Here is a 68,969-nt window from a genome sequence, read left to right as displayed (position 1 = left end):
CGCCCACCCTCACCCCGTCCAGCCGGCCCATCCTCACCCCCTCCAGCCGGCCCATCCTCACCCCCTCCAGCCTGCACACCCTCACCCCCTCCAGCCCGCCCACCCTCACCCCCTCCAGCACGCCCACCCTCAGCCCGTCCAGCCCGCCCACCCTCACCCCCTCCAGCCGGCCCACCCTCACCCCGTCCAGCCCGCCCACCCTCATCCTCTCCAGTCGGCCCACCCTCTATTTCACCGCTTCCTGCTCACTTCTTCCCAAGTTACCCAGAGGACCGTGATTTTCAAACTTAAGGGTGCCTCAGGACAGTGTGTTAAAAGAGTTTTGGATTCAGGAGGTCTGGAGGAGGGCCTGAGAATGTGCGTTTCTATTAAGTTCTAATAATAAGATCGCTTGGAGAACGGCTGCTCTAACTACTGGGGGCGGGGTGGGGCGGGGGCGGAAGGCGGGGAGGACACCTCCAGTAGCTTGTGCTGTGCCGCCATCTAGTGGTCTAAGGCATAGTGGCAGCGATCTGTGCTATGTGCATTGAGTAACCCTGAAAACTAGCCCTCTCCAAGCGCCTTCACCTTTATCATCTCTACTTTTTTAAGTAAGTGTTTGATTGAAGATAAATGATCACTTTTCATACTCTGAACAACTACAAGAGAATGGGATCTTTACAGACTGTGTCCTGCCCAAAGTCCCACAACGGCAGAACTGAGACTGGAAGACGGCTGTTTTAAAGCTAGAAACTTTAAACTGTGCAAATAGACTTTGGTATTTGTCCTCGGGATACTTCCAGCCTAAGGCAAGACGTTGGAAGACAGCGAAACAGCCACCCAGATTACACAATAATTAAACCCTAACTTAACCAAAAACTTAGTCCCGAACACTTCCTAGCAGCCGAGTCAACGTAGGAAACAAGGATTCCATCTATTCACAACCTAAAGCAAGGGAACGTGCCTGTTTATGACTAAAATCAAATGGTCCCAAGTTATAGGAGCAGTAGGCATGAGTTTAGCCTGGGAGGCTTATTGAAAATGCAGATTCCAGGTCCCAGCACTTTGCTTTTTTAACAAGCACTCCAGGTAAACTGAGGCTAATGGCCTGCGCTCCCTCATTTGAGAAACACTGTCTGAAAGGGCATTATCTCCTGTAATGATGTTCCTCCACCCCGTGCTGTCCAACAGGACTAAGAGGCATACATGTGATCTTAGCATGTCCACTAGCCACCCTTTAAAAAAACAAGTGTAACCGGTGAAACTCCGTCTCTACTAAAAATACAAAAAAAAAAATTAGCCGGGTGTGGTGGCGGGCACTTGTAGTCCCAGCTACTCGGGAGGCTGAGGCAGGAGAATGGAGTGAACCCGGGAGGCAGAGCTTGCAGTGAGCCGAGATCGCATCATTGCACTCCAGCCTGGGCGACAAAGCAAGACTCCGTCTCAAAAAAAAAAAAAAAAATTGTAACTATGTTTTATTTAACCCGCAATGTCCAAAATAATATTTCAATGTGTAATTCTTATTTTTCTTATAAGATGTATATTTTATATTTATAACACATCTCAATTTAGACAAGTCACAGTTCAAATGCTCAATAGCCCCAGATGGCCAGTGGCTACCCTACAGGATAGTGGAATGCAGTCCATTAAAACTTTGTGTGACAACAGAAACCACCTGCCTTCAGGCATCATTTATTGAGTAATTTCTATATGCCAGGCCTTGTGGTAAGAGCTTTACATGCTCTAGGCCATTTCAGCCTCACATCAACCCTATGTTAGTAGTCTCAAGATACAGAGGGTGTTGCAAACCTCCGACTCCCATTACCACGTTCATATATTCAGATGGCCGTATTCAAAATGACCCGGAGAACACAGAAGAAAGAACTTTGTCAAGAGTCTGAGCTAGGCGGTGGCAGATATTGAGGGCTCTGGCAGGGGAGATAGGAGGTTGAGACTGAAATCCAATCAACAGTGATAATAGAAAGAGATGTAAACACTGAACCGGAGGGCCGCGGGGGAGATGTACTGGAACTGCGTGTCTGGTTGGATAGGGCTCATTGGTGGCAAGCAACAGAAATGGATTAGGGATTTATTGGAAGGCTACTGAGGAAACTCACAGAATGGCTGCTGGACGAGCTCAACCACTGCCCTCAGAGCAGCACTTGGCAGCAGGAGTTGAGAGCCATCCCTCTGGAGCAGGGATTTTTTTTTTTTTTTTTTTTTTGAGACAGGGTTTCACTCTTTCATCCAGGCTGGAGTGAAGTGGTGCGATCTCAGCTCACCGCAACCTCCATCCTCCAGGTTCAAGCGATTCTCCTGCCTCAGCCTCTCAAGTAGCTGGGATTATCAGCACCTGCCACCATGCCTGGCTAATTTTTGTATTTTTAGTAGAGACGGGGTTTTACCATGTTGGCCAGGCTGGTCTTGAACTCCTGACCTCAGGTGATCTGCCCACCTCAGCCTCCCAAAATGCTGAGATTACAGGCTTGAGCCACTGTGCCCAGCCAGGAATAGGGATTCTTGAGTTCAGCAGCAAATCAGAATCACCTGGTGAGCTTTAAAAATCCAAATACATAGATGGGCGAGGTGGCTCCTGCTTATAATCCCAGCACCTTAGGGGGTTGAGGCAGGAGGATTGCTTGAGTCCAGGAGTCCTAGACCAGTCTGGGCAACATGGTGAAACCCCATCTCTACAAAAAATACAAAAATTAGCCAGGCATGGTGACACGAGCCTGTAGTTCCAGCTACTTGGGAGACTGAGGTAGGAGGATCCCTTGGGCCCAGGAGGCAGAGGTTGCAGTGAGACAAAATTGTGCTACTGCACTCCAGCCTGGGCAACAGAGAGACATCCTGTCTCAAAAAAAAAAAAAAAAAAAAAATCCCAAAACACAAATAATTACTGGAGCTAAACATGTTCCTGCTCTGTGGTGCGTGCCCCTCACAGGTGTGTGCCCAAGAGAAATGAATACATGCATCCACTAAAAATACAAAAATGAAGGATAGGACCTTTATGCATTACAGCCTAAAACCAGAAACCTCAATGAACATCAAAGGATGGGCAAATAAATTGTAGTATATTCACACAGTGGGATGCACACAAGAGAGCTGAGGCATGTGCCATCTCAGGCAAAACGGTGAGTGCAAACACTAAGACGCAAGAGTGCAGACTGTGCAGACTTTATCATCCCATTAACACGAAGTTCCAGAGTAGGAAAATTAATCTTACAGCGATAGAATTACAGTTCCCTAGGGGACAAGGTATTGATTAAACAAGGGCATGAGGTCAGCTCCTGGGATCCTAGAAATGTTCCTTCAACTTCCTCTGGTGATGGTTACCCAGATGCACAAGTATGTGGAAATGCATCATGTTCTACACTCAAGATGTGTGCACTTGGTGTGCTTTGGTGTACACGTTACACTCCAAAGGTAATACTTTTTCTAAATCTCTCCCAGTGCCCAGGGTGTAGCCCAGACCAATTAAATCCGTGTCTCTGAAAACAGGTCTCTGGCATCAAGTCATTTAAACGTTTGTTGTTGTTGTTTGTTTGTTTGTTTTAGCCATAACTTAAGCATGTCCTGTGAAGGCATCAGTAGTTTTCAGAATGATTCCAATATGCAGCCAGGGTTGAATATCCATGCCCTGGGCTCATCAAGTGTTCAAACTTTGATGAATGTATGAATAGCCTGGGAGTCACAAAAATGAGGATTCAGGAGGGTGGAGCCTGAGATTCTCCCAGGAGCTGCCAGCGCTGCAGGTTCCTGGACCACACTTTGCTGTTTGAAGAGGGTCTTCCCAGTCTATCCTGGGAAGGCTGCCCACCCTCTGGGGGTGGAGGGTTCTGTGCCTGATCACTCTACCAGGAACAAAGCAGGTACCAGGAAAGAGGTCTACAAGGCACAGAGCTGCCCACTACCATCACAAGGAAGCTGAGATTCTGCAATTTTCAAAACCTAAAGAACTCATGGTTGGCCCGGCGCTGTGGCTCACGCCCATAATCCCAGCACTTTGGGAGGCAGAGGTGGGTGGACTGCTTGAGCTCAGGAGTTCGACCAGCCTGGGCAACATAGTGAGACCCCGTCTTTACTAAAAATACAAAAATTAGCTGGGTGTGGTGGTGCACACCTGTAATCCCAGCTACTCACAAGACTGAGGCAGGAGAATCACGTGAACCCGGGAGGTGGAGGTTGCAGTGAGCCAGGATGGTGCCACTGCACTCCAGCCTGGGCGACAGAGCGAGACTCTGTCTCAAAGAAAAACAGACCAAAAAAACTCATGGTTGGAAGAGGCAAATAAATATCAAAGCTGCATTTAAGTTTGATTAAATGGAGGGTGGGGGGGTTAGGAATTGCACACGAGTGTTTCCAGCAGGGGCCAGCAAACTTTCAGCAAAAGACTAGATACTTTTGGCTTTGCAGGGCATCCAGTCTGTTGTAGGTACTCACCTCTGTGGTTGTAGCACAAACACAGCCACAGGCAATATGTAAACAAATGGTCATGCCTGTTCCAATAAAACTTTATTGACAAACCCGGGCCTAGTGTGTGACCCTGTTTATGTTATGCTATCATCTATGTGTGCTGGGTGTGCAGGGATTGAACCTCTAGTAAGAAACACAAGAAACTAGACATAGTGTCCTCCAGAGAGAAAATGTGGGTGTCTGGGGGAAACAGGAAGATTTCCTTTTTTCTGGTTATCCTTAAGTATCTTTGGAATCATGTATTATGTGTTTATTACCTATTAAAAGATGAAAAAGACAGGACTTCTGTAAGTGATGTTTTCACAGACAGCTTCCTGTGATGATGTCATCCTCTCACTTTATTTTTATTTTTTAGAGACAGGGTCTCACCTCATTGTCCAGGCTGGAGTGCAGTGGTGCAATCATGGCTCAACTATAGCCTCCACCTCTTGCCTCAGTCACCCGAGTAGCTGGGACTACAGGCGTGCACCACCATACCTGGCTAATTTTTGTATTTTTAGTAGAGATGGGGTTTCACTATGTTGCCCAGGCTGGTCTCCAACTCCTGGGCTCAAGTGATCCTTCCACCCCGACCTCCCAAAGTGCTGGGATTGTAAGTGTGAGCCATCGTGCCCAGCCCCTGCTCTTTTACCATCTCCTTTTCCAAGTGTCCATGAGCCAGATCACAGGACCAGCCCCAATCTCAGCAGGAAGTGCCTCCCATCATGGCAATGACCCTGGCCATGCAGCTTCTCCCTCACCTGCCATGCCACTCTGTTCAGCCTCCTCTTCCTTCAAAGCCTGGACGAGGCCAGCTCTGGGGAGGAGCCCTCCCACCTGTCACCTCATTCATCCTTCTTGTCAACACGTCCCTTTGGTGCTCGGGCCATCATAAAGAGAAGCAGAGGCATCACATGCAGGCAAAGACTGAGTCTGGAGTGCAGAAGACCCGGTTCAAGTCTGGCTCTGCGGATTTGAAGCCTCAGTTTCCTTCCTACCTCACCAGCAATTGCCAGGATCCCACTACAAAGTGGGAGAAGGCACCCACTCAGGAAAGCACCATCTGCCTCGAGATCATCAAACCCCACTCCCAAAACAGAGAAGCTCCCTAAAGGCTCAATGTTTGTTTCATCTTTGAAGCCCCCAGCAGGATGCTTGGCATACAGCAGGCACTCAATGGAGAGAAAGAAATCAGTGGGAGCAGTCAGAGCTCCCGCCTGTCACCAAGCCAGGGAGGCTGGTGAAAGACAAGAAATCCATCCCAGCTCCAGGTAGGAGGTATCCGCCTTCCCTGCCCAGAGCATCGGGGCTTCTCAAATACCGTCTGTCCCCACCAGATGTCAGTTGGGCTTATTTCTAACAAGAAACAGCCAAGATCTCCCTTAGATGATTTGCTTTGTAAAAATACAAGTCAGCCTCATTAAGAGGAATCTTCAGGAAGGCTCTTATTCACAGATCAGTCAAAAGTCAAACCTGGCAAGCATGTCAGCACTCACCTAATTCACCCCCACTGTTTACAGATGGGGTTATGAGAAGAGAGGGCGAGGAGCTTGTCCTCAGTCAGACATAAGAACATGGTACCCTGGCAGCTTCTATGGCCAGAGCTCTGAGCCCTTGGAGGAAAGGTGTGGGACCCTAGAATGACAGGCCATGGGGAACACACAAGCTCCAAACCTCAGAGGCTCATGTGAGATGTTTCACAAACCACATACCCACTGAGAGCTGGCTGCAGCCCTGCTCCATGTTATCTTCACACTGGGTCCCAGGTGGGTGGATGGGTATCTACCTGGCATGTGGCCGATGCTGGTGCAGAGGGAGAAGACAAGCGAACCACATACTAGCTCAACGCATCTGCCTTGGTGACTTGTGCCACCTGTACCCATCTTCCACTGACCAGGATGAGTCCGTGCCTGAGTCCAACAAAACACAGTAGGATTGTACATCCTCCTGTGAGGAAGACAGAATTTTTGGCAAGGAGACATCCAGTCTACCAGAGATGCCCAGCCAAACTGCAAAAAGATAAATATGTTGACGTACAAGGTCTCATACACGCTCTGACAACAATTTCAGGGCGGGGTGCAGTGGCTTGTGTCTGTAATCCCAGCACTTTGGGGGCTGAGGCAGTGGAGATCGCTTGAGGCCAGGAGATCAAGATCAGCCTGGGCAACATGGCAAGACCCCAAAAAACAAATTAGTTCGGTGTGGTGGCATGCGCCTGTGCTCCCAGCTACTCAGGAGGCTGAGGAGGGAGGATTGCTTGAGCCAGGGAGTTCGAGGCTGCAATGAGCTGACTGCACCACTGCACTCCAGTCTGGGCAGCAGATCGAGACCCTGTATTTAAAAAAAAAAACAAACCCAGGGAAGGAGAGGGCAAGAAAGAAAAACAATAAATTCAAATATTTTACACACCCAACTTCATAGATTATATAAAACTTTATACCAACTCAACAGTGTGCATTACTTTCAAATGCCAATAGAATATTTAGTATGGTCCCCTTCCCTGCAAAATGATTCTAAAGTTCATCTGGAAAAATAAATGTGCAAAAGAACATACAACTTTTTGAATAAGGAAGAACATAAATAAGGCTGTCAGTATCAGTGTGATGGTGATCAATGGAATAGTCTAGGCCTACACTGTCCAACGTGGTAGCCACAAGCCCTTGAAATGTGGCCAGCCTGAACAGAGATATGCTGAAGTGTAAAATGCACGCTGGACTTAGTAGGAAAAATACTGTAAAACAACTCATTAATATGTTTCATATCCATTACATGCTGAAATGATATGACTTAAAGTATTATGAAAATTAATTTCATCTGTTTCTTTGCACTTTTTAATTGTGGCTCCTAGAAAGTTTTAAATTACAGATGGGGCTCACATATTTCTATTGGACACTGCTAGTCGAAGAACAGACCCAGATTTTCCACCCATATCCTTTATGATTATTTCCCAATGGAAACTTAGAGGTTTTGGTTTTTTTGTTTTTGTTTTTTGGGACAGTCTGGCTCTGTCACCCAGGCTGGAGTCCAGTGGTGTGATCTCGGCTCACTGCAACCTCCGCCTTCTAGGTTCAAGCGATTCTCCTGTCTCAGCTTCCCAAGTAGCTGGGATTAGAGGTGCATGCCACCATGTCATTTTTCTTGTATTTTTAGTAGAGATGGGGTTTTTGCTATGCTGGCCTGGCTGATCTCGAACTCCTGGCCTCAAGTGATCCACCCAACTCAGCCTCCCAAAATGCTGGGATTACAGGCACGATCCACCGTGCCTGGCCAGTTTTCCTTGTTTTACGTTATCACAGATTCAAAACGTCCACTCTTTGGCCCTAGCTGCTGCAAGTGTCTCTCGGCTTTCTTTATGTTACTTAAGATTTAAATTTTCCATAAAAGCAAAATCATTGATCTCTCCTGTCATGGTATCTTTCCCACTCTAAGTTCCAAAGCTTTTCCATGGACTGATCATTTAATCACTGTGGCATTTATTTGGGGATGTGGACTGGGGCGAGATGAATCCACGCTGCTTTAGGGATGCTAGTGAAGAGCACCTGGCCTGGGGTAGCAGCCTGGTTTTTAGTTTCAGCTCTGCTCTATCCACAAACCACTTTCCAAAATCACCATCTTCTATCTCTTTGGGTCTGCTCAACCACGGAGTCCCTGCCTCCCTGGGTTGTGTCAAGGACTCAGTGTTACCTGTAAGAGACAGCGCCTGACAAACAGTAAGCACTCCCTAACTCTAGCTACAACTCTCATTTTATCTTAGAACTGACATTAGTTATCGTCTGACAGATGTTGATGTCTACAAGTGGCATACCTGAAGTTGTACAAGGTATAGCAGTAACCCTAAAACCCAGCCTCCATGGTGATGCCCCAGAGACCAGAGGGGCAGTACCTAGACACCAACGCCTGCAGTGAGAACAGGGTGGAAGCTCTAGCCTCCTGCGTCCAGCATTCCACCCCTCTCCCCTACACCCCCGGCAGATTACCAGATCTCTCGCCAGCACTGGCTTCTCCCGTGAGTTTCCAATTCACACCAAGACATCCCCTGGATGCCCCACAGGTAATTAAAAGAGGACATCTCAAATGCACTTGCCCAGGCAGCTGACTTGCGGAGGGATGAAGGACCTTCATAAATCCGCTCCTCCTTGAGAACAACGAGATTTCTGGCAAAATAGTTAAGTCAAGTTTTTCAGAACTCTGGAAATTAATCAAAGGCGCCTAACAATCTGAGAAGCATTTATTCGAGGAGTACAAGTCCCTCACCAGCCTCCAACTTGCTCTTCCTCCGTCATTCCAAACCGAGTTTAATGGAGGCACCCTTGCAGGGTAGGACTCTAAGGCGTGGGAGTCCCGGGAAGCAGCCCACTCCGCTCATCAAAGCCCAGGGGGCTTTATCTGAGGATCCTGACTTCATCACATCTTATCTGTCCCGGGCTCCATCCCAGAGGAATCCCTTTTTTCTCGTGTATACACCTCCACCTCACCCACCCCTCTCCCTGCACCAGAATCACGTTTTAATGTTTGACACCCCTCAATGGTTCCCTGGAGATAAAAGCTAAATCTGCATCCCAGGCTCTGAGCATTCCCTAAGTTAGTCAGAAGGCTTCCATAGACCTTTTCATGTTCCAGCAATGCTGGATTATAAAGGAAAAGCTTAGACCTGGGTGTATGGTGGCTTGGCCAAAGTCACACCCAATTCCTGCCAGGACTTAAAGCCAACAGTGACCAAGGAACTGCAGGGGAGCTCCTTGGGACCAAGCCCTGTAGAAGCAGAGGGCATTTCCATGATGAAATTGCCTTATGAGGTTATCTCATCTTACAGATGAGGGAAGCAGAGGCTGTTAACCATACAGGTGAGAACCTGGATGGAGGGGAAGACGGGCACCTGACAATGGCCACAGCTCAGGCTCATGGGGCTGCAGCCTTCAGCCAGGACAGAGAGACGGAAAGGAGAACAAGCCAGCTGGGTTGGAACTGGGAGGAGCTCCCAGGAGTGGGTTTGCGGTGGGAGGATATCTCCCATCAGAATGACCCTCAGGCTACGTCAGCTCTCTAAAAACTAGAGCTCAAGCTCAACAGCCCTGCAGCCAGAGGCCTCAAACATAGAGGGGCGGGGCACTGGGGTAGGCCTGGGCCGCAGTGGCCAGAGCCTGCTTTAAGAGCAGGGGCTATTAAATTGAGGCAGTATCTCTTCCCATAACTTACATGTATTTTTTACGTCATTCTCATCACTACAGTAAATTAAATAACTTCACGAGTCTATTAAGAATGACAACCAAAGAAGGCACAACGCGTTTTGGAAGCCAGTGCTTTAAACTGAGTCTGGCTAGTTAATACGCAGTCAAGGAAGTCGGAGGACGCTTGGCTACCCACCTGGTGGGACAAGGAGAGAGAGGAAAAGGCCAGATAGAAATTTCTGGCCAAATTGTCTTCAAAAAAACCACGGGTCTCCTGTAGAGGCAGTTGTGTGGGGCCTGTGATCCAGCTCGCCACACTCACCGCCCCCCTCTTCACTCTCCACCCCCGCCAATTTTTCACCACTGGAAAAAAATGGACTCAAAGCTATAGTTCATACAATGGAGGATTTATGTAAGTTACTTAAGTTACTTATTTTTAAACTGCACAATGCTGAAGCCAGTCTAAAAAAGAATCAAACACACCACTGCAAGTTAATTCAAGGAGTTACTATTTTTTTTTAAACAGATTTGTACAGCAAAAAGTTCCCAGATCACAGTCTCTACCATATAGTCACCCATCCTGTGCAGGAAGCCACAGGGACCCTGGCCAGAGGGGCCAAGAGCGGAAGCTGCACTGCAGAGTTTACTTCTACTTACAGGTAACATGTGGCTGGAAAAATCTTGAGTTCCCTTTGTTCTCCAGTGTATCTTGTACAAAATATTACATTTGTTTAAACACATATTTACAGAGTTTGCACAAATAGAAAATGGTTACAAATTACAACCAGGCTTGGCAGGATACCAGTTCCCCTCCCCACTGACCAAGGTCAGGTGTGATGACCCTTTCATATTTACAGTTACAATTTAAAAAGTCTGTGTTTAGAGACCTAAATGGAGTTTATAAAAACTGGTTAAATATCATCAATTCATTTATGTAAGCTGTACAACTAGTGGATACCAATTAGCCAGTTCATGTCTTGCTCCCTGAAGAAAGATTTTGAAGTAAAAGAAACCCTCTCAAGCAAGCAACATACATCCCTGGCCTGTCTGCCAGTTTGTTTGGTTTTTGCCGGGGGAGGGGACAGAATGAAGAAGAGGGGAATGGAACGGGGGGGAATAGGACAATCTGGTTGAGACTGTTTCTATTCCTTTTTTTTTAAACAGCTGAGAACCAGGATAAGCCAGCTGGCTTGTTAAACACTATCCTTTGGCTTTGAGAAGAGAACCCATAGCTTCATCCTTTTTTCTCAGAGACGAAACGTCTTCTCTTCTTCTCAATAGGACTACAGTATGGAGGAAGAAAGGACTTTCTGGAGAGGACAATGTTTGTTATTCTGATGTTAATCTTTGACTTGAGTGCCAAGCCCAATTTCAAAAGTGCAAAAAAAGACTCTCAGGAAGCAGCATGGGGGTCAAAGGCTTGCGTAGTAGCTGTCTACCCACTGGGCAAGGCCTCGCTCCACCAGGGACCGGTTTATCAACACCACCTAGAAAAGAAAGTTCCCTTAAAGCTTTGTCCATGGCACCTTGGGGCCATCTCCCAAGCCAATACGAGTTCTCCCCTCCCTGGTTGCCACTGCAGGCAACAGATGTATGAGAGTAACAGTGTAGGCCAGACGCGGTGGCTCATGCCTGTAATCCTAGCATTTTGGGAGGCTGAGGCAGGTGGATCACCTGAGGTCAGGAGTTCGAGACCAGCCTGGCCAACATGGTGAAACCCCGTCTCTACTAAACATACAAAAATTAGCCAGGTGTGGTGGCAGGCACCTGTAATCCCAGTTACTGAGGCTGAGGCAGAATCGCTTGAACGCCAGAGGTAGAGGTTACAGTGAGCCAAGATCACGCCACTGCACTCCCGCCTGGACAATAAGAGCAAGACTCTGTCTCAAAAAAAAAAAGAGTAACAGGGTGGGGGACATGGCTTATGCTCTAGCCAACAGGAACATTTATTTAAGTGTTCTGTTGGCTGCTGTGGCATAAGGATAGGTTTTTTTTGTTTTTGTTTTTTTGAGACAGCGTCTTGCTCTGTCACCCAAGACTGGAGTGCAGTGGCACAATGTTGGTTCACTGCAACCTCCGTCTCCCAGGTTCAAGTGATTCTCCTGCCTCAGCCTCCCAAGCAGCTGGGATCACAGGTGTGCATCACCACACCCAGCAGATTTTTGCATTTTTAGTAGAGATGGGGGTTTCACCATGTTGGCCAGGCTGGTCTCAAACTCTTGACCTCAAGTGATCTGCCTGTCTCGGCCTCCCAAAGTGCTGGGATTACGGGGTGAGCCACTGTACCTGGCCAGGATAGGCTTTTTAATATGCTCAAGAAATCTAAGCTTTCACATCATAAGATGGAGGACAGAAAAACCCAACAGACAGAAGGTCCCAGAAAGTCTCGCACAGGGTTTCTCCACCTTGGCGCTATTGACATTTGGGGTTGGATAATTCTTTGCTGTGGGGTGCTGTCCTGAATACTATGGGATGTTTAGTGGCATCCCTGGCCTCTACCCACTAGAGGACACTGACATCACCATTGCCAATCAGGACATCCAAAGTGTCCCCTAGGAGGTGCTTGTCTACAGTTATATCATCTGATTAACTCAAGAGGAAACAAATCCCAGGACTACCTCCTAATCAATCCATTACTTCTGGCCACCAACACAGAAGGAAAAGAAGGGCGGAACTTACTTCATCTCCAACCACACTCCACAGCTGAATCAGAGGAAGACCAGTTGGACTGTAACTTGTTACCTGAAGAAGGGGGGGTGGAAAGTATAATATGGTTAGGTTTTGTGTCCCCACTCAAATATCATCTTGAATTGTAATCTCCATAATCCCCATGTGTCGAGGGAGAGACCTGGTGGGAGGTGACTGGATCATGAGGCAGTGTGCCCATGCTGTTCTCGTCATAGTGAGTTCTCATGAGATCTGATGGTTTTATAAGCATCTGACAGGTCCTCCTTCACATACTGTCTCTTGCCTGCCCATCATGGAAGAGGTGCCTCTTCCCTTTCTGCCATGATTGTAGGTTTCCTGAGGTCTCCCCAGGCCCGCAGAATTATGAGTCAATTACACCTCTTTCCTTTACAGATTATTCAGTCCTGCGTATTTCTTTATAGCAATGTGAGAACAGACTAATATCAAGTATTAGCTACTTCATGCACCTTTCCTTAAATACTGCTGGTCAATCCAGGGCCAAGCCACAGGAAAGAAGGGATTGAAAGGTCAGTTCCCAAGAACCCAGCCAGCCTGCCTCCCCCACCCCTGCAAACCACACACCTGAGCAAGCAGTGCTGTATTCCCTGTCATCTCGCTCATGGCGGCATCTGCTTCAGGTGAAAACTGGTCATCGTCTTCAGGAGGAAAAGGAAAAGTGGCATTTAGGCTCTCACTGAGGCAAGGCACCCTTGTCATGCACACAAGTTTCAGGTGCATTCCAAGTAGAATGCTTCAGATGCTGTGGGACTTGAGAACTGCACTGGGGAGATCCACCCAGGTCAGAGACAGAGCCTAGGCCTCCATACGACTCCCAGTGGATAAACTCAGGCCCCTGCTGCATGTTGCCCACTGGAGCACAGACAACAGACGGACAGAAACTCTTGCCTTCACCACTACCACCACCACCAATACCAGCAGCAGCAGCACCACCACCACCCCCACCAACTCGGGTGCTGGCAGTGCACAGCGTATAGTATGTGTTCTTCCACCAAATTAGTAACACCAAGTGCTATGCCCACTTTACAGGAGAGAACACTGAGGCAAAGGTGGATTCCTGAAGGTCAACCAGCTCCCAAGTGGTGAAGGTGGGAATCAAACCCAGGCAGTTGGCCACACAGCCCAATAAGGCCAGCCATTCAGAGTGGGCAAGGCGCTGCGGCAGCATTCAGCTTTGCTGGATTATAAAAGTTCCATAGAACAACACACCCAAAGCAAGCAGTGGCAAGGATGGGAGAGACAGGGGTTTACCAAGGAAGATCTGGGAAAATCTTACGAAGGAAAAAGAGTTTCAGCTGGGTCTGGACAGATCACTTAGATGGACAGAATCGGAGAGGAAGGAGGGGCAACAGCAATAAAAGAAGCCAAACAAAGATCTTGCCCCAGTGCTCCCTCTGAGCCGACTCCAGCTAGACTGCAGTATTTCTAACGCATGCAATCGCTTAAGACAAGCAAGAAGAAGATCAGAAGGGGCAAACCTGGGGAGGGAGTGGGATGGGATGAACTATCACCTACAAATATAAAATTCCTAGCCATAAACAGCTGCCATTTCGCCACCCTCTACACACCAGATCTTAGGTTTATGTAATTCTCACAGCCAGCATCAAAGACAGGTACCACTCCCATGTTGTGGGGTGAAAATTGAGGCTAAGTAATTTACCGAAGATTCTGCCAGTCCTCTTCCCTCTGATAACGCTTTCACAGTCTAAGACACCAGGTAGGGTGTCCCCACTGTGCCCTATGGAGCTATGGCCTAGCTGAGCAGTATCAGTGACCAGCATACCCTCAACCACCAGGGCTAAGACTCTGGGTCTGGACTATAATCTGGAAAGTGCCTTTGTTGGAAGCCCCTTGATGCCTGAGGTCTGAGTACAGTCTAGAGCAGTGGATCTCAAAGGATCAGCAGCACTGGTCTCACCTGGGAACTTGATAGCAATGTAAGTTCCTGGGCCTAAGCCCAGACCTATTCAATCAGAAACTCTTAAATGGTAGCAACTTATGTTAGCATAAATCCTCCAGGTGAGAATGGAGGCTCTGAGAAAGACCTACTCTCAACGACTGTCCCCAACAATCCCCCAAGCCAGAGGCCCCAGCTGTTACCTGACAGGGGCATCACACTGTCCAGAAGGACTTCTGCTCCCTGAAACGGCAGGGTGACAAAGTCAGACCTGGGAAGACAAGAAAGGAACAAGTTTAACGTGGACATGAAGGCTGACTCCACTCCAAGCCAGTATTCATCTTTGTACAGTGACGCCCATAACCTGGGATGCAGCAAAGCAGAGGGTCCGTACTTTGCAGCAGGCCACGGCTCACGGCACACCCAAACACAGCCAGCCGACCCTGCTGCAAGCCTGACCTCAGAGGGACTTCCTAAGGCACATTCCTAAGAAGGAGCCCGCTTCACTTTTTTCCTTTTTTGTTGTTGTTGTAGAGATGAGGTATCGCTATACTGCCCGGTCTGGTCTTGAACTCCTACACTCAAGTGACCCTCCCAAAGCGTTGGGATTTGCAGCAGGCCACCACGCCTGGCCCAGCTTCACTTCTGAAGGATGATGCTGGGGATTCTTCCACAAGACAGGCCTTCTAGCCCAGTTTGGCTAAGCGAGTAATCGAGTTTGTTTCTATCACACTCTGCTAAAACACAGTAGGCAGCAGGAGGGAAGAATTAACCCTCACCCAAGCCCTGGCACAACTGGGCCAGCCACGCAGAGACCACACATCCCAGAACAAGCAGGGCGTAGGCCTGTCTGAGGCATCTCCGCTCACCTGATTTGCCGGAGTACGTCTACTTTCACCCTCTTATATCCGCCGTAGTCCACGTATCGAATCTCCACTTCGTTGGTCTCCTCATAGGAGGCAACCACTTGGGCTCGCCACCAGGCCCCGTCCGCACCAGGGGCGGCACAGATGACCGTTACTGCAGGGTAGGGAGCAGAGTGTGTGGAACGCCTGGGCCAGGGCAGGGCACCAAGGGCCACCTGGCCACTACCCACCTCCCTGTGTTACCTCCCTGCACCTCCACGATGCAGGGGACAGGAACAGCAACCGGCCCCAAGCAAAGCCTCCCCCAAGCCCAAGACCAGCCGAGGGAAGAACCTGGATGTGAGAAGTTCAGCCTAGCAAGTGTGCCGCCCCCGAGGCCATCCGGACTGAAAAGCATTCAGTCTAGATCCATTACTCCAAAACGTACTGGGACCCAAGAGGGACACAGATGAATAGGAATAAACCAAGTAAATATAGCACTCAGGGAATGGGGGCCAGGGCCAGCCTCACATTTAAAAGAAAGTCCTTGAAGAAATCAAGTGCAGCAGATCTCAGCATCCTCGTACCTAGGGTGTGCTCCAGCCCACAACTCAGATGGAGAGCTTGACCAGAAGGGGCCTCCTGGGCCTAAACCCCCTTCTTCTAGCCTTTGCCTCTGGAAGGTGCTGACAGCACCTGGGCAGCCACCCAGGATCAAGGGGTCACTAATCCACTGTGGGTCAGATGCAGATGAGACCAGGAGGTAAAGGTTCCCAGCAGCACCCCGACAGCTGCCCACGCTGGCCAGGATGAGGACCTGTGACATGAGGCTGACTGTGCTGGGTCCTGACCCTTAGAGAGAACCCCTGGCAGTTACCCCTCAGACTCCGGTTCAGTCTTTACTGCTGGGTTAAGGCAACTTTAGAGAAGCTGATGAAAACTAAGTCCTTATCCTTCCAAAAGGAAAAAATACACACAAAAGGCTACAGATCACTTCAGAAGGTTTTCTACTGCACTGAGTGACACCGCCATCCCCTGGTGAGGAATGGGTGATGTTCTGACATTTGATCCTCTCTGATAAGGACAACAAAGACAATAATGACAAAGGCTGGGCTCAGACCCCAGATCCTGCTCACTTGGGCAAGTCACTTGAGGCTCAGTTTTCTCATCTGTTAAATGGAGATGACCCAACACACTGCACAGGCTTGTTGGACTTGGGGAATTTTTTTTATGGTAACCATTATATGCATCAAGTGCTTTACATGTAACACATACAGTATTCAACACTAATTCCTGGGACAAGTGGGTGTCACCCCCTTTAACAGATAATAAATAGGTGGCAGACACTATGACACTGGCTTTGAGAGAAAAAAAAGAAAAAATTTAAAAAAAAAAATTAGTGGCAGAGCTGGGATCTGAATCCGTGTGTCAAAACTCTACTCCAACACCCATTACTCTGCCAGCCAGTGGAAACCCCAGCTCCGCCTCGCCAGGAAACCCACCCCAGCTCCATAACAATGGCAAGAATTGAAGGATGCTGCTTCCATGAAGGATCGCAGAACAGCCTCCTCCTGATCAGGATCCAGGGCAGAACAGGCAACCCCAGGGGTCCCCCTTCCCGACCCCTCAGGGCACTGCTTACTTTCCACCGGGGTGGGCAAGGTGGGGATTCCAGGCTGAGAGTAACACAGGTACATCTGCTGGTCGAGGCTGCGCAGTGCGTGGAAGGTAGGGTGTGTGTGCTGCTGCACGAACAGGTGCCCAGCATTGACCTGGTTGACCACAATGACCTCCACGGTGATGCCATCAGGCAGCATGAGCTGTAGAGGGGAAGGGGGAGCGGCCACTGAAACAATCCTTCTTATCTCATCTTTGAATAAGTCCCGAGACCCAAGGGCAAGTCTCTGGGCTGGCATATCTTTGAAAAGGGCAACTCAAGACAACATGGCACCCAGAAGGCAGAGGTTGAAGGACTGCTTTAACAACAGAAAGTGTTCGACAACCCTGTGGCTGTTGTCCTGCAATACCACGAGCAGCCATTAGGGGCAGTCTCACCTCAGCACCAGGCAGGGAGGGTCCCACAGGTACTGGGCAACCAAGAAGCAACTGCGGAGGTAATGCTGGGCCTTGCACAGGCCTGAGCAGGGTCCACCTACCAGCGGTGCCCTCCCTCCCACTTCTGTTGATGAATCTATAAGACCCAGGGAGGGCAACACAGGAATGAGGTGGCCGCTGAGAACAAGACTCCTGAAAATAAGCAGTAGGCAGGCCCCCAGGCCCTTTAGCCAACTCCTGTGGACTGGCAGACGACTCCAGGAGCCTATGGTCTGACAGCATCTACGCTGCCTTCCCAAGAGCAAACAGTGGCCTCAGGTCAGGTCCATGGTCAAGGTCTAGCAGAGTCTGCTTCCTATTTGCTCTCCCTCCTACTGCTTACCCTCCTGAGGTCAGGAGTTCAAGACCAGCCTGGCAAACATGGTGAAATCCCCTCTCTACTAAAAACATAAAAATTAACCGGGCATGGTGGAGCACATCTGTAATCCCAGCTACTCAGGAGGCTGGGGCAGGATAATCACTTGAACCTGGTGGGCAGAGGCTGCAGTGAGCCAAGATCATGCCACTGCACTCCAGACTGGGCAACAGAGTGAGACTCTGTCTCAAAAAAAAAAAAAAAAAAAAAAAAAAGAGAGAGAGAGTGAGTCTAGGAGCAAACCTCCTGGGAAAAAACTCCTGATTCAGGAGTAAAGCATAAAGTGGTATTCAGCCTACTCTCACATATCCACAGGAAAAATATATCCCAATCCTTTCCCTCCAGCCCATGGGCCTTTGCAAAGGGGAAGACACACAAAACTGAAATGCCTACCATCCTTAAAAAAAAAAAAAAAAAAAAAAAACACGAAGGAGGACAATTTCCTTGGAGCTACAGTCAGCCCATCTGTCCATCTGTGTAAAATGTAGTCAATAGTCTTTGGCCCACGGAATTCTGCAATTCTACTCCCAGTGAGATAAGACCCAACCAGGGCCAGTGGCACACTGCAGGATATGGGTGACGGCCCTGAGAGACCCTGCAGTCAGCAGCACACAGGGGCCCTGGAGATAGCAGCTCTTCCCTCTGCCAAACTCCTGGGGCAACCTCCAAAGAGTCACTGGGCTTCCGGGCCTGGTGGGGAGTATTCATTCTTCTTTGTAATTTAGGCACCTCCTGGGGAGGGGGAAGGGGAAGGAGATCCTTCACCAGGGCCACTGCTAAGGTCTGACTCAACCAGAAGAATGAACAAGCGCCATACAAACCCATGATTCTAGTCCCACCCAGGTCTCAGGTGTTGAATGGCAACCCTGGAAACACCCCATCTCCTGGTTGAACTACACCATCCTTTCTAAGCAAATGCCTAGAAAACTTAAAAGGTGCCCAGGGGGCAGAGCCAGGGAAAGTAGTCCTCCCACGTGTGGACCAAGAGGCCTCTGGTTTCCTGCCAGCGCTATCACCACCTAAGCCCTGTCCCCAGAACACAGTCCCAAAGCAGAACCAACCAGTAGAGGCCAGAGAGGAGAGGGCACAGGCACCCATGTGCACTTGGCCTTCTTAGCCTGAGGTCTGGGGAGTTTCTTGTTTGGGGTAGGTTTAGGGGAAAGAGGCAAGAAGTCCGGATCACCCAGTAGCACCCTCACCCAGGATGTCATCGGCAGAGAAGGCAGCGCCAGGGAAGGCAATGGGGGAGCGTAGATATTGGTGAGGTTCAGCTCTTTGAACTTCTTCCCAATCAAGTTCAGCGCTTTGTCTACATGATGTTGAGAGCCTAAATAGTGGATGGGGGCAGGACATACAATCACTGTAAGAGGAAAGTAACACACACACTCACAAAAACACAGCAACAGACCCCACTCCGCCGGACTTTGCATAGAGTTCAAGTGCGTCTTTGAGGTACCAGAACACTTAAGCTCTGCTTTAGGAAGACAGGCACCTAAGCCTTTCAAATGATACCTCTGCCATTATGAGCCATGCTTTCCAATGCAACAGGAAGAGGCAGGCAGCTGGGAAAACGCCAAAGGGGAATTGCACACAGGGCACTTCTGCTTTGAGAGAAGGCTTTATGGCGTGGTGGGCACGATGAACCCAGGACCCAGGCCCCGCCCAACCAAGCACCCACACTTCTCCTGGCCAAAGATCAGAGTAGGGAGGGACCTGAGTCTCCTGCAGGCACCTGAAATGGGGGAAAGGCTACAGGGAAGACACCTAATGCTTCCCTCCCTGGGATGAGAAGCAGGGTTTCCTATTCCAAAAAGATAGCAATTGAAACTCAGATGCTATTCACTTCTATTTAATATTTCAGGTAAGAGGCAATACAAGCAGCAGATGCTACTGACCTTCTATGTGGCAGATCTGGACGCTCTGGGTGTAAGGCAGGGTTGAAATGTAGATCTTGGCACCAGATGTTTGCTTCAGAAAACTCACATAGCGCCCCTGCTTGCCAATTAGCCGACCGACTAAGTGCTTCCAGAAAGACAAAAAGAAATGAGAGGGTTAACGGGAAACCAATTCCCTGGACACCCAAAGACCTACTTCTGTTTTACACAAGATCATGCTCAAATATATTAGCGGTTACTATGTCAGCATTTGTTTTCCAGGACTATTCTAAGCACTTACATTTACTTGTAGTACCTGTGAAACACAGATAACTTTATCACCATTCTGTAGATGGGGAAACAAGCCCAGAGAGGCTAAGGAACTACCTTAAGGTCACACAGCTGCTAACCAGGAAGTTGAACCAGGCAGTCTGGCTCCAGGACCAAGCAGTTCCCATTTCATCCCAACAATGTGGCCCAGACCCAGAAAGCTGCACAGGCAGCAGCATCTTCTCCTCTAAAACCCATGCTGAGAAGTTTCGCCAGCACACGGTTTCTCGATTTCTCGTGCCCCTCTCCCTCAAGTCTACTCAGATCCAAAGATAAAGGGGCTCGATTTGAAAATGAAGGTCTAAGAACCCTGGGCTCCCGCTAAGTGACAGCAGGCTGAAGCCTGCAGAGCAGGAGGCATGCAGAAGTGCCCAGTGCGCCAGAGTTCAAGGTAGATAGAAGCAGCCAAACTTAGCCCTTATGTAAGATGGGCTCTCACACAACCCCCAACGACCCCCTCCCGGAGGAGCTACTGGGGACATGGTCCATCCTCAGGCACAGCCTTTCTCTTCATGCCCTTTGTAACCGCTGAAGGAAAAGCAGGCAGGACGGATAATAGGGCCCCCCAGGGAGGAAACCACCAAGAGAGCTTGCAACCCAGGGTCAAAACAGCCACTCTGACCCAGAGTTCAGACCAAGCCAAGTCTCCACCTGAGCACAGAGCCCAGAGCCCTGGGAGAATGCGGTCTGACAAATTATTTCTGAGCCCCAGAGATAAACATCAAGATCAAGCTAATATGTTGTTAAGTTCTAATAGCAAGAAGCTCGAAACCACTTAAGCACTCAGGAATGGGGGACTGATGAAGTAAACCGACATCCACACAATGAATAATGCAGTTACAATTACATTTTCAAAGAATAACACACGAAAATTAAATTGTTAAATATTTAAAGTATTAATTAAAGCGACATAATCTCAGTTTTGTTTAAAAACCACAGGGTGCAAGATGAGAAGGAAATAAAAGTCTTTCACAGTCACTCTCAAGGGTAGGATTAGATCTGATTTTTATTTTCTGCATATATTTCTATACTTTTCAAGTTCTCTAAAATACGGATTTATGCTTTGCTCAATTATAAAATACACTTTACTTTGGAGCACTTGAGCAGAGCTCAGTGAAGGGATTCTGGCTGGCCCCCACGGCCTTGGTGTTTTTTTTTCCAAATAGATCTGAGCCCCAGAATATGCCAGAACCACCTCCAAGGGAGACACACAGGCCTGCGAGTTTGAGAAGTACAAGAATAAGATGCCCCTGGAGGCAGCTGGAGGAATTCCATATTGCAGGAAGCTCTCTGAGCCTTGGCAAAGTGTAGCGTGTCCTTTCCCTGCAGCCTTTGGCTGACCCAGGGCTCCTTCTGGTTTACTGTCCCTCTCCCGGCCCCCTCCCCGAGGTCTAATGGCCCTGGCCCCAGGGAGCTTTGCGCTTACCACAGAACCAGCCTGGGGGACTCCGCCCCTACCTTTGGCACCTCGATCTCCCAGATGATGAGGTCGACCTTCTTAGGGTTGGAGCCTGCCTGGGCATTTTGGAAGCTCTCAGTCTTCTTGAGACTGCAACAGCTATCCACGGAATCCATGCTGTTCCTGTCAGAACCTGCAGGGGAGGAAGCAGCAGGCGCGCACACACACAGACCCCAGCTCAGAGCAGCCAGTAACCAAGAACTTCCCAAACTCACATTCCCAGGAGGCCCTGCCCCACACCCGCTCCTCAAGCTTGGCAGATGACTGTCAACTTACAGTCTAGAAGGCTCAGAACAACCCCAATGAAAGGAGGACTGGGGGTGTCGATACACCTAATTTTAGCCTGTCACTTACAGTCCCACTTGCTTAATTGGCAGCCGCACCCAGCCACAGCTGCTGGAGCAGAGACACAAGTGGTGAACTCGGAAGAGACAGACTGCGCCCAGGGAAGGGGAGCCCACAGGGCGGGGGAGGAGACATGCTTGAGTTCCACATGGTCCTGAGAGCCAGACCGATGGAGCGCAAACACCCTGACACCCTTCCAACTATCCTACCCCCTCAGACCAAGGGTCGGTCTCCTGTCCCCAGGGCCCAGTCCCAGGGTCACAGGTACTGGCCTTCAGCCCAGCAGAGCTAGACAAAGTCCTCACTGGCCTACCTGAGGGCCCCATTCTTATACCTAGCGGGGACCCGCTCGTTCCTCTGCCATATGTGGACTAAAAAAGGGGAGTCTCCTTTCCCTTTGCTTAGGCCTGATTCGTGCAACTCTGAACACTCTTCTGGCTCAAATACTCCCTTGGTCAAAAGACTGAGCCAAAGCTCACGCCCAAGAAAACCCAATGGGAACAGGCTCTGCTCCCGACCTGGGCTGTTCCACTCTCGCTCAAGAGTGTGCCAAAGGGACCGTCACAAAAAAGCGGGTCCAGATCAGCTCAAGAGAAGTGGTCCTGGCTTAAATATGGATGACTCAATCACCAGAAATGGATCACTCCTGAGAGTCTACCAATTAGGTTACCTTCCACGTGGTTTCTCCAAACCCTGGGTATAATCCTTTGCCAAGTAACCCACACACTGGATGCAGAGAACTAAGGCCCAAGAGATCCTGCTCCCAGCTAAGGAAGAATCACCTTCAGAGTGACTTCCCCCCTTAACACTAGGCGCTTGGAACAGGATTCATGCAGGGAGAAGCACACCTTCTGGGGGAAGACTGCTTGGCTAGCCTGCTGGAAGCATAACAGGCTGACAGCGGTTGGGGAAGGGGGCGGGGAGCTCTGCTCACTCACAGCGTCCAGCCTCTGTCCCACAGAATGGGACTGGCTAACACCTGCCATCCCAGTGGCTCCCAGCAGTGGCTCAGAACCACACCAGGACTCTAGCAGGCTGCACTCAAAGGCCAGCTTCCAGCTCCCTCAGTGGGGTGGTCCCTGGTCCCCTCTCAGCTTCAACTTCCTCACACACAAAGCAGGGCTGACTTGAGGGTACATGCGAGGCACTAACCTGGCGCTTGGCACCCACCACATACTCATGGACAGTATTATCTCATTTCCACCCGCCATCCCTAAACCTCCCTGCCCATCACCACAGCTTAGGTTCAAGCCTAAACTCAGAAGACTTCAACAGGTCTGAGTAGCTACTACTATCCATCTAGAGTTGGCAGACAAGACTGTGCGGCTTGTTAATTCAGCTGAGGGGCAGTAAGCAAAGGGAAACTCCTTTATTCTTAAAAAATAAATAAAATAAAAATCACCCATTTTAAGATGCAGTATTTTAAGAAACATTTAAACATCCCGAGATTAGGATGCATCATATAGTATCTTGCCTTCTACAATCATGACTGGCAGCACTTTTTTCTGTCCAAGGTACATGAAAACAGTAGTGTCTTAACAGCATCTTGGAGGTGACTAAATGTAGCGTGTGGTACAAACTAGATGTTGCTGAAAGTGGTAAAATTCCCAATAAAGATTCTCAATCTTCCTGGAGCTGAAATGGGAGGGAATGGCTCCAGGACAAGCAAGTCAGAGAGCCACTGGGGATATTCGTGGCCTCTCTCTATGAGATAAATGAAAACACCCCAGGGTGGCTGCAGAAGCAGGGTCAGGAGCTGCTGACCTGTAAGTTAGCGGTCTGAACTGTCTACGCTGGGGTCAGCACTCGAAAAACCCAGGACACCTCGTTATCAAAGTGCCCCGCTTTCCCGGGGGTGGAGCTGCAACTGCACAGAAAGAAAATGGCTGAGGCTTTCTGCAAAGGTGACAGCGACAACTCAGGAAGCTCGAGCCTCCCACAAGTATTCAAAGCTGTGGCCGTTCTTTGGGCACTTACCCTGTAAGAGCTTCTGGAGAAGGAAAGCAGGTGAAGACACGGGAACAAGCACATGATTAAAAGGAAATAAAAACCATTCAGAACACTCACACCCATACCTGGCACTCAAGGGAAGTAAAGCTAAGGAGGCCTCTCCATTAAAACACACACACACACGCACACACAAAGAGGTTAGTGTTTAAAAAAGAAAAAAAAAATGGGCTGGGCATGGTGGCTCACACCTATAATCCCAGCACCTGGGAGGCCGAAGGCGGAAGGATCACTTGAGCCCAGGAGTGCGAGACCAGCCTGGGCAACACAGGAAGACTCCATCTGCACCAAAATAATAATTTTTTTGAACAAAGAAAAAGAGGCACACTAATGTTAATCAGCAAGCCCAACTTGGCGCTAGTTCCTTGGGAAGGGCTCACAGGGGAAGGTCACCGGCTGAGGAACCAAATTACAGCTCCCATGACTTGGGGTTTCAGGGCAATCTAACTCCTCAGTTACCCACCAGCTCTACGCTGTGTCCAGCTCTCTGCAGGTTGGGATAAACAGCTGAAGAGCACCATGACTTTGCTGCACAAGAAGCAGAAGGGAGAGGCAGCCTGGCAGCCTTTCTCCAAGGAATACTGGGAGCGCCCTATCCTCTAAATGAACCCGAGACCCTCCTACCTCCTGAATGATCTGCTTCTGCATCCATGGTCCATCCATCCTCAGCCCCCAAGTCTGACAACTCCCCCTTCAGCACCCCATTGCTGAAGGGCACAGTACTTTCTGGCAGTGGCGGGGTGATGGCCTTGTCCCTGGGGCTTGAGCTGGTCTCTGTGCAAGAGTCTTCAAGCCCTGAAGTGCTGACAGAATCTGAGCAGTGTCCTGGGGAAGCCACCAAAGGGACACTTTGGCTGCTGTCTGACATGCAGGTGACACAGGTGGCATCTTCCACCAGGATGCCTGCCCGGTCCGGCGACTCTTCACTGGGGGTGGTCGGTGCCAGGCAGGGGGCCAGGGAGATGTGGTGTGCAGAGATCTTTGGCTTACTGTCCTTGGTGGGGCTGGACAGAGGGCTGTTCAGGCAGCTCACGTAGGTCTTTGGTGGTGGTGAGCCCTCTGCTGGTAGGCCTGGCAAGGGGAGGGCAGCATCCGGTGGGGCAGCAGCTGCCTCTGCTGTGGCAGGCTCCGCAGTGTCTGGGCCCAGGATAGTTTTCTGGTGAACTGGGACACAGCTCTCTTCCTTCTGCCCTTGGAGCTGACTGGCCTGATACACACGACCTGCAACCTTGCCCCCCGTGGTGGCCAGCACCTGTTCGGTTGCTTCTGAGATCACTTGGGAGATTATCTGGAAGGCAGCCTGCTCAATCTCCTCATTTCTATCCAAGCTCTCCTCATTTCTATCCAAGCTCTCCTCATTTCTATCCAAGCTCTCCTCATTTCTATCCAAGCTCTCCTCATTTCTACCCAAGCTCTCCTCATTTCTATCCAAGCTCTCCTCATTGCCCAGTTCTCCCTCGACACCTCTGTCCTGGGCTTTGGCGTCTGTGACTGGGGGTGCTGGCGCTGCATCGTCCTTTGCCAGCTCTGTGTGAGCCGACTCAGTGAACCCACCTGGCAACTTCTCTGCTACATACTCTTCCTCCTGCACCGGCCCCACGACCTGGGATGAGCTGCTCTTCCCCTTATCTTCTTCCCCGTCTAAGGAGGCCAGGCTGGGGGCCTTGCTGTTCTCCAATTCCAAGACATGCTCCTGAGACGATAGAGCTTCTTCAAGCACCTTTTCCCTCAACACAGCATCACCGGTCCCTTCGGCCCCACCTGTCTCTCTTGCCCTCTCCCCAGAGCTACACTTCTCTGCGGGGACTGCAGGGTAGCCTGGCTGGACCCTCCTTGGCACCCTGCTGAACGGGGAGTCTTGCTTACACACCTCAGCTGATTTGTGGGGGAAGAGTACACCCTTTGGAGATGAAAGGGGGCACTCTAGAGGAATCGATTTGGCTTCGCCACCTGTCAGAGCTAGCTCCAGCTTTGTACTGTCGTCTCTGCGTGTTCCTGGTCGCGATCTCCTGTCTGTGGTGTTAGGAAGAACGCCCGAGGACTCTGATCTTCGGCAAGGTGGGTGTGTCCGGAGCAATGCTGGGGGCTCTGCAGGCAGCTTGCTCACGGTGGACAGTTCCTTTTCCGGCAGCTCTGCGACACTGGGGAGTGTGGACACTACTTCGGTACAGACGTCTTCCACGGGGAGAGGTTCCTTGATGGCAGGGTCAGCCCTCAGCTGCACAGCACCAGCCTCCACCTGCCCATCATGGCTGCTGACATGGCCTTTTTTACGAGAGAAAAACCACCACCAGCCGAGGAGTGCCAGCATCCCAGGCAATGCCAAGGGGAAGAGCGAACGGAACTGGATTGCCATCCTGGAGGCTTGAAGTAATTACACCTGGGGAGAGCAGGAGAGCGGGGAGGAAGGATGTTACAGAGCCAGGTAGGAGGATACTGGCAACCGCACATGCAAGACCGTCAACAGGGTAGGGCCGGAGCCATCTCCTCTGCCTTCCCTGCCCTCCAAGAGGAGCACATCTCTCAGCTCGTACCAGTCTACCCTCTGTGTGATCCACTGGGGGTCAGTGGCCAGGAAGAGGCATCTTCCCTTCCATGCTCCCCAACTCACGCACCTTCTTGAAACAAACCGGGCATTCTATTCTTTAACCCAAATCCCTCTCTTCATCACTTCATGATGCCAATTTCTCCCTATGTTTCCCAAAGGGGCTAGCTCTGCTCAGTGTGGCTCCGTTCTCTAAACTCACAGAACATTTTTATCTATCGGGTGGCATCGGAGCATTTCAAACCCCCATGGAATCCACATGTACATGGGTCCCTCATATCTACCCATGAGTCAGTGAAATGGAACTTTGTTACTCAGCAATTAGAGACGGTGAGAATGAACGAGGAATAAAATTCCAAATGGCTAAGGAGATGCTCCAGGGTGAGGGAACAACACAGCAAACTGCAGCATGAAGGTCCAGGTCAGACTTGGAAGATTCAAGTACAGGCGGTCCCTGATCTTCCAAGGCTCAACTGAGAATTTTTCAACTTTACAATGCTGTGAAAACAATACCCATTCAGTGGCAACTATACTTCCAATTTTGGATTCTGATCTTTTCCTGGACTAGAGATAGGTGATGCGCTACTCTCTCGCGATGCTAGCTCCCAGTTATCCACTCTATCACAAGGGTGAACAATGAGCACTCCAGAGTGGACCATGTTGCTAGGTGATTTTGCCCAATTGTAGACTACTGTGAGTGTGCTCAGCTCGTGTAAAGTAGGCTAGGCTAAACTATGGTGTTCAGTAGGTTAGGTGCATTAGATGTATTTATTTTCGATTTACGCTATTTTCAGCTTATAATGGGTCTACCAGGATGTAACTCCATTGTAAGCTGAGGAGCATCTGTACCATCGTCAGTGAGGGTGTCCTAGGGCCCCACTGCGTAGTCTGGACTTTATCCTGCAGACAATAGAGAACCAGCATAGCTCTGCAAGGCACACACATCAAATTGTTTCTAGAAGGCAATTCTGGGAACAGGATGAAAAGTGCATCGAGGCTGGGTGCAGTGGCTCACACCTGAAGCCTGAAATTCCAGCACTTTGGGAGGCAGAGCTGGGCAGATCACCTAAGGCCAGAAGTTCGAGACTAGCCTGGGCAACACAGTGAAACCCTGTCTCTACTAAAAATGCAAAAATTAGCTGGGCATAGTGGCAGGCGCCTGTAATCCCAGCTACTCAGGAGGCTGAGGCAGGAGAGTTGCTTGAACCCGGGGGGCGGAGGTTGCAGTGAGCCGAGATCAAGACTCCATCTCAAAAAAGAAAAGTGAAGTACATCGAGCAGAAGGAACCTAGAAACCTAAGTCAGTTAAGTCTAAGCAAGGAGGAATGGTAAGAGCCTGGAAGAAGGTAACAGACATGTAAAGGGGATAGAAAACTCAATTTTTCCTCATCTGTAAGACGGGGACACATCTCTTAATGGATGGTTGGTATAAGGATTAGCTGAGATATAGAAAGTTCTTTGCAAAGCAGAGTTAACACTCATTAAAGGTATATGACGGGCTTATTCTAGGACACTTACATTCAATGCTTCCTATGCCAGCAAACTTTAAATCTCTCTGCCAAAGTAATGTCTTTTTAAAACCAAAAGTCCTTGAACTGACAAGCTGAATTACACCTTATTTGGGTTTGTTTTCTTTTAGAGATAACAAATGTACATGTTTTAACAACTCATATTGGTTTGACTTATATTGTTTTCTGGCAGAACCAGAACATCAGTACTTTTAAAAGTTCCCTGAGAGGTTCTACTTTCCAGCCAAGGCTGGGAACCACTACTCTAGGACTCTGCTTCTGGAAGTGCGATCCATGTACCAGAAGTCCTGAATATTGCCTAGGACCTTGCTAGAAATGCAGTATCCCAGTCTCACCTCAGACCTGCATTTTAACAAGACCCCTAGGGGATTGAGAAGGACCTTACAGTTTGTGAAAGAATGCTAAGAGGTGTGTTCTGCCCCTAAAGTGATGAAGTGGGGGGCAGTGGTAGTGACCTTCTGGTCACCTCCATTTGAAAGTCCCTATATCTTTAAAGATAAACTTTCTTGCTGATATTTGAAGCAGCAGCAATGATAGCATTTGAAGCACAATGCAGGGCTAGGCAGTGGCCAGGGCTAAGGCTTTACATCAATTCCTCAGGGAGGAAATTTAGTGCTACCGTTTTGCTTCACATTCAAACACAGAACCTTGCTAGATTGTTTTCCTTTTATCTCGCTGTTGTCCAGGCTGGAGCGCAGTGGTGTGATCTCGGCTCATTACAACCTCTGCCTCCAGGTTCATGCAATTCTCCTGCCTTAGCCTCCAGAGTAGCTGGGTCTACAGGCGCCTACCACCACACCTGGCTAATATTTGTATTTTTGGTAGAGACGGGGTTTCACCATGTTGGCTAGGCTGGAACTCCAGACCTCAGGTGATCCGCCAGCCGGCCTCCCAAAATGCTGGGATGACAGGCCACGGCACCCAGCCAAATGTATTACTATCTTAAAGGTTAAAATAGCTCAAGGAGGCTGGGTGCGGTGGCTCAGGCCTATAATCCTAGCACTTTCAGAGGCTGAGGCAGGTGGATCACGAGGTCAGGAGATCAAGATTTTTCTACTAAAAATACAAAAAAAAAAAGAGAGAGCCGGCGTTGTGGCAGGAGCCTGTAGTCCCAGCTACTCGGGAGGCTGAGCAGGAGAATCACTTGAACCCGGGAGGCAGAGGTTGCAGTGAGCTGAGATAGCGCCACTGCAGTCCAGTCTGGGTGACAGAGTGAGACTCAAAAAAAAAAAAAGCTCACAGCATACAGCCAAGGGATGGGTACCTAAATTCTCTTCCACGTTAAATCTGGAACCCATTATTCTAGAACTGTGGGGAAGAGGCACTATATGAGCCAAGAAAAGGGGAAGTCTGTACTACCTTTCCGGAAAGCCTTATGATAGCTCTTAAAAGCTCATAACCACATCCTACAACTCTGAAATCCCACACTTGGCATCTTCAAATTAAGAAAAAAACAAAAAACAAAACCACAACAAAGAAAAATCCACAAAACCAAGCACCTGTGATCCCAGCTACTTGAAGAGGCAGAGACAGGAGGCTCGCTGAAGTCCAGGAGTTGCCACCAGCCTGGGCAACATAGTGAGACTAGTCCCTTAAAAATTTTTTTTTTCAAAATGTTTTTAACCCACATACCTCTGCATAGGCAGAGGTCTATAGAAGAATGCCCGCTGAGGCATCATTTGAAACAAAATTGGGATTAACAAACATTTCAGGGGAATCACTGCTAGGTAGATTATGGAATCCATGGACATACTGATGTTACAGAAAGAAGTTGATCTCATGTGCCGACATGGAAAAAATCACCTGGATACGTAAAACAAGAAGGTACAGACCGCCATGTGTATGGAATGTCTATGTTCACATAATCCCATGGAAAAACTGGGAAGGACACACAACAAGCCATTCAGTTGTAGGAGAGGGGAAGTTTCTGCACACTGATCTTGTATCCTGCAAACTTGCTGAACTCACTAATTCTAACCATTTAGTAGATTTCCTTGGGATTTCTCACCTACAGATAAAGAGTCCTACTTCCTCCTTTTGGGAGGAGAGATTTTTAATTTCTTTCACAACTGTTCTCCAACTTGGTTTCACATTAGCATCATCTGATAAGCTTTTAAAAGCCCAAGGCCAAGGCAGCACCAGCCCTATTAAATCAGAATCTTAGAGTGAGACCCCAGTGGCAGGGTTTTTTTTTTAAACCAAGGTGATTACAATGTGCAGTCAAGTTTGAGAATCACTGTTCTGAGGCCAGGTGTGGTGGCTCACACCCAAAATCCCAGCACTTTGGGAGGCTGGGGTTGGGGGTGGTGGTGGAGCGGCAAATCGCTTGAGGCCAGGAGTTTGAGACCAGCCTGGGCAACATGTGAAACCCTGTCTCTAAAAAAAGAAAAAAAAAAAAAAAAAATTAGCCAGGTGGTATAGTTGCAGCTGCTCCAGAGGCTGAGGCAGGAGGATCACTTGAGCCAGGGAGGCGGAGGTTGCAGTGAGCTGAGATCATGCCACTGCACTTGCAACAGAGTGAGACCCCATCCTGGGGGGAAAAAAGAAAATCACTGTCCTCTAACAACCTGCCCACACCCAAAAAAGTGGTAATGATGGGAGATTTGCCTTGTATTTGCTTTGTGTTCAATTGTCTTTCAAATAAAAGAGTAAAGACAGGGAAGTCTCCCTAAACCTATTCTGGTTTGGGGGCTGCCCAATAAAAATAATTTTATTTTATTTTATTTATTGAGATGGGAGTTTTGCTCTCGTTGGCCAGGCTGGAGTGCAATGGCATGATCTCAGCTCACTGCAACCTCCGCCTCCTGGGTTCAAGTGATTCTTATGCCTCAGCCTCCTGAGTACCTGACATTACAGGCATGCGCCACCATGTCCAGCTAATTTTGTATTTTTAGTAGAGACAGGGTTTCTCCATGTTGGTCTGGCTGGAAAAAATAATTTAAAAAAAAAAGAGAGTAAGGACAGTTTGAGACGGGAAAGTGGCTATGAGGAAAGGCTGCAACGGATAGGGGAGTGTGCCCATGGCCTGCTGTCAGGAGATCAAATCCTACCCAACAGGGCACATGACAGCAGGAAGAGGAGCGGAGTCTAAACCCAGGTTTTCATCTGGTCAGTTTGTTTGTTTGTTTGTTTACTTATTTATTTATTTAAGACAGTCTTGCTCTGTGGCCCAAGCTGGAGTGCAGTGGGGCATGATCTCGGCTTACAGCAACCTCTACCTCCTAGGTTCAAGTGATTCTCCCACCTCAGCCTCCCAAGTAGCTGGGATTACAGGCACACGCCACCATGCCTGGCTAATGTTTGTGTGTGTGGGGGTGTGTGTGTGTGTGTGTTTTTTTTTTTAGCAAAGATGGAGTTTCACACCATGTTGGCCAGGCTGGTCTCGAACTCCTGACCTCAAGTGATCCACCCACCTTGGCCTCAAAAACTGCTGGGATTATAGGTGTGAGCCACCACACCTGGCCAGGTCAGTATATTTAGATTGTGATTCCTTATTAACTAGGCAATCCCATTTCACCCAGATTTATAGCTGTGACTCCCACAGCAATTATCTGATCTCAGGAAAAAGATTAAATGGGATGGGGTAGAGAGGAAGAAAAAAATTCTAACAGCTACCCCACCGGGGGCCAGTTCTCCTTATTTTACATATCAAGGGCCCAAGGCCACAGACTCTAATTGGCTGTCTGCTCAAAACACAAACCACCTCTCAAGATGGCTGGGAGAAGCCCCACCCCTTTAGAACTAAAAGTTGATCCCAAGGGGTCCTGCCTGTCTCCAGCAGTTAGTTGCTGGTCCCACACCACACCACCACACCCAGCCTCCCAAGATCCCATAAGGGGGCTATACTAGAGTGAGGTAGAGACCCAACACTCAAAGCACGCACCTCTGCCCTGGCTTTGGTCCTGTACCCTGGGCCACCCATACCCAGTTCCCAGCGCCTTCTGTCACTAGGCTCCCTGCACTTCACCTGCCCTGTTCTCAGTCCTCAGACAGAATGCACAGAATCACCACTGCAGGCCACAACACCCATCTCTGCCTGCTGCTCTGTAGCTTACCGGGACACCACCATTAGCCCTCCCAGCCCAGCTTGTTCCCCAGAGACTGAGGCTCTAAGCCCTCAGACTACCACCTCTAGAGTCACCCCTATAGTCACTGGAGCTACTGAAGAATTGATGCCTGGGAAGCATGGTTTCTACAACATTTCCAAGCCAGGGAAGGCTTCCTAGAAGGCACTGAATACTGCTACCCACTTCACCCAACCCACAGAATCCAGGATGTCCCACCTAAATTCCCAGTGCCCATCACTCCCCAGCCTTCAGCCCGCACTCTGGACTAAAGCCAGAGACCCAAGACTGAGCAATCAGGAACTAGGTGTCACTGCTTCTATGCAGTGAGTGGCTCAAGATAAAGCCCTTCTCACACCATTGCTTCCAGGAACAGGAACTACCTGGCTTGAAGCGCTCCACCAGCACTTGAGAACAGAGATTACCAGATCCCCAAAGAGCAGAGTGGAAAATGTGTTTTTTTCCTTGCTACCAGGGAACTGTGCTTAGAGATGTGAACCATCCTCCAACAAGAACAGAGCCAAGAGACCCTGGGATCAGCAGGCCCTGGCTGGGTCTCACTAAGGGCACCCATTGCCAGAAGACACCTCACAGATGCCCCTCCACCAGCCCCCACTTCCCACTAGTCAAGAAGTCAGCTAGGCTAGGTGTGGTGGCTCACGCCTGTAATCCCAGCACTTTGGGAGGCCAAGGTGGGCAAATCACGAGATCAGGAGATCAAGACCATCCTGGCTAATACAGTGAAACCCCGTCTCTACTAAAAATACAAAAAAAAATTAGTCGGGCGTGGTGGCGGGCACCTGTAGTCCCAGCTACTCGGGAGACTGAGGCAGGAGAATGGCATGAACCTGGGAGGCGGAGCTTGCAGTGAGCTGAGATCGCACCACTGCAGTCCAGCCTGGGCAACAGAGCGAAACTCCGTCTCAAAAAAAAAAAAATCAGCTAGCCCCTCAGTCCCTCACCCCTGAGCCACTCTCACCTCAGTCAAATAGACTTCTTGGGCATTGGTAAGATGCCATTTTGCCCAAATTTACGTGGTCCGATAGGCCTACAAGAGGTGGTATAAAATGCATCAGCCTTTCCTGAATGCCCAGATAGTGCCACCTTCTCATACAGACACACACCCCTCCAGCCGTACAAGGCTCTTCTGACATCTTCCTTCCCGCACTGGGCCAGACTCTTCGGAGTTGCTCTCTTTGCCCTGAGGTGTTTGTTTTTGTAAACCTGAACTTCTCAACCTTTAAGTGGTATCACAGTAGTCCCCAAAGCCTTCCTACTCACAAGCTAATCAAAGGCTGGCTCCTCCCCCAGGCCCAGGACTAAGGGCAGACCCGTCTGCAGTCAGAGAAAAGCCTCCCAGAAGGATGCTGCAGAGCCCTGCCCTAGGGTTGGTGGGGAGGACACTCTGTCATTTTGAATCTGTTGGAATTAAATAGCTGCCTGCTTATTTTTAGCAGGTCCATTTGCCTGGGAATAGATGCATACTGGCTAGTTGCCAAGTGGCCACACAGAGCTGAAGTTAGGCACATGCTACAGCCACAGGCCTCAGCATTCATCTGCTCACTCCAGGTTCCAAAGGATCTCTTCTTTCTCCAGGGAGGTACCTGCAGCTTCTCAGAACAGCCCTCAGAAAAGTAATGGCCTCACTCTCAACTCAGCTGACAAACCTGGTAACTGCAGGCTACAGCCTTCTGCTAAACAAGAAAACAAATCCCTGGCAACGGTACAAAGAGTGTTGGTCCCAGTGACTAAGCCAATTTGGCTGCAGTTACTGCAAAAAGAGCCGCATGTAACTGATGGGAAAGTCCACCATAAAAACAACAGCTTAGGAGCCAAGTGCCCAACAAGCCCAGTTTGGGCTTGGGCCTGGTCAGTGAAGCCACATCCACTTTGCGTTCTGAATGAACATTTACATTGGAATCTGAACATTTCTTCCATTATTCCAGTGTTCACACTGACAAAGGCTGTCCCCGGGTGTTCTACCGATAGGAAGGAGCCTGCCCAAGACACTCCACCTCCAGAATGCCCAGCTCATTAAGTTCCTGCTGAGGGACTCTTCCCCTTGAAGGGGGTCTTCCAAGGGCAGGGAATCAGAACCTAAAGCCCAGCACTTCAGCCACTGCATTCAGAGAATGACAGCAGACTGCGGCCAGGCAGAGGCATACTCCCTTCCATGGGAGTTTGGTGGAGGAAAATCACAAACTTGGAGTTCTCCACAAGATTCCAAAAGCACCTCTTGGCTTGTATCAGATGCATTTACCTATTTCCTCATCAGGTCACAGTTACTCACTTTGCTTATTCATTCAAATATGTTTAAGTTGCTACAAGCAGCAGATTCTGATCACCAGAAGCACACGATTCTGATGGAAGAATCAATCTCTCTCACTCACTCACACACACACCCCTGTGCCACAAGCAGCTGAGAAGTGGCCAAAGGGAGCCCAGGAAGACTTTCTCAAAGAGGGCCAGGATTTCCTTAGGCTGCAACGGGTGGGTAGGGAGAGGGACAGGACACAAATTGAGTTTCTAATATCTTTGGGCATGGGAGGGAACAGTGAGTCCCAGAGTAAAACAGGAAGAAATCCTAGGAGCTGAAGTGCTGGTCAGGAGAGACAAAGAGTTTGACCTTCGCCACAGGAGCCATAGTCGCGGCAGTTGCAACATGGTAAAGTAGAGTACGTCACAAGAGGTAAAGGTCTGGGTGACCCTCAAGAGTGACTGCTATCCAATACTGGCAGCCACTTAGTCATGGGAGGTTACTGAGCACTTGAAATGTGACCAGTGTGACTAGGGCACTGAATTCTACTTTAGGTTAATTTAGCTTGAACTCTCTACCTGCAGCTGACAGCTACCTACTGGACGATGCAGCTCTAAAGGGTGTTCCCAGAAGGCCCCAACCAACAGGAGGGCTGGATACATGCTGCAGCCGCCAACACCTACCTTGCTGGGTAGTGCTCAGTTCTGCCACCAAGGGTGGGGGCGATGGTAGGCCTGGGCTGTGCGCCCTCAGCAGCATGGCTGGGCCAGGAATCAGAGTGCTGGAGCCATGGCTCAGGTGTTGGTCCCGGCCCAGCCTCAGTGCTCACAGGACTGTTACCTTCATCCTTAGGGGCCTGTGTAAGTCACAGTAAGCTATGACTTCATGTGGGTACCCTAGAGACCCCAAATTAGCTCACAGTGGGGCTGTGAGGTCCTGTCCAGGACTGTCTCCCACCCTCCATTGTGATGGCCCACAGAGAAGCCAGGGGGGCCGCACCACCAGACCAGCACACTTTGGGGTGCTTCTGCCCTTCCATGTAGAGCAGCTGTCAGGAATTCGGGACACTTTTCCAGCCCAATTCACAGGAGGAAGGCCAGAAGGCCAGAGGCTTAACCCAGCAGTGTCTGAGCACCTGCTTGGCAAAGCCTTCTATGGCCAAAATGGAAACCCTGAATCCACTACCAGGATCTCTAGGTAAGACAAGCCAAAAGCCAGAAACACCATCTACCATCTCTGGACATGGCCTCAAATTAAGAGCTCCTCCAGTCCAACTAAAAGTTAAACTAACTCCTGCTCTAGCAAACTTAGTACCCAAGGGTGAACTGCCCGGTCTCCTTCCTGCTCTGCTGGCCACCATCCACGGCAGATATAAGTCACATGCCTCTTTTCGTGAAGGAAAAATCATCAGCACCTCCGACAAAGGTCTTCCTAATCACTTCATTTGGGGGGTAGGGGTGTGGATTTTAAAACTTTGAAAACTATGTCACTCTCACCTTGCCCCTCACCTCTGGCCTTGACAACCATCTTGCTTTACAAGTGAATTCTGACAGGTTTCTAAAGATGGTCACAACACAGGTGCCAGGAATGCCTTCCTGGGTACGTGGAGTTCCCGCCCATGACCACAGAAGACGTTACACAAAACTGCCCAAAAGGTACGCAATGGCCACCTGACAACGACTTTACTTAAAAGCCAGTAAAGACATCAGAAAAGATGTTGGTGTGCAGCAAAAAACCCTTCACAGCTCCTCACATGGGCAAAACCAAAGAGGTAAGACCCTCATCTTCCTAATGGCAGACAGTGAACTACGACCACCCCAGAAATCACATAAAAGCATAGAAGGTAATTTCTATGCAACAAATAATTACTGGCACTCACAGGGAAAAGCATGGTGGGACACAAATTAATCAGGCAAGGCATTGCCCTCGAGGCACTTTCAGTCTGGGCGGGGAGTAGTGGAGACGAGGGCAGAAGAAAAAAAAAAAAAAAAAAGCCCAAACAGGCCACTACGGTAGCTCACGCCTGCAATCCCCAACACTTTGGGAGGATTGCTTGAGGCCAGGAGCTCAAAACCAGCCTGGGCAATATAGTGAGACCTTGTATCTACAAAAAAAAAATTTTTTTAATTACCCAGGCATAGTGGCGCACACCTGTAGTCCCAACTACTCGAGAGGCTGAGGTGGGAGAATTGCTTGAATCCAGGAGGCAGAGGTTGCAGTGAGCCGAGATCGCACCACTGCACTCCAGCCTGGGCGACAGAGTGATACCTTGTCTCAAAAAACAAGCAATGACCTTTTCTCCAGTGGGCTTGTTACTGCCACTCTCTGCTACTGACCAACTGAAAGTTTTGTCCCTTCCCAGGGACAGGGAAGTGCCCTGTTAGGGGTGAAGAAGGAACAGAAAATGGGGTGCCAGTGTCCTCAGACTAGAATGTTCTAGTATCTTGGGGTAGGAATGAGAGGATATAAGCCTGAATGCCAGCATTATGGGAGCCAAGGAGAGTTGGGGTGCCCCATTCAATATATAGACTTTCATTCAAGACCCATCTTCAGCCAGGCACGATGGCTCACATCTGTAATCCCAACACTTTGGAAGTTGGAAGATTACTTGAGCCCAGGAGTTCGAGACTAGCCTGGGCAACATGGTGAGACCTCATTTCTACAAAAAAAAATTTAAAAGAATGAGTCGGGCATAGTAGTACATGCCTCTTGTCCCAGCTACTCAGCAGGCTGAGGTGGGAGGATCACCTGAGCCCAGGAAATCAAGGCTGCAGTGAGCTATGATGGGATCACTGCACTCCAGCCTGGGGGACAGTGAGAGCTGTCTTTTTAAAAAAAAAAGGGGGGGGAGGGGACCCATTTTCACCACTACCTGGCACCCAAATCCAGATCCCCACATTTATAACTTCTCTAAAAAGTGAAGTCAGACCTTCTGCTGGCCTGGCCTGGCCTGGCGGAAGGGCTCCGCGGGCCTAGTTGTCTGCTGACTTCGGCCACCCAACTGAAGGCCCGATCCATGCCTTCAAAGGTGCCTGTCCCTGCATGGATCGGCTGGCTTCTTGTGGGCCACAAACCACGCACACCTTCTCAGCAAGCTACTGAACGATGGGCTCCCCCAAGACAAGGAAATCAACCAAGAAGGGAGGGGCACTGGATCCAGAAATGAGACAAGAGAAGGGGAGAGGGAATTCCAAGGCTGAAGGGGAAGCAGAGCCAGGGAAAAGGGATGTGCCCAGGAGCAACGTGGAACTGTTGCGAGCACCTGGTATGTGGAGCCACAGTGAGAGCCACTTTCCCCCAATGACAGGCGTTCCACAGCAACGGTGGAGGCTGGGAGGTGGTCAGGGAACTGGTGAGAGAGACAGAAAATTAAGCAAAAGAAACTAAGGAAATTAACTAGGAGGGGAGAAGAAGAAAATGAAGGAAAAGAAGAAATATGGGAAACTAAAAACCTTGCAGCCATAAACAAGGTTCATATTATAATAATGTATATTCTGAATAGCAACTTGACCAAAACTTGGGCTATCTCTACACTGGGATGATGAGGGAAGAAAAAAGCACAGGAACGAGCTAAATCCTATCTCCCACAGCAGAAAAACAAATCAGATAATAATCCTTAAAAAGAAAGAAAATAATACTACTGACAATGATGGGGACAGCTGGAAGAACTGAAAGCAATGGGGGTGGGGGGCAGTGGGCAAAGGACTGTCCTTTCAAGCCTTGTACACAGTCAAAAGCCAAATCTTTCTACAAGTAATGTTTTGATAGAAAACACATTATTAAGCTACATACAAGTAGCAATGCGTGCTCTATTACCACACAGCTTTATGTTTCTTATTAACCATCCTAAATTTGCATTAATGTCAACTCATCTGTGTACAAACTTGTAAGACCTTATTTTCCTATAATAATAGATGCCAATTTTGCTTCAGAGACCCCCAACTGCCCAGCTGACATAATAGTAATATCAAAAAGAGAGCATGCTTACTGACAGGTTAGACCCCTCTGGAAGCAAGGCACTGAGGGCTAGCCAGCATCAGGTGGCTGGACCTCTCAGGGCCAGTCATTTAACAAAGAGTTTAACACGCACTGTGAGCCGAGTTCGCTGGGCACATAAGGGAAAGAGATCCCTCAGGAAGCAAAGGTGGAAGGAAGGGTAGAGAGTCAAATTATAGGTAAGATACTGCAAAGATTCAGCGACTTAAATATAAAGACCTGCAGCCTCTCTCAACTGATTGAGAGAACTGAACCCTAAGGCTGCCCTTGCATGGGATGAATTACCTATATCCCTGTGCGTGTAGCAGGGCACCAGCTGGGAGAGTTGAGGAATGGTCACCTAGTCCTTTTCTGTGTGCTGTGGTTGAAATGAGAAAGGCTGGATGGAGCACTTGGAAGGGGCAGCTGCAGACAGAATGAGGCGGGAATGCCTCTTGGAAGAGGTGGCATCAGAACTGGAACACTTGAGAACTGTGCCAAGATCTGGGGGAAGGCAGGAGGAGAGCGGGGAGAAAGTTCCAGGCGGGAAGAACCTGTGCCAAAGTCCTAAGGCAGGAACAGGCTTGGCTGACTCAAGAGGTAGCAAGAGGGGAGGTGAAGATGAGGTCAGAGCACGGCTCTCAGAGAAAGGGCTCTCCAACGTCACTGCGCGGAAGGCCAGTGGGACTCGCAAGAACCCCAAGGGATACGGTCCACCAAACCCTCTCCAGGGGGAAAATGATGTGCCTGAGGAGCCAAGGGACTTTAGTGCTTAATTAATAAGCAGAAGCTGCTTCCAGACTTGGTTCCTGAAACAGGATGCCTCTGTGGCTGGTAGCATGACAGGTGCACTGTGTAGGTAAACAGGGGCTTGCTTTTACCTTTAAGTTCGCAGCGAATGCACTTGCCAGGAAGCCCTGCGGCCACACCACACAGTAGCCTTACAGAGCCACCTCTAAGGGTAAGCGGTAGTAAGCCCCCCCTACTCTCAGGCTCCCTCAAAGGAACCTGTTCCAAGAAGGCAGTCCAGCCCCAGGAGGCGGACACACACAGCCTACGTAAGCCCTTGCCACTTCTTTGAATCAGACTTTGCAAAAAAACAACCTTGCTCTCCAGCCAACATAAACCATAGGCAACAGAGGGCCTTATAAGGCTTGAAGCTTTCTTAATCAGAAACAGATAGATGGGCTGGAGTTAACAGCTCCAAGTTAGAGGGAAGGAGGAACTGAAAAGGAGAGAAGAAAGGGTGGCCTAGGGAACCAGCAAGCTTGCTGGTCAAACTGCTTTTTCATCCCTCTTCAGCTTCTGTGGCATGACAGTAAAGAATTCTCACTGGGGGTCTATGGCCATGCCTCCTTTCATGTTTGCATTTTGGTTTAAGCCAGAGGAATCAGACCGCCCACCAATCCACACTATTAGAGAGTCTTTACTGTCCATTTAGTGGCCGGCCCTTAAGCTGGGCAACTTCACACAAAAATGAAGTTATGGGGCCAGGCACGGTGGTTCACACCTGTAATCTCAGCACTTTGGGATACCAACATGGAATGATCACTTGAGCCTAGGAGTCTTGAGATGGGTCTGGGCAAGGTGATGGGACCCCATCGCTACAAAAAAATTTTTTTTAATTAGCCAGGCATCATGATGTGCACCTATAGTCCCGGGTACTTGGGAGGCTGAGGCAGGAGGATCCCTTGAACCCAGGAATTCAAGGCAGCAGTGAGCCATGATCAAGCCACTGTACTCTAGCCTGGGTTTTAAAGCAAGACCTCGTCTCTAAATAAATAAATAAATAATGTTTTTAATGGGGTTATGTGGTTTCCTGAGAAATTGACTGCTGGGGCAACAAGGGGTCCTCACTCCCCAGGCAGCAGTCTGACACCCAGCTCCCCAGCTCCCTGGGCTGCCTCAGTCACATGCCTGCCTGCACCAGCAGGCAGGCTGGGCCCCTGCCACAGATCCAGAATAGAAAAGGCAGCCCTGGAGACCTCTTAAGCAGCCATCCCCTCCACACACCCCTTGGCAGCTTCCAGGGTGGCTTTATTCTCCTCTCTCTCCTGACGAGGCGGTGGCAGCAGAGACAGCAGCAGCTTTGGCACCAGGACCTGTCCCGTACACTGCAGCCACATGCACTTGGCCCTCCTAAAGGGTGCCACCCTGCTAAAAATAGCACCAGCACATGCTTGGCCAGGTGAGCCACACCAAAGCCAAAGGACAAAGCAGGGAGGTTATTTGCAGCACGGCCTTTTCTCCCAGAGACAGCTAAAGGCACAGCTGAGTGTGGGTCTCCCTCCAAGGCAGTTCAGGAAAGTGAGAATCACTCCTGCTCCTTTTTCTTGGGAGGGGCAGAAAGGAGGGGCAAGAAGGAGTGTACAGAAGACTCAACTGTCCTTCAGATCGGTCGTTGAGATCTGTCATCGACCCAACCTCACAAAGGCACATCCAGGCCCAGGCCAGAGAAGGGATGGGGGCTGGGGCTGTGCTTGAACAGATCTTACTGCCTCCTCTAACCAGGAGGCCAGCTACTGCTGGGTGACAGCCTTTGGAGGGCCAGGAGATGGTCTCGTGACCTCCAAGTGAGGTCTGACAGGTGTCGGGAAATTAGTGACTTCAGGATTGTCTTTTTCAACCAGCTCAGTCTTCAGAGCGGTTTCCCTGAGCCCTCAGGCACAGCTTTTTTTATTCATAGTCATTACTTGTGCATTTCCAAAGCACCTGATGGTTGCATAATTCTGATGATAAAATATGGCTTTGGAAAGACAAGAGAGTTAAGAGTAGGATCCTGTACTTCAGTTTCCCATAAAATGAAGATGTCCTGTAACATGGAATAAGAATATCTCCCTCACAGAGTTGTAACGAGGCTGAAAACACTTAATAGTCAGACTCCATATGTGGGATAAATGATTTTAATCTTTCTAAAACCCAGTTTAGTTTCCTGAATGAGGTTGTGGTGATAAAGGGGCAGTAAATAAGCAACAACCAATGAGCATGGGGGGCGGCGGGGGCAGAGGAGGAGGTGGGGAGCACACCACAACCCAGGTCCCAGCCAGTCCAGCCCTCGCTGTGTCCAGGGACCAGTTTACTCGGATCTTGTTTCTTCACCCACAAACTCATCACTGTATTCACCTCATAGGGCTGACAGAGAATAAAAATGACACAGAAAAAAAAAAAAGCCACTAATATGCCTGTAGGTGCTCATCAATAAGTGTCCTTTATGCTGCCTGGCTCCAAGAAAAGAGATCTCACATTATATACACCAAAGGTCAATCTAGCAGGGTTCAAACAAAGCACACCCAGGACTAGAAGAGGGGGCATCTAGAAACAAAGAACCCCCCCATCCCTGCCACAAAAGAACACCTTAGCATCCGCGCTGTGGCCCCACTCTCCCCCAACACCTTCTGTGAAGAATGGCCCCTAACATTTAGGTGGACTGGAAAGAGGAGAATGAAAACACAAACTGGTTTAAGAGAAGGGCCGCACTGAGATCTGTAGGAAGTCATCAGGTGGGTGAAGGACCAAGTAACAATATGTTGACAGCTGACATTTGGAGACCAAGGACAAACCAGCAGGGATCTTTATGATAATAAACAGGCTCTCAAACCAAAAGGGCTTTCTAAGGGCTTAGCGTCTGGACGTTTGCTTCACGCTCCCATCCCCAGGTCCTTTCTGAAGGTCCTCACTCAAACTGTTTCAAAACTGATCATCCACTCCCAACTGGCAGACTAGAACTCACTTGTAGTATGTCATGGAGACAACCAGTAGATAATTTGTCACCAAAGCTGTTGGGTTTATGGACTCTGGAAGACTAAGCTCAAACATGTTATGCTTTAGAGACTTACAAGTTGAGACAATTAAGCTTTTAGAGTTGGAGAAAAAAACACTTTCTAGGCCAGCGATGTCCAACAAAACTTTCTTCGATTATGGAAAATGTTCTTGACCTGTACTGACCAGGACGGCAGCCACTAGCTACACGAGGCCACTGAGAACCTGAAATGTGGCTAATGCCACTGAGAAACTTTTTTTAAAAATACTTTGAAAAGTCTAATTAGTCACACAGCTAGCAGCTACCCTATAGGCAAGGCAGCTCTAAACTCCCCACACCCAGGACAAATTTAGGCAAATAGAGCTATCTTTAAAAATAAAAAATATTTAGAACAGTAGCACACCTTAGAGCTAAGAACTTGAGATGAACAGTGAGTTGGTTTTTTTCCCCTGAAGTCTTTGACATGTACTACCCATTGAGCTGTGCTCCCCAGCCGAAACACATCACTCCAGTGGCCCCTGGGCACGTTTGGTCTAACTCCAAGGCTCCCAGGACCATAATCTGAATACTGATAATTTTGACCAACCCTCCTTTAGCCACTGAATATAAACCAAGACCTGGAAGGCCAACCAGACTGCCTAGAATCACAGCCAGGTTTCAGCTCTCAGAGCTGCAGCAAGTCCCAGGCTCTTGTCAGCTAAGCCCAGCAGTGAAACAAGCCTCATCAGCCCTAGGTTATACATACTTTTACTTCCAGGACTCACCTCGGGGCCCTTCTTTGCTCCCAAGTGCAACTGGGCCTTAGTGACACATGGCTTGGTGAACACAACCAGCCACCATTACAGCACAGGGAACACAATGTTTACCACTGACTGCTGCAAACTATCAAACCAAGCCGGAAAAACAACCAGATGGTGAAGACCCAGACAGAATGCGGACAAGGCTGCACCATTTAGTAAAATGAAAAAGTTAAGGCAAAGGACACCTTGAAAGCTATTCATTGCTGGAAAGCTAGTTCTCAGAATGCTGAACGATAATACACACAATGTTAACAATCTACTTAGAAAGCAGCAGAAAGATTAGGAGAAAAGCCCAGGGATTTAAGAACATTTCTTGGTTCTTCTCACAAGAGCCATCCAGAGGACCTAGTTTTAACTCCACACCCACACTTCCTAGTTCCTCTACCCCTCAATCTGAATTTGTGTGACAGCCACTGAAACAATCCAGAATGACCTCCACCTTCACCCTCACCGTACTCAGAGGTGTGAGGATTAAAGGATTAGGGAGCCGTTTGCTCATAACTCACCTAGCACAGTAACTATCAAGAAAGAGGCATCCTCTCAAGTTTAGCTCCCAGGTCCCCCACTACCTGTTTCTCCAGCCAGACTCTGTCCCACTCCAAACACGCTCACTGATGATGTTTTCCACAGCCCAAGCTTAAAATTAGGTAACAAGGCCAGCAGGTTCCTTCAGTGGGATGCGACATATGATGGGAACTTAATGAATGATCATAAAAGTGAAAACTGCCTGAGGTATTACACCAGGAAGGAACATGGAAGAAACAGAACTTGCCCTAAGAAGCACGATTTAGGACTAAAATACACCCCCCACCATAAAGATGAGCAACTCTCAAACAGTATATGAGATGATTTCAATGGGACAAGATGCCCACAGGATCTACTACCTCCCCATAGTGGAAGAAAAAGCCTGAGAATGACAAGCTGAAGGTATTAACTCATACCTGAAACAACTGATTTCCCCACAATAGGAAAACAGACCAAGCTACAGAGAGGCCCAATCATTCAGACTCACAGGTAAGATTAGGAAGGAGTGACCTAGGAGGGGAACTCTACAGCCAGCTCTCCGGGTACATTGGCTACAAGCTGCCTGCTCTTCAAAGCCCTGAAATGCACACACAATCAAGTCATGTTGCAGGCTGGGAGCAGAAGGCTAGCCAGCAAAGCTTAGGGAAACCAATTCGTTTTTCCTCCCAAACAAGCTTCTGGGTCAGAGGCTAAGGAGAGGGGTGCTTTTAATAGAATTCAAGTCACTCAAGTAATTCAAGAGAAACAAAGTCAGTCTCAGGGATTGTTTAGGGAGGAGAGGGGAAGAGCAATGCTTAAGCACCTATCACAGTCCCCAGTATCACAAATATGATCTCCATTTGTCTTTAGGACAGGAAAAGGGAATACTGTAGAGGTTAACACCAGCCTCCCCCTAAAATATGGCTGCAACCCAGCCTATGTCCAAAGCTCAAGAATAATTTGGGTTACCAGGTAGCAAGATAAATTGCTTTTAAATATTGATGTTCAGCAACCTTACACTGGAGACATATCGACTTCAGCACCTGAGCAGACCACTTACAATAGACACCTCCACTGTCACCCTGCAGTGGCCAAGTGAGAATGCATTTCCTAGAAACAACTGGGAGATGGGAGAGATATTCCTACAAGGAACTATACCTAGACGCAAATCCATTAGACCTGTCTCACTCATTGGCTAGGATCTGTTACCTGCAAGTTCTGAGCCATCATCTGACAACATGCATGAAGACAGAGCCTATTTAATCTAGCAATGGCCTCAAGCTTTAGTGATTTGCATGCCTGTAGGATCCAGAGGACCTCCTCTAACCTAGGGCCATATTTCAAAGAGAATACACCCAGGAATTATGCAAAACCTACAAAACTAGTTAGAGGTTAAAGAAGAAAAGTTCAACGCAAGTCAAAAGGCTCCCAAAACATAACTGCACTTGCTTCCAGTGCTCAGGGTCTTAAATAATCAGCAGGTGAACCACTTCAATGCCAAGAACAGAGGAATCACAGAAATGATCAAGTCAGGCAGCCCTCTTCATTTCAAAGATGTTCTGTACCTTTAAGAGCAAAGTGGATGGGTGGTGCTAAGAGTCCAAGCTTTGCTTTCTAAATAAAGAGTTTAAAAAAAAAAAAAAGGTACTAATTTGGGAAGGACTTAGCAGTTACATGAGCATGTAAGGCTACTAGTTGCCAGAATTAATAGCTTTTTGTGAACGGTGTTCCTTGATCAGTAACTAACAGATACTGTTGCACCAGGTCCAGCAGCCTAGATTTCACTGGAGACAAATTTAAACACGAAGTAACGCGCACTACAGTAGGGGAAAGATACCCAGGTTAACCTCACTAATTGCCCTGCGCATACGCCCTACCCAGCTTGAGAGGCCTCGACTCGCACCTGGAGCGAAGTCCACCGGATTTGTGTTAACAGCGGCAGGAAGGCGCCGCCACCCAGGACATCCCCCAGGAGAGGAAGATCCCGAAACGCCCAGGGCTCCCATGCCGTTCCGAGTCGCCACAGCACCGCCTACCACGATCAGCACCTTTCTTCTCCTATCCCTCCCTGGAAGGGAAACAGGAAGACCTTCAGCTAGGGCACAAAAGAGTTGAACGCCAGAAAGCCCGCGTTCGAGGAATCCAGCCACTGCCTCTCCTAGCACATCGTAACCCCGAAACTGGCACGGTCCCTCCAGATCGCGCACCCGGGGCGCTGGGCCGCTGGCGGGGCCGGACACGTGACCCTCGGTGCCCCCGGGCGTGAGGTCGGCAGACACCCCGGGCTGGACGGCCACCGCCCCTCCGGACACGCCTGCAGGGGCTACGAATGCAAATCCCCCCGAGACGCCCCTGAGCCTCCGACCTCCAGACCCCAACTCGGTTCGAACGGTCCCTCAGCCCGAAACACGATTGGATCACAACCGGCCGATGTCCCGGCCCATCTTCCCGGTTCCCCTGGCTCGCCGCAAGGAACTCCCAGGGGCTGCGCCGGCGGGCGAGCCGAGGGTGAGAAGTTGGGTGAGGCTCCAGAAGTGAAGGGGCAGCTCCGGCTCAGACTGTGTACACACGACCTTTGAAAAGTAAACGCCCGCGGGGCTGGGCGACCTTGGGTGGGACGCGCTCAGGTCAGCCTCGCAGGCGAGTGTGCGCTCTCCGGTAAAGTTGAGGTGCAGAGAGGCGACCTGGGCGTCGCGCCCCCGCCCCCGAGGACAGTGACGCGCGTGGGGAGGACGGCGCGGCCGCAGAGCGCCGCCCAGAGCCGCGCACACGCGATCTGTCAGGAGCCCGCGGGCAGACAACCGGCGGGGGAGGACGAGAGGGGGCGCAGGCGAGGGAGGGAAAGATGGGCCTGCCTGACAGCGCGCAGCGGCCGAGAGCCCCCAGGACACCTCTGCGTCCGGAGCGTCCCGCCCCCGGGGTACCCGGAGCGCGCGTCGCACCCTGCACCTGCACCTCAGGCTCTCCATCGCCCTGACCCCGCCGCCTTCGGGTCTCCGGCAGGGGGTCCCCGGCGCAGACGCCCCCGACCTACCAGCTCCTCGGCGACCGTCGGGGTGCGGGGTGCGGAGTCTGCGCGCCGCCGCCTGCCCCCAGCTGTGCCCCGCGGCCCGGCCCGCAGCGCCGCGCTTCCGCAGCTCCCCCACGTGCTCGCCCAGGCGGGTGGAACACAGAGACATTAAATACTGAAGACGCGCGGCGACGTGCCCGCAGCGCGACGCAGGCCCCGCCCCTCGTCCTCGTGCCCCCGCGTTCCCGAGCCCGCCCCGCTCACCTGCGCGTGCGCGTCGCCGGCCGCTCCCGGCAGTGCCTCCGCCGCGCCTCTCCCAGCTGCGCCAGAGGGGGCGCGGTCTAAAGCGCTGGGCTAACATCCCGCCGCTGCCCGGAGCCGGGTCTTGCTCGCGCTCTCGCGAGAGGAGCCGTCATCTCTCCGGTGCCCGGGAGAGGGGCCGGGCGGGACGGTACAGCACCCGGAGGAACTTTGATGCCCTGCCCCGCAAGCCCAGCACCGGTTTTGCCGCCTTGGCTCGAAGGGTCAACCAGGCCATCTCCTGCCTCGGGACGGAGAGCGCCCTGGAAAAGGCAGAGGGGCCGGTGAGGAGCAGGGTTTCCCTCGCTCCGGGGCTTTGCGCTTCCCTGTGACCGTCATTTCCTTGTAGCGTATAATTGGGTTGGCCATTAATAATTGCTCGATAACTGCATAATGGGGAAACCTGGTACCACTCAAATGCAACTTTCTTGTTCGTTTTCACAAGTTAATGTTATCGAAATGAAGCACTTTTCTCTGAATTGGTGTGGGTTTTGGAATGATTTTTGCAGAGATAGTCACGGTGAGTCACTGTCTCTGCCAGGAACTTGGGAAAATAAATTCCTCCAAAATAAATGGAGAGGGTAGCGTTTTGGCTGTCCAGCCCTGCTCTCATCCTTAAAACAAAGTGACTTTAAATGAACATTTGTTTGGCCAAAATATAGAAAATAGATCATGCTAAGAACTAACAATTACTTGGGAAAATGCTTAATCTTCACTAGTGATCAAATGCAAGTTTAAATGACAGATGCCATTTACTATACCTAATGAGATTTAAGTCAAATTCATATATATATATATATATATATATATATATATATATATGAATCCCAATTGCATGGTGTGGTAGATGTCAGGAAGGAAACAAATAGGAAACTGACATAGGAAAGAAAGAAAAAGAGCCCTGTTTTTTTTTTTTTTTTTTTGAGACGGAGTGTTGCTCTGTCGCCCAGGCTGGAGTGCAGTGGCACGATCTCGGCTCACTGCAGGCTCCGCCTCCCAGGTTCACGCCATTCTCCTGCCTCAGCCTCCCGAGTAGCTGGGACTACAGGCGCCCGCCACCACGCCCGGCTAATTTTTTCTATTTTTAGTAGAGACGGGTTTTCAACGTGTTAGCTAGGATGGTCTCGATCTCCTGACCTCGTGATCCGCCCGCCTCAGACTCCCAAAGTGCTGGGATTACAGGCGTGAGCCACCGCGCCCAGCCAAAAAGAGCCCAGATGTTTTAGGTCCTGTGGTCAGAAAAAGCCTAAAGTGAAATTTAAACTGAGACCTATTGGATGAGAAGGAACCAGCCTTGCAAATTGTATACGGGCATAAGGGTTGGAGGAGTATTCCTAGCAGATGCACAACACAGGAAAAAGCAGGAAACAACTTCTGGTAAACTGGAAGACCAGTGTGGATGGTATGTATTGAGGGAGGGAGTGTCAGGAAACGAGATAAAGAGGATCGTTTCTTGTCTTTGTTTTTTGGGAGAATAGGGGCCTGGACTGCCTTAGTAAATACTTAGTATTTGCCATAGTAAATAGTGAAGCTTGGATTTTATTCTATTCTCTTCAGTCTCAAAGCCAGTCATGACTCTACCTCAGGGCCTCCCTCCACGTGGAATATTCTGCAAAGCTCACTGTTTCACCTCTTTCAAGTCCTTTGCTCAAAGGTCACCTACTCAGACTCTGTGAAGTCTTCCCTGGACTCTGTTTTATTTTATTTTTTATTTTTTGAGGAGTCTCTGTCACCCAGGCTGGAGTGCAGTGGCGCGATCTCAGCTCACTGCCACCTCCACCTACGGGGTTCAAGCGATTCTCCTCCCTCAGCTGCCAGAGTAGTCCCACTACAGGCACGTGGCAGCATGCCCAGCTAAATTTTTTTGTATTTTTAGTAGAGACAGGGTTTCACCATGTTGGTCAGGCTGGTCTCATACTCCTAACCTTAGGTGATCCATCCGCCTCGGCCTCCCAAAGTGCTGGGATTACAGATGTGAGCCACGGTGCCTGGCGTGGACTCTCTATTTTAAATGGTAACCACACACACGCACACACATTCCCCATCCCTCACCCCTTCTTTCCTTCATAACCCTTATCCCTGTCTAGACTTCATTTATTTCATGAGGGCAGGGATTTTTAAGGGCCTGGTACATAGAGGGTGTTCAGTAAAAATGTGTTTCATGAATGAATAGGAAGCTATTAAAGAGGGTTAAGTAGAGAGTGACATAATTTCTGTTTTTAAAAGCAAGCTGTAGCTGCTGTGGGAAGAACAGATTAGAGAGAGATCAGTGTCGAATCAGGGAGAGTAGTGAAAGAGGATGCTGGACGTGGTTCAGGTAAGAAATGATGCTAGTTTGAGCAAAGGATTATGGCTCTGGGGATGAAGACACTGCTTTGAACTTAAGATATATTTTGAAAGAGGAGCAGACTTACTCATGTTGGTGGTGGTAAAGAAAAAGGAACAATGAATGATGATTCTTCTGGCTTGAGTTACAATGTGAACTGGGGTGCAATTTCCTGAGAAGGAGAAAGTTGGGGGCAGAGAAGTGTTCGTTTCATTTTTGACCCACTGTTTTTGTGACATCGAAGTATAAATAGTAATTAGGTTGGATATGCAAGTCTGGAGCTCAGAGGAGTGGTCTGAATGGGAAATACAAATATGGTTTGAAAATCATGTTTAAAAAGGTAAAGAAGGCCGGGCGCGGTGGCTCACGCTTGTAATCCCAGCACTTTGGGAGGCCGAGGCGGGCGGATCACGAGGTCAGGAGATCGAGACCACGGTGAAACCCCGTCTCTATTAAAAATACAAAAAATTCGCCGGGCGTGGTGGCGGGCGCCTGTAGTCCCAGCTACTCGGAGAGGCTGAGGCAGGAGAATGGCGTGAACCCGGGAGGCGGAGCTTGCAGTGAGCCGAGATCGCGCCACTGCACTCCAGCCTGGGCGACAGAGCAAGACTCCGTCTCAAAAAAAAATAAAAATAAAAAAATAAAATAAAAAAATAAATAAAAAGGTAAAGAAAGACAATGCTAGGCCGGGCACAGTGGCTTACACCTATAATCCCAGAACTTTGGGAGGCTGAGGCCAGTGGATCACGAGGTCAGGAGTTCAAGACTAGCCTGGCCAACATGGTGAAATTCTGTCTCTACCAAAAATACAAAAGTTAGCCAGGCATGGTGCGCACCTGTGATCCCAGCTACTCGGGAGGCTGAGGCAGGAGAATCACTTGAACCCGGGGGTCAGAGGTTGCAGTGAGCTGAGATCGCATCACTGCACTCAAGCCTGGGTGAGAGAGCAAGATTCTATCTCGGGAAAAAAAAAAAAAAAGAAAGGCAATGCTTAGCAGTAGTGGAGGTAGGAATAGAAAGAAACTGCGAAAATGATGTCCAGGGATGTAAGCCCTGGAAGCATTGGTAGGAAAGAAAAACAGGGAGATGGAAGGAGTAAAACAGGGAGATGGGGCTATGAATATGGTTGTGAGAAAGAAGGACAAAGACCGGGGGTGAATGAGAGAAATATGTCAGTCATACCCAATGCAAGGGGACATGGGCACAGCCTGCCAGAAAAAAAGGAATGAGGGAAGAAAAGAGGAGTGTGTTAACTGGAATACTAGAGAAAGTGCAAGATACAAGTCAAAGGGGAAAAGGTGAGAAAATAGGATTGACTACAATCACCATTAGACCTCAACCCAGTACCTGCGGCTGAGGAAGTATCCACAAGGTCTGAGCAGTTCCAAGGTCACCACGGTGGCCCTAATATAAGATTAGAAGAAGAGAGGTGAGGATGGAAGGTGATCCTAAGAACTTGGCCATGAGGAAAATAAGATAAGGTTGTTAGGCTTCAGCTTTGTCAGCTCAAAAATGGGCAAGGTCTGCCTAAGGCAGGAATTTTAACCTAGGATGCATAGGAATTTAACCTGGGACATCAAGGATGTCCACAACACCCTGAAATCATTTGCATGGTCTTATAAATATGGCAGTTTTCTGTACAGATTAGTTATGGATCATTTCTATCAGACTCTAATCCTGACCTTAACAACAACAACAAAAAATTAGAATCTGGTGAATAGAGCAAAACATTTTATCCAGAAAGGAGTATGTCAGTCAGAATAAGAAGGTAAAAAATAGAAGTATTCAAAGGAGACCAAAAAAATAAAAATAAAAATAGAAGAAGTAGTAACTGTCCGTGAAAGGAAGAAGGTATCCAATCTCATTTAATCAAGAAGCTGGGCTCTCTGAGAAGTCAGACCAGTCAGATCTGAACCCAATGCTATTATTCATTTAAATTCTATGACCCTAGCCCCTCACTCTGACTCTGTACCCACCCAGCAGCCTTCTGATCATTCTGACTAAGGAGAGAATCCATGATCGGACCGATGAAAGGCACTGGTCCACCAATGACATTTTTATCATTATAAATTACATAACCTACCCTCTCTCATTTTCTGTATCTTGTACATCATGTGAATATCTTTAGCATGAGTCAGCTTTCAGTTCTGGGACTTGAACATGGTGAAGTTTCTGAACCTGTTTTAAAGCTTAGTGAGGGCTTGACACAGGATCATGGGAAAATCCATCAAGGTAAATGTCACCTCGTGAGTCTCTTTTTAAAAGATAGTTAATTCTCATGCATGTAATCCCAGCACTTTGAGAGGCCAAGGCAGAAGGATCGCTTGAGCCCAGGAGTTCAAGACCAGCCTGGACAAAATGGCAAAACCCCATCTCTACAAAAATTTTAAAAATTAGCTAAACAGGCTGGTACTTGCCTTTAGTCCTTGCCACTTGCGGAGCTGAGGCGGGAGGATTGCTTGAGCCCAGGAGGTTGAGGCTGTAATGAGCTATCATCGCACCACTGCACTGTAGCCCAGGCAACAAAGTGAGACTCTGTCTCAAAAAAACAAAAAACAAAAACAAAAAACAGCTAGTTAATGAGCCGGGTGCAGTGGCTCATACCTATATAATCCCAGAGCTTTGAGAGGCAAGGCAGGAAGATCGCTTGAGGCTAGGAGTTCAAGAGCAGCATGGGCAACGTAGCAAGACCGCATCTCTACAAGAAAATTTTAGAAATTAGCTCGATATATGGCCAGGTGCAGTGGTTCACACCTGTAATCCCAACACTTTGGGAGGCTGACGCAGGAGGAGTGCTTGAGCCTAGGAGTTCAATAACAGCTTAGGCAACATAAGAAGACCCTGTCTCTTACAAAAAATAAAAAACATCAGCTGGGCATGGTGGCACTCACCTGTAGTCCCAGCTACTCAGGAGGCTAAGGCAGGAGGATCTGCCTGACTCCAGGAGGTTGAGGCTGCAGTGAACTGTGATCGAACCACTGCATAGCAGCCTGGTCAACAGAGTGAGACCCGGTCTCAAAAAAAATTTAAAAAAATTGCTGGATGTGGTGGCGCACTCCTGTAGTCTTAACTACTCCAGAGACTGAGGTGAAGGGATGTCTTGAGCCCACGAGTTCAAGGTTGCAGTGAGCTATGATCACACCACTGCACTCCAGCCTGGGCAACATAACAAGACTCTGTCTCAAAAAAAAAAAATTAGTCAGTTGGTTTTCTTCTCTTGGCAGTCCCTCCAATTTCAGGGGCACATGTTTGAGAAATGCCCTACTTTTCTATTGGAAGCAACTACAGAAAGAACTTTTTTAGTGCTAATAAATATGAACTGTCTCCTTTATATGTATACACTGAAGGAGCCCTCCCACACTCCACCCCACTCCCAGTTCTCTTAAAACGGAGATGCATTTGGTTATGCCCCAGGACCATGTGTGTCTGCAGGGAGGAATAAATAACCCGCTCCTAGAGAAGTCAATGGAAAGAGCTGTGGAATAACAATACTAATGGCACTTAAGTAACTAAGGCTTAATGAGCACTTAATGCCCAGCACCATGCAGAGTCCTTTATCCTAATCCTCCATCAACCTCAAATACTAGATACTCTTGTTATCTGTATTTATTTCTGTATCACAGCAATCTGTATCACTGTATTTCTGTTTCACAGACATTAGTCACACAACAGCAATGGCAAGATTTTCACCCAAACAACCTGACTTGGAATCCATGGATTAACCAACTGCCACTGGAGGCAAATCCAGAGACCAAGGGAGCAGTTTATATAGAAATAGGTCTGTTATGGGTGGAATTAGGCCCCTTCAAAAAGAATGTTGAAACCCTAACCCGCAGTACCTCAGAATGTGACCTTATGTGGGAACAGGGTTATTGCAAATGTAATGAGTTAAAACTGAGGTCATCCTGGGATAGATTAGACCCCTACTCCAGTGAGACTGGCGTCTTTATAAGAAGACAACCAGGCTGGGTGCGGTGGCTCATGCCTGTAATCCCAGCACTTTGGGAGGCCGAGGCGGGTGGATCACAAGGTCAGGAGATCAAGACCATCCTGGCTAACACGGTGAAACCCTGTCTTTACTAAAAATACAAAAAATTAGCGCAGCATGGTGGCATGTGCCTGTGGTCCCAACTACTTGGAAGGCTGAGGTGGGACGATCACTTGAGCGTGAAAGGTTGAGGCTGCAGTGAGCTGTGATGGTGCCACCACACAGCCTGAGCGAATGATGTTTTGGGTGGGCGTGGTGGCTGACGCCTGTAATCCCAATACTTTGGGAGGCCAAGGCGGGCGGATCGTGAGGTCAGGAGATCGAGACCATCCTGGCTAACATGGCGAAACCCTGTGTCTACTAAAAATACAAAAAAATTAGCCGGGCATGGTGGCAGGCGCCTGTAGTCCCAGCTACTAGGAAGGCTGAGGCAGGAGAATGGTGTGAACCCAGGAGGCAGAGGTTGCAGTCAGCCGAGATCGCCCACTGTACTCCAGCCTGGGCAACAGAGCGAGACTCCATCTCAAAAAAAAAAAAAAAAGAAGACAACCATGTGAAGGCAGGGAGACACAGAGACAGCACCATGTGAAGACAGAAAATTGGATTAATGTATCTATAAGCCAAAGAATGCCAGATCGCCAGCAAACCACCAGAAGTAAGGAAGAGGCAAAGAAGGATTCCCCTACAGGTTTCAGAGAGGGAGCATGGCCCCGCTGACACCTTGATTTGGACTTCTTCCCACTAGAACTGTGATACAATAAATTTCTGCTGTCTTAAACCACTCAGTTTGCAGTATTTTGTTACAGAGGCCCTAGGAAATTAACACAGTGCCCTTCTTTCTTGAACCATGGACAGCAGTTGGTAAAAGGGAATGTGATGTCATTCAGAACATGATAAAAGAGGGCTGTCCCCTGACTGCCTTCTGAACCTCAGGTGCCCTGGCTTCCCAGGGCAGGAGCCCCATCCAGGGGGCTGTAATGAAGGGGACTGCTACCCAGGCACCATCACCACCACATACTACTTGGGAATTTTTTAGCTAGTTATTTAAGATCCTGATTCTGGTTCTGTTTAATGGGTGGCTGTCAGGAATATGGTTGGCCATATTTCCCAGCTTCCCAGAGCCCCCTCCATTCTTCCCAGCTTCTTCCAGTTGGAATTTAGTTTAGAAATGGAGCCTAAGAAACTCTGCAGACTCCTTCAGGTAGGGTGAGGTTCTATCCAGAGCCAGTTTAGGTCCTTTAACTACAGCAAGGTTCATGCATGTAGAGAAGCAATTAAATCATCAAACACTGTTACTTACCTCATTTGATTCCATGGGAGATATCTTCTGGTCCAACTATTGAGATCCTCCTGGGGGCCACCCAACCATGCTGGATGCCTGTGTATGGGCATTTGAATTGCTTGAATCTGTAGGGAAACTGCAGTGAACCCTTTCTGGGTGAGGTTTGCAATCTCATGTGCCATATTTATTTTGTTAGTTTTCATACCCTTAGGCACACAGTTGCAGCTGAGATGGTCTGAAACAGCAAGACCCAGAAGTCTCGCAGAACTTCAGGGAGACAAGAGCTTCCCTGGGGATGAGACATTTGGCCAAGGTGACCCACTCCTAGGAGTGATAGGGCAGAGTACATAGCAATATGAGAGCTTGGATACTCCACCCAAATTTTCCATTGCCACCAACCCCCACACACCACCTCCTATTTCTCTGGAACCATTTTCTGGCTTTACCTATTCTAAAACCTAGCAAATTTCTTAGTAATCTCTTTCTCCCATTTGATCAAGCACAGCAGTTTCCCACAGATGAATGCATTCTACCCAGGACTGCCATGAGCCTATTCAGTGGCATTATGCAAATTAGGCAACAGGTGTTCCATTCCCTAGAGAGGCACAGCCCTGTGCGAGGCTTCATGGTGAGTAGAGTGCAGAAGCCCAGCCTGCATTTCAGCCCCTACTTGCCCTTGGGTTGGATGCCCATGTGCAGAGCTTGACCTGCATGACCCTCTGAGACACTTTTGTAGTTGGGGGTAAGTCCTAACAGAGCTAGTGCTATCTACCATGACACAACCAACCAGACCTCTTAGGATTTTGTGCACACACTGCAATGGCTTCATTCATTTCATTGCTGCAAATGCCTAAAGTATTGCCTTGCCCAGCACAGATACTTTAAAAACACTTGTTTGGTGATAACCCTAGAACTGATGTCAAGATTTTTGCTTACGGTTGGGTGCGGTATCTCATGCCTATAATCCCGGTGCTTTGGGAGGCTGAGGTGGGAGGATTGCTTGAACTCAGGAGTTCAAGACCAGCCTGGGTAACATAGCGAAACCTCATCTCTACTAAAAATAAAAATAAAACAAATTAGTTGGGCATGATGGCATGTACCTGTAGTCCCAGCTACTTGGGAGGCAGAAGTGGGAGAATCACTTGAGGCTGGGAGATCAAAGCTGCAGTGAGCTATGACTGCACCACTACATTCCAGCCAGTGCAACAGAGTGAGACCCTGTCTAAAAAAAAAAAAAAAAAAAAAAAAGACAATTGCATAATGTTTAAGAAACTCGGCTCGGGTGCAGCACACCAACATGGCACATGTATACATATGTAACAAACCTGCACATTGTGCACATGTACCCTAAAACTTAAAGTATAATAATAATAAAATTTAAAAAAAAGAAACTGGGCTCTGGGAATATTAATCAGTACAACTACTTTGCCCAACATTTGGAAAAAATCTAGTAAAGTTAAAGATGTATGTAAACTGTAATCCAGCAACTGGACTCCTAGGTGGAAACCGTTACTGATCTGCTTAGGGAGACATGTATACAAATGTCCATTGAGACATTGTTTGTAATAGCAACAAAAAAATTATTTTTGGAAACAATTTCCCTCAACAGGCGAATGACTAAATAAATTATGGTGTAGTTCTACAGTGAAATATTATATAGCATCAAAAAGCTACATATATTAACATGGATGAATCTCAAAAATGTATTTATTGACTGAGAAAAAGCCATTTCTGGCATGGAAGGGTGTAAACAATATGATTCCTTTTATGTAGTTTTTTAAAACCCACAAAACATTGCCTATGAATGCATGAATATGTTGAAAAAACAAAAACAGGCCTGAGTTGCCTGTCATGAGTGACACCAGATTCAGGTTGATGGTTATCTTGGGATCAAGGATAAAGGAGGAAGAGAAGGATATAGATCAGTTGAAGTTCACTGCGTACCCTCCTAATGGCAAGTACACAAGGAACTTAAGCTGAATCTGTAATATTTTATTTATTTAAAAGCATTGTAAAGACTTGAAGCAAAAGACTTCTGCTTTGGGGAAGCAGAAGTACATTGGTGTGTGTTACATTCATCTCTATAGTTATTTGTGTGATTGAAATGTTTTATAATAAAATATTTTCTCTTTGCAAAGTGGGGTTTGAATCTGCGCTGGCCCCTAGCAGTGTGACCTCAAGCAAGTTACCTAGCCTCTTAGTTTCCTCATCTGTAAAATGAAGATAATCACAGGACCTATTTCATGAGATCATCGTGAAGATTAAATGAAATAATCTATGTAAAATACTTTGCACAATGCTGAGCACAATAAATGAAAGCTATTATTCCATTTCAAGTGCTTTCATCAATCAATCAAGAGCAAGTCAAAGTTCATTCAACAAATATGTATTAAGCAACTCTTTTGTGCCAGGCCTTGTGTAAAACGCTGTGATTACCAAGGTAATTTACACCTAATCTGGTAGGGAAGGGAGACAGGTACGTAAGTTAAGGCTGCGTGCAGCAGAGTCAGTGTCGTGATAGAGGTTAAGTGCTAGGTGGCATGAGAGGTGGTAAATGTCAATGGGTTTTATTCTGCTTGTGTCTGGGTCAGGGAAGACTGGACATATTGCTGATACTCTTTCTGTATTTGGTTTTCACCAAAATAAACCCTATTGCTTCAGTTATTTTTGTTGCATAACAGAGCACCTCAATATTTAACAGCATTTAAAACAACAGCTGATTTTTAGCTCATCAGGGATGGTTTGTTTCTGTTCCACATGTTGCCAACTGGGTGACTTAACTGAGGATAGAGGATCCAAGATGGTGGCAATCACGTCTAGAGCCTCAGCAGTGATGGCTGAAAAAGCTGGGCTGGCCACACATTTCTTCTGTGGTCTCTCTAGAAAGACTGGTCCTCTTTACATAGTGGCTTGGGGCTCCAAGAGGGTGAACACTGAAGCTGTCAGACCTAAGTCTGGGTGTGATGTAGTGATGCTGCATTCTATTGGTCAAAAAAAGTCACAGGCCAGCCCAGACTTAAAGGGAGGGTCAATAGACCACCTCTTGATGGGAGAAGCAGCAGGACATTGTGGATATCCTTAACCTACTGCATCTATTGTGTCATATTCCATTTTACAGCCAATTTATGAATTAGGAGGCACCTAGCTGGTGAGATTTTGGGACTGCTTTAGGAATCAATGGTGTGAAATTTATTAGGTTGGTGCAAAAGTAATTGTGGGTTTTGCCATTAAAAGTAAACTGTAAGGCAGGGCATGGTGGCTCACATCCCAGCACTTTGGGATGCCAAGGTGGGTGGATCACTTGAGGTCAGTGGTTCGAGACCAGCCTGGCCAACATGGTGAAACCCCATCTCTACTAAAAATACAAAAATTAGCCGGACCTGGTGGCACATTCCTGTAATCCCAGCTACTAGGGAGGCTGAAGCAGGAGAATTGCTTGAGCCTGGGAGGTGGAGGGTGCAGTGAGCCGAGATCGTGCCACTGCACTCCAGCCTGGCTGACAGAGCAAGACTTTGTCTCAAAAAAAAAAAAAAAAAAAAGTAAACTGTAATGGCAAAACTCACAATCACTTTTGCACCAACCTGATAGCATAGCAGCAGTTGTAAAACACAGGGTTCATTCTGATTCAAGCAGCAAAGAAAGAAAAAAGAAAACAAAAAATTTTTTAAGTTTTCGAAAAAGATGAAATAATAAAATTTTAAAGCCCAACAATACAGGGTTCAAATCCACATTACAATACTAACTCACTGTATAACCCTTGGGCAAGGCATTAAACCTCTCTTCCCACCCTTGTCTCATCTGTGAACTGAGGAGCAGCAAGATCTAACTTCCTAGGGTATTGAGAATTATAGAATATATATTAGAATTATATAATAGAAAGAATGCAAGGAAAGTGCTGGCCGATAGAGGGTGAGATGCTTGAGCAGTGCCATAATACTGTTGTTATTACTAGGCTTCTTGCCTTTCTTCTTAGGTAAGGTAATAGGACTTGTATATTTAGAGTCATTTATTGATTTGTCATGGGAAAACCCAACAGACTTCTAGTATTGTCTGCCCCTCTCTGAAAGCCTCAGCAATTATGCCATGGAGTTGGGGCATGGCTTTGTGAATTTGTTCAACCTTTTGGGAAGCAATTTAGTAATCATTAACAAGAGACATAAAAAACGTTCGTATCCTTTGACCCAATAACCAGACTTCCAGAAAATTATCCCAAGGGAATTGGTTCAAAACAAAAGCAAAATCCATACATATCAAGCTCCTTAGGGCAACTAAAAATAGAGAAATAGCTTAAAGGTCTGATAGTAAAGGAATGGCTAGCTAAGTTACGATACAAATAAATACATGTTGGAATATCGTGCAATTGCTAAAAATGACAATTACTATTACTGTATGGTAGCATGGAAATTAAAAAAAAAAATGCTAAGTGACAAATTCAGAATTCCAGAATTTGTCTATATGAAGAAGGATCAGAGCCAGACATGGAAAAAGCATCATTTGTTTGTGTTTGGAAAGTTGTTCTGTTTTGTTTTGTTTTGTTTTGTTTTGAGACAGGGTCACACTCTGTCACCCAGGCTGGAGTGCAGTGGTGCATTCATGGCTCACTGCAGCCTCAACCTCCTGGGCTCAGGTGATTTTCCCACCTCAGCCTCCTGAGTAGCTGGGACTACAGGCATGAGCTATCACACTGGGCTATTTTTTTTTTTTTTGGTCGAGACATAGTCTCCCTCTGTTGCCCAGGCAAGTCTTGAAATCCTAGGCTCAAGCTATCCTCTTGCCTTGGCCTCCTGAAGTGCTGGGATTACAGGCATGAGCTGACACTTCTGGCCGGAATTGATTTTTTTTATTTAAAAATGTTCTTTAGAGGCCGGGCGCGGTGGCTCACGCTTGTAATCCCAGCACTTTGGGAGGCCGAGGCGGGCGGATCACGAGGTCAAGAGATCGAGACCACGGTGAAACCCCGTCTCTACTAAAAATACAAAAAAAATTAGCCGGGCGTGGTGGCGGGCGCCTGTAGTCCCAGCTACTCGGAGAGGCTGAGGCAGGAGAATGGCGTGAACCCAGGAGGCGGAGGTTGCAGTGAGCCGAGATTGTGCCACTGCACTCCAGCCTGGGGGACAGAGCAAGACTCCGTCTCAAAAAAAAAAAAAAAAAAAAAAAAAATGTTCTTTATTGTTATTTTAAATCGAAGTCAGGAAAAAAAATGTAGGCAAGACAATTTTGAAAGATGATTTATTTAAAAAGAAAGGCCACACAATAAATGCCAGAGAATAAAGTCGAGAACATTTAAAAATACAAGTGCTTAAGCTTGTCACTGGAAATTCTAATTCAGAGGGTCCCAGTTGGGGAAAAACCTGTATTTTTTCAGAGCACCTCAAGTAAGTTTGATGTGAGACCCACTAAGGTAGACACTCATTATTATCCTTTCAGATACTGTAATAAGCACCCTGATCAGAAATAGCAATCCAAGGAAAACTTACATAATCACAGCTTTTTTCCCCCAATAAAATATGTTTCTATTTGTGGAGCTTTTATATTTCCATTTATTTAGTTGTACTCTGTCAAATTTTTAGCCTTTGTACATAATGCAGAACACAGAAAAGACAGCTTTTGATAAACACTTGTGGTTCTGTATAATGTAAGGAAAAACACACGGCATGAGAGCTGATTGCCTGGGGTTTAGCAGGAAGGGAAACAAACAAAAAAAATGTGATCTCAACATCGGTTAAAAGATACCGATGGGAATTCCAAGGACAGTCTCCCACTGTGACCAGCTGTGACCCCTTCCTGACGAACAGACATACTGGGTAGCCTCATGAGATTTAATGTGCATATTTTTCTTTCTTTCAGATGCCAGCATTAACCCACAGGGAGTTATCGTTACAGACTGAAGAATAGAAAAAGAAAAAGGCCAAATAGAGCCTCATTCCACCCAGCTTAGCTTCCATATAACATTGTGAATGAGAGAGTAGATTCTTGAGAAAATCCTGGGGTTACCCAGTTTTCATGACTTGTTTCGTTAGACCATCATTTCCCAAAGTGTGTTCTTTATAAAAAGTAGTTCTTCAGAAGGCTGGAAAGTATTGTTTGGAAAGGGGTTCCATGATGAAGTCAGTTTGGAATGCAGGCTTTACCCAGTTTTGAGAAGTTTCTTTGCAGGACTTCTCAGGGCCTTTGTGAATCTCCAATAAAAGAATGTAGTATGAAGTATGAAACTTTCTCCTGGCTGGTGGAACACACATTGCAAAGCACTTCCATAGACCAATATGATTTACAGCAAGAGCTAAATAAATTTTGTTAGTTGTTAATATAGGATGTTACAGTCCTAGGCTTACGTTACTTAATTTGGATTTTTCACAAAAATTAACTTTAATGTGAAAAATTAGGAGACAATATAGAGAAAATTCAAGAGCCTCTCTAGATAAACTCTTAGAACTAATGAGAAAGTTCACGAAAGTTTCTGGATATAAAATGCCTGGGGCACCAGAGGGGGAAATACTTTCTTTTATATTAATAGCAAACAATTAGAATAATTTTTTAAATACCATGTATAATAGTACCAAAATCTATAAAGTATCTAAGAATAAGTCTAATAAAATATGGCCAAAACATTCATGGAGAAAACTTATAGCCTTTATTTAAAGACATAAAATAATTCTTAAACAAATGGAGACATTATTAAATATGTTTATGGATAGAGAGACTCAATGTAGTAAAGATGTAATCTTCTCCATCTTTCACTTCCTTTGCTTCCTAATTAAGACTTATATTGCTCTTGGCTGGGCACAGTGGCTCACACCTGTAATCCCAGCACTTTGGGAGGCCAAGGCTGGCAGATCACATGAGGCCAGGAGTTCGAGACCAGCCTGGCCAATAAGGTGTAACCTTATCTCTACTAAAAAAAAAAAAAAAAAAAAAAAGCTGGATGTAGTGGTGCATGCCTATAATCCCAGCTACTTGGGAGGCTGAGGCAGGAGAATCACTTGAACCTGGGCAGCGGAGGTTGCTGTGAACCAAGATTGTGCCTCTACACTCCAGCCTGGGCAACAGAGCAAGATTCCATCTAAAAAAAAAAAAAAAGACATATTGTTCTTCTCACCCTTCTTTCACTGTCAGAATGTCTTCTGCCCATCTTAGCAAGCCTCTAGTGAGACACATTTTGGAGCTCCATCTAAAGATCCTCAATAAGCTGATGTTTGTAAGGTTTCCAGTAAAATACAGAAAGCTCTCAAGCTGGGCAAGGTGGCTCATGCCTGTAATCCCAGCACTTTGGGAGGCCAAGGCGGGCGAATCACGAGGTCAGGAGATTGAGACCATCCTGGCTAACACGGTGAAACCCTGTTTCTACTAAAAATTCAAAAAATTAGCCGGGTCTGGTGGCGGGCGCCTGTAGTCCCAGCTACTCAGGAGGCTGAAGCAGGAGAATGGTGTGAACCCAGGAAGCAGAGCTTGCAGTGAGCCGAGATTGCACCACTGCACTCCAGCCTGGGGGACAGAGCATGACTCCATCTCAAAAAAAAAAAACAAAACTCTCAACACATTTTAGTGTAATATCAGATTCTTTTTTTTTTTTTTGAAACAGAATTTTGCCCTTGTTGCTCAGACAAGTGCAGTGGTGCAATCTTGGCTCGCTGCAACCTCCGCCTCCTGGGTTCAAGTGATTCTCCTGCCTCAGCCTCCCGAGTAGCTGCAATTACAGGCGTGCGCCACCACACCTGGCTAATTTTTGTATTATTAGTAGAGATGGGGCTTCACCATGTTGGCCAGGCTGGTCTTGAACTCCTGACCTCAGATGATCCACCCGCCTCAGCCTCCCAAAGTGCTGGGATTTCAGGTGTGAGCCACAATGCCTGGCCTGTAATATCAGATTCTGTGAAGGGCCTGTGCAACTTATTTGTGTCCTCCAACTACTAGATATGTCTTTAAATGCATTAGCTAGAAAGGGCTTTGGTTATGCTCAAAATTGCCCAGTTTAATTTTACTAAATGTAGTGTAGTAGATGTAACCAGAGGTAGTTTCCTGGCTTACAGTTCTCCCAGCAGCCACATTCATGCTACACTTTTTTCTAATAATAGGCTCAATTCCAAATCATGGAGGTGGGCAAGTGACCCAGGTGGATCAATTATAATGCTTCATTCCTCTAGCCTGTGATTAGTCCACGTGGTGGACGCATGACCCAAGCTGGGCTGATCAGCCTTTCCCCATGGAGGGAAGAATAAAGCTAACAGGAAAAGAGTGGCAGAGATAAGAGACTGACAGTTTTTAAACTCCTGGCTCTAGTCACTCCAGCACTTTCACGGTTTGAGAACCTCAGCCAATAAAGGCCCCCTTTTTTGCTTAAATTAGTTCAGCGTGGCTTTCTGTTTCTTGGAACCAAATAATCCTGAAGAGTAAGTAAACACCTGCCTGGATTTTTCAGCCTACCTAGTATATAGTCAGAGGTTATCCAGGGAAGCAGAACTACTACTTATGGGATAGGAAATGTATTCTAGGATGAGATCTTACACATTTGTAAGGGAAGCCAAGAAAGTGAAGGTCTAGGAGAAAAGTTGGGGATCAGAGAAGAGATTACTATTTGGTCAATCTGAGAAGCTAAGCACATCTAGCCCCAAAATAGGATGGCAAAACAAGCTCATGGCAGGTCAGTGGGAAGCCGTCCCTCTGCATAGCTGCTGCCTTTATGCATCACTGTCAAGCATCTGGTGGTGAGTCAAGAGTCACCATTGGGCTGGGCGCAAAGGCTCACACCTGTAATCCCAGCACTTTGGGAGGCCAAGGCAGTTGGATCACTTGAGGCCAGGAGTTTGAGACCAGGCTGGCTAACATGACGAAATCAAGTCTCCACTAAAAATACAAAAATTACCTGGATGTGGTGGCATGTGCCTGTAATCCCAGCTACTCGGGAGGCTGAGGCACAATAATTGCTTGAACCCGGGAGGCGGAGGTTTCAGTGAGCCAAGGTCATGCCATTGCATTCCAGTCTGGAGGACAGAGCCAGACTCTGTCTTAAAACAAAACAAAACAAACAAAAACACCATTGTTCCATAGCATCAGCAGTTGGTAGGAAGAGGTAGATTGGGAGCAGAAGACAGACAGAAAAAAAAACGGGCCCTACACCCGGAACCAGCGGTGCCGGTGGTCATAGGCACCTCTGCATCTGTCTGTAACCACTGCTAATCACGACGGCCTACAGAGGGAGAGGGTAATGGCTGCTGCTTCACCTCCGTCCAATATCCTGCAAATTCCTCTTTTGGCGAACTCACTCTTGAAACCGTATGGGGAATGGGATTCTGGGAAATGTAGATCCCAACTTATTCAAGGTGACACAGTACAAATTGCCCTAGCCTTAAGCCAGGCAGCCACAAATTGAGGACTTTATGTAAAGGTTCCCCAGCAAAGAAGGAAAACCAGATGTTACATCATTTGATTTATCCAGGAGCCCTGCAGCAGTCTGCCCCTGCTCTTCTCATTGGGAAAATTTTCTCACGCCCTTTCTGGTTCCTAGCCTTTCCAGCCCTCTTCTCTATATCTCAGAGCTCTTGAACCTCCTTTGAACCTGGAGGGTCAGCCCTGCCACAATTTTTAGGAGCGATCCTGATTTTAGAAAGGAAGAGTAGGATGTTTGGCTTGGTACTGGGGAGCACAACACAAAGGAAGTTTGCTCTGGGGTCTGCTTGGACTTCCGGCCCCTGTCTTAGGTTCTGTTGGCTAGCTTCTGCCTCACTCCCGGGGCCAAAAGTCCTCCCCCAATCCCAACTTTTTTTTTTTTTTTTTTTTTCACAAGAGACAGGGTCTGCACCCAGGCTGCAGTGCATAGTGCAGTGGTGTGATGATGATCTGCTGAGCACTCCCTCCAGGCCTTCCGGGACTAAGTCCCTCCCCATGCTCCACCCATCCAGCGAGGGGCAATGTTGCTGCTTACCTGCTGACATGCTTTCCCAAAAACAGCTCCCACAAGCTTGACTTCTGATTACAGCCAACCCATAACATGCTTGAGCAACACTTTTCCAAGCCTTTTTGAATCTCTGTATTGTTTATGCAGATGCCCCTTGTTCTCCAGAATCAAAGGCTCACTGCTGCTTGTGGATAGCCTCACGTCTCATGTTAACCCCCTTTTCAACTTTCACTAAAGTTTAACTCTCCTTTGATGACCCTTTTTGGGGTCATATTCAAACAGCTTCTTCAATGTCTTTTTTTTTTTTTTATTAGAGTATAAGTGCGGGCCACAGGCAGTGGCTCATTCAAGTAATCCAGCACTTTGGGATGGGCAGGAGTTAGAGGCTGTGGTGATCACACCATTGCATTCTAGCCTGGGTGACAGAGGGAGACGGAGAGACAGACAGACAGACAGACAAAGTGCAAGCGGGCCTGGTCAACCCCTTCTAGCCCAGCACAGCTGAGTTTCACTTTCAGTTATATTTCATTTTCTGGCTGAATTTCTCTTCATTTTAATACCAGTAAGAAGCAGCTGACTTTTTTCCAAAGAAAAAACCATTGTGGTCATTTTTATTTTTTTAATTACCGAAGGAAAATTTCTGCATACCCAACCATGAACAAAGAACCACAAAGTTATGGTGAGATGGAATGCCAGCCATTCACTCAAGTCATTCCTAGGCCCTCAGGTGTTTAAGATCCTTGTCCTGGCAAAATGGCAAATGACTACATATCACGGATCTCTGGGATCACCCCAAAGTATTTTGAATGGTGACTGTGGTATCCAAGAATGCCAAGGGCGTTAATTAAATATCTGGTCTGTTGCTAGCCTCTGTCCGCCTCTTGTTATACCAGATGACTCTGAGGCCTCCCATTTTACTATAAAACTGTTTATTATCAGCTTCCTTGCACCCCAAGTTCCACATTCTGCCTGCCATACTGGATGGCCCCCCGGCACCCACACTCATGGGCTTCCCTCCCAGGGCATGCCCCACCCCAGTGGGCGTGTCACGTGCCAGGCATCCACACCTCCCAGTGCATCTTGTTTCCTCAATACTCGACCCAGTTGGCTAGAAGGACTGTCATTATCAATAGCACATTAAGCACTGAGGGTACTGACTCATGGAAATTGTTTTAAATACCTCTGCTTGCTCTCCAGGGAAATAGATCAAGAGAAAATAAAGGCATCTTTGAGGTATGTTTGGATCATTAAATCATCTCATATGAGCCATGCTAAGGTCTAACTAGTCCAGCAAGATTATAATTGACCACATGATAGCCATCAAATTAGGCTTGAGTTCAAGTGTATGATCCAATGGTACTTTTATGTACTCTACAGTTCATTGGACTCCCTGTGTAATCACTGTGTAGAGTACCTCAAACCCATTTTATAGAAGCTGGAGTGGCACATGTTTATTGTTTTAGGTGATTACAGATTTTATACTCTTTTAGGATGTATTTTTGACTTATTTAGTTCTGAGTCCTTGGTCAGGAATACGTGGTCCAATTTTACTAGTTTTCCTATGGTAAAATGCAATGTACCTATTTTTTTCATTCCATGAATATTTTAATGTTTAAACGATCCACTCTATACTAAGTACATAATGAGCGTTCAGCCTCTGACTTGGCACTGAGGTTATGGGCATGTGTGGCACAGGACAGTGGGGAGGGCTTGAGCCTGAAACTTCGTGAAATAAGTATGATCTTTGGGCCAGGCAGGTGGCTCACACCTGTAATCCCAGCACTTTGGGAGGCCAAAGCCGGGGGATCACTTGAGACCAGGAATCTGAGACCAGCCTGGCCAACATGGTGAAACTCTGTCTCTACTAAAAATACAAAAGTTAGCTGGGTGTGGTGGCGCACATCTGTAATCCCAGCTACTCAAGAGGCTGAGACAGAATAGCTTGAACCTGGGAGGTGGAGGTTGCAGTGAGCCAAGATCACGCCATTGCACTCCAGCCTGGGTGAAAGAGCTAGACTCTGTCTCAAAAAATATGTGTGTGTGTGTGTGTGTGTGCGTGTGTGTGTGTGTGTGTGTGTGTGTGTATAAAATCTTTGGAGGAAAAGCTCTGTTCTAGGACTTGTAACTGTAACAAGTTTCCTAAATGGCCATAATTAAATAAATAGAATAGGGAGACTGCTGGTTCGTTAGGATGGGCCTTGGCCAGGTTTTCTCTCGTCTTAGTTCATTTTCAGTTCCTTATAACAGAACACCTGAAACTGGGTCATTTATAAATAAAAGAAATGTGTCGGGCACGGTGGTTCACACCTGTAATCCCAGCACTTTGGGAGGCCAAGGCGGGCGGATCACGAGGTCAGCAGTTCGAGACCATCCTGGCTAACATGGTGAAACCCTGTCTCTACTAAAAATACAAAAATTAGCTGGACGTGATGGCGGGTGCCTGTAATCCCAGCTACTTGGGAGGCTGAGGCAAGAGAATTACTTGAACCCAGGAGGTGGAGGTTGCAGTGAGACCAGACCGTGCCGTTGCACTCCAGCCTGGGCAACAGAGCAAGACTCTGTCGCCAAAAAAAAAAAAAAAAGAAGAAGAAAAAGAAGAAGAAGAAGAAGAAGAAGAAATATATTTCTTATAATTACGGAAGCTGAGAAATCCCAGGTCGAGAGTTTGCATCTGCTGAGGGTCTTCTTGCTGGTGGGGTCTCTCTGGAGGCAACTCAGGGCATCACAGGACAAGGGGCTAAGTGTGCTAGCTAAAGTCTCTTTCTCTTCTTATAAAGCCATCAGTCTCACTCCCATGATATATCATTAATCCATGAACCCATTAACCCTTTAATCCACGAATGAGCTAATCCATATTTACTTCTAAATATGTTGTCTATGATTTCTTCTCTCACTTTAAAACCAATTAAAGTAGTAACCTCATTTTGAGTTCTCCATTCTACATGGCGATCATTTAGTGCATTTTAAAATATATAATTATTTTTATTTTTATTTTTACAGAGATGGAGTCTCACTATATTGCCCAAGTTAGTCTCGAACTCCTGGGCTCAAATGATCCTCCCACCTTAGCCTACCCAAGTGCTAAGATTACAGGCATGAGTCATTGTGCCTAGTCATTTAATGCATTTTTTAAAACCTGTATTACATGATAAACATTTTTGCATCACATAATTTCTATAAAACCTAGAAAATGTCCACTGTTTTCTATAAACATTGAGCTGTCATTGACACAAATATCATTATGCTTGATTTTTTTTCCATCACAAATATTCTCTTTCCTTTTCCAAACATGCAGTAGGCATGTACATCCATGCTCTCTTTGAAGTGAGGTACGGTCATGAGACTTGCTTTGACTAAGGACATGAGAGCCAACATCTGAGGAGTCAGTGCATGCATGACCTGCCACTTACCCCTCTCCATCACTTTTTCCTTTTTTTTTTTGAGACGGAGTTTCACTCTTGTTGCCCAGGCTGAAGTGCAATGGCACAATCTCAGCTCACTACAACCTCCACCTCCTGGGTTCAAGCGATTCTCCTGCCTCAGCCTCCCGAGTAGCTGGGATTACAGGTGCTCACCACTGCACTTAGCTAATTTTTGTATTTTAGTAGAGACGGGGTTTCACCATGTCGGCCAGGCTGGTCTTGAACTCCTGACCTTGTGATCCACCCACCTCAGCCTCCCAAAGTGCTGGGATTACAGGCGTGAGCCACCACACCCGGCCTAATTTTGTATTTTTAATAGAGACAGGGTTTCTCCATGTTGGTCAGGCTGGTCTCGAACATTACCTATCTGGTATGAAAAGAAAAAAAAACAGCAGGCCCCAAACAAGGCTGAAGTTCCATGTCATCAAACCAAACCAAAGTTGTTTACTTCTAAGATCAGATCTTCAAGAAATCAGGAGAGAGATGATAACCAAATCCCATTAAGCCAGATAAGATTTCACTTACATTCTTACAAGGAAAGTAATCTTGAAATGATCAATCCACCATTTGTTCATTGTTCCTGCTTTCCTCTGTCTCTTTCTGCCCATAAAACTTACCCATTCTGTCAGCTCATTGGAGCTCCTTTCTGTTTTGTAGATTGGATGCTGCGTGGTTCATGAATTGCTAATAAAAGCTAATCAGATTTTTGAAACTCAATTTGTTGACCTTTTGTTCTTTGATGACCACCTCACCTACAATTTTAGGTTCTTTTTCTTTCTTCGTCAATAGACCTGTCTATACTTCCCATTAAACAGTAATGGCTAAAAGCCATTACAGCCACTTGAGAAGCACTTTCTTTTTTCTAATCTTTTCGCCTTGCTCCTCATTAGCATAGTGTTTAAGAGGACAGACTCAAGAGTCCAGCAAGCCAGACTCAAATCCCAGCTCTATCACATACTAGTTTTGTGACCTGAGCCAGTTAGTTAGTTTGTCTGTGCCTCCATTTTCTTGTCTCTAGAATGGGGACAGAAATAGTGCCTGCTTTTCACAATTGTTGTGAAGATTGAATGAGATATTTCACGCAAACACTTAGCCCAATGCCTGGTACAGAGTAAGTGCTGAATAAATATTAGCTATCATTTATTAGTGCCTTATTAGCGCTTTATTGCTCTAAGCTTCAGCTTACCCTGTGATTCTGGCATTTCTGGCCCACCAGTGTAAGTTACAGTCAAGGAATCTGTATCACAAAATAGAACTCCTATATAATCCAGCAATCTGACTTCTAGGTATACAGTCATCCCTTGGTGTCAGTGGGGATTGGCTCTGGGACCTCCCATTGAAACCAAAATCCACAGATGCTCAAGTCCCTGATATAAAATGTTGTAGTATTTTAGCCGGGCTTGGTAGCATGCACCTGTAGTCCCAGCTACTTGGGAGGCTCAGGTGTGAGGATCGCTTGAGCCCAGGAGATCAAGGCTGCAGTGAGCCATGATGGTGTCAGTGTACTCCAGCTTGGGTAATGGAGTGAGACGCTGTCTCAAAAAAAAAAAAAGTTGTAGTATTTGCATGTGACCTGTGCACATTCTCCTATATACTTTAAATCATCTCTAGATTACTTATAATACTCAATACAATGTCAATGCTATGTAAATCATTTTTGTCACTCAGGCTAGAGTGCAGTGGCACAACACAGCTCACTGCAACTTCCATCTCCTAGGCTCAATGCGTCCTCCTGCCTCATCCTCCTGAGTAACTGAGACTACAGGTGTGCACCACTGTG

The 68,969-nt window shown here is 47.7% G+C and overlaps 1 protein-coding gene and 1 long non-coding RNA gene across 4 annotated transcripts in view; both read right to left on the bottom strand.

Annotated features, from left to right (window-relative positions):
• Positions 1 to 363, bottom strand: part of LOC131384388 (uncharacterized) — a 6,014-nt gene extending 5,651 nt beyond the window's left edge. Inside the window, exon 1 of the long non-coding RNA XR_009215193.1 lies at positions 250 to 363. This is a non-coding gene — a long non-coding RNA (uncharacterized LOC131384388). The remainder of the gene's footprint in view (positions 1 to 249) is intronic.
• A 9,630-nt stretch (positions 364 to 9,993) lies between these two features.
• Positions 9,994 to 46,115, bottom strand: AKAP1 (A-kinase anchoring protein 1). Of its 3 annotated transcripts, none has more exons than XM_058445365.1 (11): positions 46,004 to 46,115; positions 24,160 to 25,915; positions 21,183 to 21,316; positions 19,416 to 19,542; positions 18,720 to 18,880; positions 16,693 to 16,870; positions 15,075 to 15,225; positions 14,409 to 14,476; positions 12,873 to 12,946; positions 12,282 to 12,344; positions 9,994 to 11,089 (listed from the first exon to the last, which is right to left on the bottom strand). In XM_058445365.1, the coding sequence occupies exons 2-11, from the start codon at positions 25,889 to 25,891 to the stop codon at positions 11,015 to 11,017; spliced, it is 2,763 nt and encodes a 920-aa protein (XP_058301348.1). In that variant the 5' UTR covers positions 25,892 to 25,915; positions 46,004 to 46,115; the 3' UTR covers positions 9,994 to 11,014. The 3 variants fall into 3 exon arrangements, with proteins under 3 accessions (XP_058301348.1, XP_058301347.1, XP_032018713.1); XM_058445364.1 differs by lacking the exon at positions 46,004 to 46,115 and adding an exon at positions 34,614 to 34,797; XM_032162822.2 differs by lacking the exon at positions 46,004 to 46,115 and adding an exon at positions 34,614 to 34,796 and having other exon boundaries at positions 18,720 to 18,847.
• Positions 46,116 to 68,969: the final 22,854 nt, after the last annotated feature.

This window comes from Hylobates moloch, unplaced genomic scaffold, assembly GCF_009828535.3.
Source record: "Hylobates moloch isolate HMO894 unplaced genomic scaffold, HMol_V3 SCAFFOLD_10, whole genome shotgun sequence".
NCBI classification, from domain to species: domain Eukaryota; kingdom Metazoa; phylum Chordata; class Mammalia; order Primates; family Hylobatidae; genus Hylobates; species Hylobates moloch.
The sequence above is the reverse complement of the archived record's forward strand: the minus strand, read 5'-3'. Positions and strand labels throughout refer to the sequence as shown.

Coding starts and splice junctions, on each gene's coding strand:
- AKAP1 (XM_058445365.1), bottom strand. CDS start 25,891: ATGGCAATCCAGTTCCGTTCGCTCTTCCCCTTGGCATTGCCTGGGATG. Junction 21,317..24,159: donor AGAAGCAGATCATTCAGGAG/GTAGGAGGGTCT, acceptor CCTCCCCTGCAG/GTTCTGACAGGAACAGCATG. Junction 14,477..15,074: donor GACGTACTCCGGCAAATCAG/GTGAGCGGAGAT, acceptor TTGTCTTCCCAG/GTCTGACTTTGTCACCCTGC.